The sequence below is a fragment of the Podarcis bocagei genome (assembly GCF_964188305.1).
Source record: "Podarcis bocagei genome assembly, chromosome: 3".
NCBI classification, from domain to species: domain Eukaryota; kingdom Metazoa; phylum Chordata; class Lepidosauria; order Squamata; family Lacertidae; genus Podarcis; species Podarcis bocagei.
Window position 1 is genome coordinate 6,976,434 of NC_138127.1, and position 53,938 is coordinate 7,030,371.

General features: G+C 43.6%; 4 protein-coding genes across 5 annotated transcripts; 1 reads left to right on the forward strand and 3 right to left on the reverse strand.

Moving 5' to 3' along the window:
* Nucleotides 1–1,411: 1,411 nt before the first annotated feature.
* On the reverse strand, nucleotides 1,412–10,273 carry LOC308584441 (glutathione S-transferase-like). The gene is made up of 7 exons (XM_081189239.1): nucleotides 10,128–10,273; nucleotides 8,104–8,210; nucleotides 5,616–5,667; nucleotides 4,513–4,645; nucleotides 3,628–3,769; nucleotides 2,729–2,860; nucleotides 1,412–1,969 (listed from the first exon to the last, which is right to left on the reverse strand). The coding sequence occupies exons 2-7, from the start codon at nucleotides 8,188–8,190 to the stop codon at nucleotides 1,838–1,840; spliced, it is 678 nt and encodes a 225-aa protein (XP_081045365.1). The 5' UTR covers nucleotides 8,191–8,210; nucleotides 10,128–10,273; the 3' UTR covers nucleotides 1,412–1,837.
* A 3,017-nt stretch (nucleotides 10,274–13,290) lies between these two features.
* On the reverse strand, nucleotides 13,291–26,598 carry LOC308584444 (glutathione S-transferase-like). Its single transcript, XM_081189246.1, has 7 exons — nucleotides 26,347–26,598; nucleotides 22,756–22,862; nucleotides 22,480–22,531; nucleotides 19,479–19,611; nucleotides 18,601–18,742; nucleotides 17,538–17,669; nucleotides 13,291–13,617 (listed from the first exon to the last, which is right to left on the reverse strand). Exons 2-7 carry the CDS (start codon nucleotides 22,840–22,842, stop codon nucleotides 13,492–13,494), a joined length of 672 nt encoding a protein of 223 aa, XP_081045372.1. The 5' UTR covers nucleotides 22,843–22,862; nucleotides 26,347–26,598; the 3' UTR covers nucleotides 13,291–13,491.
* A 1,673-nt stretch (nucleotides 26,599–28,271) lies between these two features.
* On the forward strand, nucleotides 28,272–39,312 carry LOC308584445 (glutathione S-transferase-like). The gene is made up of 7 exons (XM_081189247.1): nucleotides 28,272–28,470; nucleotides 32,995–33,151; nucleotides 34,402–34,453; nucleotides 35,649–35,781; nucleotides 36,419–36,560; nucleotides 37,074–37,205; nucleotides 38,306–39,312. Exons 2-7 carry the CDS (start codon nucleotides 33,065–33,067, stop codon nucleotides 38,426–38,428), a joined length of 669 nt encoding a protein of 222 aa, XP_081045373.1. The 5' UTR covers nucleotides 28,272–28,470; nucleotides 32,995–33,064; the 3' UTR covers nucleotides 38,429–39,312.
* A 5,124-nt stretch (nucleotides 39,313–44,436) lies between these two features.
* On the reverse strand, nucleotides 44,437–52,784 carry TMEM14A (transmembrane protein 14A). Of its 2 annotated transcripts, none has more exons than XM_081187301.1 (5): nucleotides 52,619–52,784; nucleotides 49,626–49,711; nucleotides 48,304–48,405; nucleotides 46,968–47,055; nucleotides 44,437–45,224 (listed from the first exon to the last, which is right to left on the reverse strand). In XM_081187301.1, exons 2-5 carry the CDS (start codon nucleotides 49,699–49,701, stop codon nucleotides 45,185–45,187), a joined length of 306 nt encoding a protein of 101 aa, XP_081043427.1. In that variant the 5' UTR covers nucleotides 49,702–49,711; nucleotides 52,619–52,784; the 3' UTR covers nucleotides 44,437–45,184. The 2 variants fall into 2 exon arrangements, with proteins under 2 accessions (XP_081043427.1, XP_081043426.1); XM_081187300.1 differs by lacking the exon at nucleotides 52,619–52,784 and adding an exon at nucleotides 51,911–52,132.
* Nucleotides 52,785–53,938: the final 1,154 nt, after the last annotated feature.

Sequence of the window (53,938 nt, forward strand, 5' to 3'; positions counted from 1 at the left end):
CTCCCCGATCGGCAAACAATCAGTGGCTTTGTTTCAACACCCACTTCCCTCTTTCAAAAAAATTAAAAAAAAAAAGCTTGATCTGCTTTTTGCCCCTGGGCAATTCGGCTCCAGGGACCACACATTCGCTCCATAAGACACACAGACATTTCCCCTTACTTTTTAGGAAGAAAAAAGTGCGTCTTATGGAGCGAAAAATCCGGTACATCTCACATAATATGAGAAGCTTGGAAAGAAAATGGGAGCCTGAGTCAAATGCCAATTACCCTAAGGAATTAGCAGTAAGGGAAAGAGTTGTCTGCAATGTTCAGCAGCCATCAAGAGAGCTTCAACTAATGGAAGTTTCAGGTTGGTCAAAGTCCAACTTAAAGCAATCAGAACCCAATATGAACTGAGATCTCAATCAGAGTATATCTGTATGCAGGGCTCCCCACCCCCCAGCCAGAACTCAGGTCCAGCACCTCTCAGGTGGGCACCATTGCCATTACAAAAGAACAAGGGAGGTGTTCGTGGTGAGCTCTGGCTCCTCTTTTTCTAGAAAAATAGCACTGGCGGTACTTGTTGATGTAATGGGAGGATTGGGCTGATCTTAGTTTGATAGGATGAATCATGAAAAGTTGCGGTTAAAACTTTGGAACTAAAACATAGGCTGTCATTTATTTACACTTATTAGGATATTATACTTTGAAATGTGTGTGAGAGTGAGAGTAGGTGTAATTATTTGCCACTTACAGTTACTATGATTCAATAATGAAACTACAAGTGATAAATTTTATGTGTACTCAAACTTGATACGTACACTAAACCCAATTATTTCAGGCATGCACCTTTGGAAAGGGAGGTCAACATTCGAGCTCCATTGCAGGTCTATAATCGTAGGTAGGTTACCTGTTTGTGTCTAAATTTAATTCACAAAAGGCTTATCCATGAATGTGGGCCTCCTATGTGATTTAGACTTTTTGCAATAGAAATCCAGAGACAATGGTGTTTTAGATATGCAAAGAATAAAAGTGCCATACTAGAGCTTTGCTTATGCTTCAGTAAGCATACTGAGTGGCCCACCACATCCATATAATTGGGGGCTGAAGATGCAAGTATAGTTCTTGGCTGAATTAATGGTACAACAGTGAAGTGCTCCAGAACTTCTCAACCTATAAAACAACCAAGTCCAGGTTTGGGAGAAGTGCCTGTTGCCATGCAATGCTGTGTGCCCCAACACCAAAGCGCGCGCGCGCGCGCACACACACACACACACACACACACATACACACAGGGATATTTTAAACCTTGGGGAGCTTCTGTTTTATATCAGGAATAGTCCCCAAAAACTGAGAAGAACATTCCTTGAGGATAACATGGTGGACTGGTAAACAATTGATTTGGCATGAAAAACAACAACACCCTATTTGCATTAGTTGTATAGATAGATAGATATTGTGTTTTAATATTGTATATTGTACAGGTTGTATATTCTTTTATCTTTTTCCGGTGATTGATATGACCTTGATGGTTGAAGCAACAGCAACAAACAATAAAGAGAAACAGAGTTCTTATTGCCTGCATCATGTGTGCTTAAGTGAGGATAGTGTTTGCAAAAAATTATTTGAGTTGTTATTGCAGAAACTCCTGTTATAAAGGAATCAAAGGGCTTTACTGAGGTTGTGCTCCAAGTAAATGAACAACATGAAATGAGACAATTCCCATTAAACTATTATTTCATCTGTCAACAGTGAAGGACTCTTTTATAACTCTGGACAGCTTGCTGAGGCGAAACAGTGTTGTCCCATTTCAGTTTTAGCGCTTTGCCTGTGGCTACAATAGTGCATCAACTATGATGCTAGTCGTCAATTAAGTGGAAAACTTCTGTTGCCTTTTTAATACCCTTTTCATCTATTGGTGGTTTTCTTGGGCTACCGGGCTGCAGAAATTCCTTGACTGTAGGTATGTTGCTTATTCTCTCTTTAAAAGCCTAAGAGAGAGAGAGAGCAAAATATTTTAGAAGAGAAAAGGAGAAATGGTGGCATTCCCAAATAATCATTTGTCATCTACGGTTACAACAGTTTCATGGTCAATAATGAAACTACAAGCGAGAAAGTTCATATCTACTGAAAACCCAATTATGTCCCTTTGAAAAGGGAGGTCAACATTTGAGCTCTATTGCAGGCTTATAATCGTATGTGGGTTAACCTGTATGTGTCTACATTTAATTCACAAATGGCTTGTAGAAACCCAATGATCAGAGTGAATGGGAGCTGCATTGCACAATATCTGGAGGATTTCACATTCTTGATCGGGCAGCTAATGAGAACTTGCAAGAGCCAGGGAACCTGTTCACTGCCTATCTTTTCACTTTTATAATAAGTTGTGAAATGGTGTTAAAAGGTAAAGGTAAAGGTACCCCTGCCCGTATGGGCCAGTCGTATCCGACTCTAGGGTTGTGAACCCATCTCACTTAAGAGGCCGGGGGCCAGCGCTGTCCGGAGACACTTCCGGGTCACTTGGCCAGCTTGACAAGCTGCATCTGGCGAGCCAACGCAGCACAAGGAAACGCCGTTTACCTTCCCGCTAGTAAGCGGTCCCTATTTATCTACGTGCACCCGGGGGTGCTTTCGAACTGCTAGGTTGGCAGGCGCTGGGACTGAGCAACGGGATCTCACCCTGCCGTGGGGATTCAAACCACCGACCTGACGATCGGCAAGTCCTGACGATCCACCCGCGTCCTACTTACCTTTAAAAGAGGGAATTTGGCGAGAATATCAGCCTTCAGCTCTTCCACTGTTAAAATGGCTTCAAGCAGTTGAATATCTGCTCTGCTGAGCTGATTTCCAACAAGAAAATTTTGCCCATGATCTTTGAAGACCTACAGAGCATGAAATAAGGTAAAAAGAAAAAAGAAAAGGTAAAGGACCCCTGGATGGTTAGGTCCAGTCAAAGGCAACTATGGGTTGTGGCACTCATCTTGCTTTCTGGCCGAGGGAGCTGGCGTTTCTCCACAGATAGCTTTCTGGGTTATGTGGCAGCATGAAATATATTGAGAGCACTTTAGGTAAATACACAAAAATACGCAAAAAGAAGAATGTGAATTCCAAAGACTTTTGAATTATCTAACACCCAGATAATATTGCATCATGAGATGAAGAGGATTTGTATAAGTTCTGATGTATGAGTTCCAACAAACCACTGCCTAACAAAGAGAAGATGGAGCATGACCTTCCTTCTCCCCAAATCACTGCTTATCTTGTTTCCATGGGGTGGTGCAGATGCTGAGATAAGAAGTTCATGTCATAAATGAATACCGTGTGTGATTCCTGGTCTTCTCTCACACAGCTTTTTAAAACTAAAGAGTTGCTAATAGAAGTTTGGAAATGCAAGGAATAAGGAAATGGTAGCTCAGTCAGTAAGAACGTGAGGCTCCTAATCTCAGGGCCATGGGTTCGAATCCTATGTTGGGGAAAGAGTCCTGCTTTGCAGGGGTTGCAGTAGATGTCCCTTGTGGTCCCTTCCAACCCTACAATTCTATGCTTCTATGTTTTTATGTTGGACCAAGCAGTCCTATCAACATTACAGTTGAGCCTAGGTGACTTCTCTTAAAAGGGTTGTAAGTTTCATTCTTTCTTTGCCTCGTACCTTTTCGAAGACTGGGAAGTATCTGGTGGTGGCTTTTTCAATAATGTCTGCAAATGCCTTCTCCCTCTTGTCAGCTGGTTTGAAAGGAAGCATTGTTATTGATTTATTCATATCCATAGTAGCTTCACAGTACGTATCAATCCTGAAGGAAAAAGAATGCTGCCATCACTCGGTAGCAGGTGAATTGCTCTGTTAAGTTGGAAATGTGTTGGTTATAATAAAACTCATTTGTCAATAGTAGAAAGGTGTTTCCTCACCTCAGTTCTTCAGATAATTACAAGAAAAACAACAACAGTAGCAGTAGCAGTAATGATAATGATAATGTAAAACAAACAGAGCCAAAAACCTGTCAGGGAGGGGAGGGGCATGGGATATTTTAGTAGCATCACAGACACAAAATGTGTGATATCCCAGCAGATAAACAGGTGCAATTATCTGGTATGTTGGAGAAAGGGCATTTTTCCTTGGAAAGAGCCTCTCTCTGTGTTTTAATACATGTGCTTCTTGGCATACTTTGATCTTCAACGGCTACACTTTTTTCTAAGGAAGCGCCATATGTCAAAACTCAAATTTATACATCTGCAAAAGAAAAATACAACGTCCTCCACTGATCCAGGCTATTGGGATTACATGAAAGAGTATGAACTTTGGAGAAACCACACTGATTTCAAAGGAACCAGTCCACATGAACTTTGCTGGGACTGAGAGGTCGAATTAGCTTATGCCGGTTCCTCTGGAACCTTTCTTGCTCAATCTGACAGTAGAGATGAAACGTACTGACTCATAAGTCATCAGTAGATCATATGACAGAGCACAGATTTCCTCTTATATACAGCAAACCAAAACGTGCATTTATGAACCAAACTTAAAGGAATGTTACAGTACCATACTCTCTGCTTCATGTCCTTCCCGTAGAGATTATGTTTGGTTGCAATGTAGTTGAGAATAGCTCGGGTCTGCACCATCTTCATCCCATCCATTTCCACCATGGGCACTTGCTGAAAGAGCAGGTCTCCACCTTGTGAAAGGAAAATTAAAAATCAGTCCATCCTCCCAGGTAATTACTATGGAAAGTAAATTTTCAGGAGCATCTCCCAAGCCATGCTTTGATTTTGAGCCTTTACTTTTACATTGTGCCTTTGCGATAATCATGTTTGCCTCTGCTTTCCCCTCAAAACCTTTTTGCAGAACATGTGTTAAATCTGTACAGCAAGCACACAGTGGAAACTAGTTTTGTATGTTATTTAAGCTACTTCTGTTCTCTAGCTAAAAAAACCCAAGCAAACCATTCTTCAGTATGCAGAGTTGAGTGGTAAAATAACCAGATGACAACATTGTATATAAAAGTAATATAACCAGATCACAATAGTGTATTCACACATATTTTTGCCTTAAAGTGTGCACACATAACTGAGTGTGCACACATAACTGAGACTGTACAATGCAGAACTGGAGAAACAAGTATATTTAGAAAACACCTGCTACTAAGGCTGAGATCCTATACACCCTTCCCTGGAAGATAGTCCCACTGAACTCAGTGTTGTCCGCATGTGAGTAGGCACACGTAAAATTGCACAGTGACTTTTCTGAGTCGGCTATCTGTTCTTCATATTGTACAGAGAATCTACCCTGCTCTATTAACTTCAATGGGAGGTTTGCCATAAACGTGGGCAGGAGGAGGGTAGGGCTTCACTGCAATCCTGAGGTTTGTGTGCTTATAATTGTAAATGTCTTGAGAGGTGAATAAAAAGAAATAATTCCCATTTCTATGGGTTGTATCTTATAAAGTCGTTCTTAGAACAGACCTACTGAAATCAACAGACTTGCATTAGTCATGTGTATTGATTTCAGGAGTTCTGTTGTGATCTGAGTAGGGATAGGAAAATACCCAGTCCACAACTGGGTTATAACATATAAAACACACACACACACACACACACACACACACACACACACACACACACACACCATTCAGATGACATACTTACCCTGCCGTAACTTTTCTAGATCTTCTTTCACCTCAATAAGTTGTTCTTCAAACTAGAAAATAAAAGAAGCAAAATATTTCAGGGGCATCATGAAGAAGAAGAAGAGTTTGGATTTGATATCCCGCCTTTCACTCCCTTTAAGGAGTCTCAAAGCGGCTAACAATCTCCTTTCCCTTCCTCCCCCACAACAAACACTCTGTGAGGTGAGTGGGGCTGAGAGACTTCAAAGAAGTGTGACTGGCCCAAGGTCACCCAGCAGCTGCATGTGGAGGAGCGGAGACTCGAACCCGGTTCCCCAGATTACAAGACTACCGCTCTTAACCACTACACCAAACTGGCTCTAATTTCAGGCTCTAAACTACTTCCAAACCACTGAAGGAAATTCGATGAAAACCTTTTAAGTATTCTCCCCTTTCACAGTCAACTTTTTGGGAACAAAAAGCAGTTGCCTCGGTGTGAAAGTTGGGCCAGCTTTTTCCCCTCTGTCTGGGACAAAACAGCAAATGTTTCCCATGCAGAAATCAAGGTAGATACTAGTACTACAGGCTGGTCACATTACCTTAGCACATGAAGCATAAAAAATTCTACAATCATCTCTCCCCCTCCTTAGCAGTAAAAGTACAATAATAATGAATGGAAACAACACAACAATCTGCCACCCCTTCCAGCATAGCTACAATCAACTGCCTGAGGCAGGTGCTTCCCCCTGGCAAATGGTAGGGCCGGACCCAAAATTAGAAACTGCCAGAAATGGATTCTTAGTCTACATGCACACACACACCAACATTCTTCCGATGAAAATAGGGACATCCCATTCTATAATGATGTTGGGATTTTTGACTACGTGTTATTCTGTTCAGCTTCACACAGCGTCAATTAAGAATTGGCAGACAGCCAAGGATGACTGAGCAGAAAGGAGTAATTCTGCCTGGAGATATGGAAGCCTGGGAACAGCTTTACCATTGGTTGAAGTCTCACACAGGCATAATGATTTATGAACTACTGATTGGAATGTGTTGTTTGGTCAGTGTGGTGTTCTGAGAGTCGTTTGGAGTTAGTTAAGATCCATTTTTGTTCTTGTATATAATAACTTGTAGTAAGGTAAATGTAAAGGGACCCCTGACCATTAGGACCAGTCGTGGCTGACTCTGGGGTTGCAGTGCTCATCTCGCTTTATTGGCCGAGGGAGCTGGCGTACAGCTTCCAGGTCATGTGGCCAGCATGACTAAGCCACCTCTGGCAAACCAGAGCAGCACACAGAAATGCTGTTTACCTTCCCACTGGAGCGGTACCTATTTATCTACTTGTACTTTGATGTGCTTTTGAACTGCTAGGTTGGCAGGAGCTGGGGCCGAGCAACGGGAGCTCACTCTGTTGCAGGGATTCGAACTACCGACCTTCTGATCGGCAAGTCCTAGGCTCTGTGGTTTAACCCACAGCGCCACCCGCGTCCCCAGTAATTTGTAGGTAAAGGTAAAGGTACCCCTGCCCGTACGGGCCAGTCGTGTCCGACTCTAGGGTTGCACGCTCATCTCGCTCAAGAGGCCGGGAGCCAGCGCTGTCCAGAGACACTTCCGGCTCACGTGGCCAGCGTGACTAAGCGGCATCTGGCGAGCCAGCACCAGTGCCACACACGGAAACACCGTTTACCTTCCCGCTATAAAGCGGTACCTATTTATCTACTTGCACTAAGGGGTGCTTTCGAACTGCTAGGTGGGCAGGAGCTGGGACTGAACGACGGGAGCTCACCCCGCCACGGGGATTCGAACCGCCGACCTTGCGATCAGCAAGTCCTAGGCACTGAGGTTTTACCCACAGCGCCACCCGCGTCCCATAGTAATTTGTAGAGTCTGCTGTAAATAATAAACACATCAAAGTAACCAAGTTACTATTAGCAGCATTTGTTCCTGCTTCGTCCATCCTGCCTGCAGCTGATTGCTTTCTGGAACTCTGCATATACTCTGCTAATGTCTGGCTAAGGTCCTGCAACAGGTCAAAGTCGCAAAACACCAATAAATGATAATTTTATTGTTTATACCACGTCTTACTGGGTTGCCACAGCCACTCTGGGTGGCTTCCAACACATATAAAAACATAAGAAAATATTAAATATTTTTTTAAAAACTTCCTCATTCAGGATTGCCTTCAGACAGTTTGGGAGTCAAGTAACTCCATATCCTCCAACATTTCTCTGATGAAAATAGGGACGTCCTAAGAAAAAGCGGCACTTTCTGGGATCAAATCAGAAACCGGGATGGCTTCTCTAAATCAGGGACCTCCCTGGAAAACAGGGACACTTGGAGATTCTGTACACACCATACATTTAGAGCACTTGGAAAGCACATGACTTCCCACAAGGAATCCTGGGAGCTGCAGTTTACCCCAATTCTTGTTACATAACAATGCTGAACAAACAACAGTTCCCTTGATTCTTTTTTGGGGGTGGGTGAAAGGTGCTTTCTCAGAGAAATTCTGAAGACAAACAAACCTCGACTCCTGCTGCAGCCAACAGCCACCTTATGGTTTCCATTCGGCCTCTTCCATTGAAGTAGTAAAGCTTAGGTTTCCCAGCCATGTTCCTAAGTGTTTGCTTTCCTGTTATGATGAAAGACAGAGAGAGAGATTGAGAGGTCATGTTTGATAGGAAAACCACTGCAGAGCAGGACAACTGTTCAAAATGGTGCTCTGGTGATTGCTTGCAGCAAGAAAGGATTTCATACTAAAGCCTTCTGCTTTTTTTAAAAAAAACAACAACTCAATTTCATAATCACGAAGCGCAAGCAGATGTAGCATAGTATTGCACAGATAAAATAGGAAACAAGAATTAAACCCGTCCTCCCAAACATCCATGACTATTTAACCTCCATTAGATGGCCATTGTCTTTGCTCCTAGAGAAACAAAATGGCAAGTCCCCCCTGTACTCGCACCATTGCCATGGCCATCAACTGCCTTGCATCTCCTTTCCCCCTTTAAAAAAAAAAAAAGTGCACTAAACATGGTGAGAAGTGAAGAAAAGAGAGAAAAAGAGAAAGAGAAACAGCACCCATGTAGAAGGGAAAGTAAAGGGGGGAGGGGAAGAAAACCCAAAACAGTATACTTTACAAATTTGTTGTTGTACTTCACCAGATCCTAACCTATTACAGTATTTGAAAGAATGGATTCCAAATATTGTTGAATTTGTCCATGGGAAGTCTGCGTTCATATGCAAGTTGTTCATATGTTGAAGTTTGTATGTCTTCAATCCAATCGTAGAAGGGAGCCACGTTTTTATTTTCCCAATTCATCAGTATCTGTCCTTTTGCCATGGTAAGGGCACAGAGAGTCATCTCATATTGTCACAAAATGTGCTGGGTATATAATTCAAGAGGATATTTTGCTCTGTAAATGTAAAGTTGTTCCGTACAGTTCTGTTGATAGTTTCAGTTACCTTCTGCCAAAAATATTTCAATATAGGACAATGAAAAAAATACGTTTTAGAGAAGCATTATTCCTCTTGCATCTCCAACAGTTAGATACCTTAGATAGCCCCTTTTTAAAAAAACATAATGGGGTCCAGTATATTCTAAATATTATTTTTTGTTGTATGAGCCTCAATTTAAGGTCCAGACACACCCTTGTTATAGCACTTTAAAACGTTCACCACTGTGTGGTCAAAATTGAGACTTCCAATTCTTTATTCCATTCCTCCCTCAATACCTGTATATCAAATTGGTTTGCTAGTAACAAAGATTTATTTATGTTGATGGATGGCTTTTTTTTTTTTTGCATAAGAATTAATCAGCTGCTTCAATATCTCTGGGGTCTCTGAGGCTGTAAAAGCTGCTGGTCCGTAGATGGTGATTAGCAGGTGTTTTGTCTGGAGATATTGCCAGTGAGCCTTTGTAGGTAATCTGTATTTGTCTCTTAAAATAGAATATGTATAAAATTCATCCTCTTCATTTATCAGCTGGTCTAACATTAATATACCCAAATTCATCCACCTCTCCCATATGACCATTTCTTTTTTCTAGTTAATTCTTTCCTGATTTTTAAAGACGGGTTTTTGTTGTGGGAGAAAAGGTCAAAATTATATTTTTTTTGACATGTGGTACCATATTATTTGAAATGATGTTATTGTTTCGATAGCATCTTTAGTATTAATGTATTTAGATCCAAGTGCCACCCAGCTTTCTAAAGGTGCTACATAGGAATATTCCAAAGTCCAGTCTCCTGTGCCTACCCAAAACTCCTTTTTCCTCTGAAGTGCAATCAAGTCTATCTTCCTATTTAATTTTTAGAACTCTGTCTGCTGTCCAGCTCCTGCCTTTAGTCTGTCCAAAAGGAAAGGCTTCTGTTCTGAGGATTGCAGTGCCCCTCACCCCTGCAAACCTTTAGTACTCTGCTGGTAAGAAGAAGAAAACCTTTGGGCAGAGGTGAGGTCTTTGGAAATTGTCCCTGCACTACTCCTCTGTCCAGGGTGCTGCTCTTGAGCTATAATTCTCCAAAGGAATTGTCTCCCTTAGAATACTAACCTGCTGGAAGTCCTGCTGGACATGTGAAAGTTCTTCTCAAGCACAGTGAGGCCTGAATTTGTGTGGCTCAAGGTTATAAAAGCTCAGAAGCTCCACCTTCTGAGACAAGAAAACAGCCTATCTGTATCTCCCTAGTTTAAATAGAAATAAACACTTGCTTTGCCTTTCGTAACAGTTTTCACCTACAATCAGTCAGTTAATTAAAATGGGAGTAGTTTTCTCATGCTTGTAGTATATAATATGATGCAACTCAGTTTTGGGCAAATGTATGCAGGTGCACTGAAGACAAACATTTGTGCTCTTGGTATATTCAGCCCAAATCCTTCTATCATTGAGCATGAGGTCACTGCAGCTGCTAGCTAGAAAATACAGGGAAAGGTCAAGTGGACAGGACTTCCCTGCTGATGACAGACCCTCCAAGTGTCCCTGTTTTCCAGGGACAGTCCCAGATTTATTTTGGCTGGGGCAACCCAGTCAGGTGGGTGGAATGTAAATAAATTGTTGTTGTTGTTGAATAGAACTTCCCTATTTTCATCTGAGAAATATTGGAGGATATGTGATCAGTCTGGAGGCCTGTGTCAGCTGCTTTTCTGAAGAGTAGATGAGGAAAAAAGGCAAGACCAGCTCCAGGTTAAGACGATTTGGGGCCAGTGTGCTCTTTGCTTGGCCCCTTTGACAAAGGGCTGAGACCTGTGGGTATAGGGCAGTATATAAATTTGAATAATAATAATAATAATAATACAGTGGTACCTCTGGATACGAACGGGATCTGTTTCGGATCCCCGTTTGCATCCTGAAACGAATGCAACCCGCGTCTGCGCAGGTCGTGATTCGCCGATTCCACGCATGCGCGTGACGTCATTTTGACCATATGCGCATGCGCGAGCAGTGGAACCCAGAAGTAACACATTCCATTACTTCCAGTTCGCCACGAAGCGCAACCTGAAAGCGCTCAACCTGAAGCATATTTAACCCGAGGTATGACAATAATAATAATAATAATAATAATAATAATAATAATAATAATAGCTCAGTTACAGAGCATCTGCATGTTGGGATATGAGTACTCGCCAGCCGCGTGATAGCAGCACATTGTTTACATCATGTGATGTTTCTGATTTTACTGAGCGTGAGACAGGATGTCCTATGCTGTTCTCAGGGTTGTGTTCTCAGTGTAACTTGAGACCTTCCTGTTGTTGCTGCAAAGGAGGAAGGAGTGAGTTGTACGGAGGCTGCTGAGAGAGCAGACATGTTTGGACTAGCTCCATGTATAGTCTGTGAATAAAGCAGAGTGCTAGGCAACTTTCAGACTGTTTCTTTCTTCTGCTGAGATGCAAGGGGAAAGTGAGTGTGCATCTCTCAAGAGGGAGGTGTCGCTTATCACCGGTCTCCCTGGACTGAGCGAAGACCAGCCGGGGCAGACCACCAGAGAGAGGCCTCAGAGCCTGGGAAGAGGAGTCAGCCTTTCCCGAGGGGGGCGCTCGCCAACAATACATGGATACTTGGATACAGAAGTTCCCATCTTCCATCCTCAGCATCTCCTGGGCATTGAGAGACAACGACCTGGAGGAGGGGCTTTTGGGGAAGATTAAATTGGCAGCTAGACAAAGTCATCCAATGTTTACTCAGAGGACTGGGCTGAGGAAATAACAAGGGGATCCCTGGCTAGGAATCAGCTGTGGACCCTGCTATGGAGTTGGGGCCCTGCCAGCTTCCTGATGTAGGATTCCTGGTCCTCGCATGCAACAGCCCCTAATCTCTTGCTTTCATTGCTGCAAAAGCGGCTTAGATCACAAACTGTAACAGCTCAAAATAAGGCCAGTGCTGAGTTACAGCCTTTTCACATTCCTGAAGCGTAGCTATGCTACTCTGTTACACAGAACAGCACAAAAGACGCTTGTGGAAAGTTTTGAAAATACCAAATATATGTATCCACACAGAGAAACAAATCCATCTGTGCTACAGTCACACGGACACTGGGGAAAAAACCTCTAGTCAATTAGTCCTCAATGCACAAGACACTTTTTGTACTATTATTTACCTTATCTGCAAAATTCTGTAAGATTAGCCCATCTCAAATGGATTATTTTCTGCTCACACAATCTGACTCCCCATGCATGCAAAGCAACACACAGCATCTGTGGGCTATGATACCGTTATAGAGCTTGTTCGGGAATATTAGAATTTAATAAACAGTAGTAATTAGGTAATATTGGGGATAGGAAGGGAAAATATAATCTGCAGAAATTGTGACAGACAAAGAAGCACAACAGCTGCACTGGCTTCTGGCTCCTTTCTAGACACAATTCAAAATGCTGGTTACGACCTTGATGTGCTAAACGGCTCATGACTAGGTCACTAGAAGGAGCATCTGAGCCTGTTTAAGGGCCCTGCTTGGGTCACACTAAAGGCCTTTCTAGCCCAGCATCCTGTCTCAGTGGCCAACCAAGGGCCAATGGGAAACCTGAAAGCAGGGCATGGAGACAACTGCCATCTCCCCACACTGGAGAGACAACTGGCTGGGCCAAAAGAAAGGGCTTTCTGAGTGGCTGCATCCAAATTCTGGAATACATGAGGTTCCTTTCACATTCTCCCTTGCCGCTTTCCATTGGTTGCTGAACACGTTCCTGTTCTCGCCCACTTCTACTGTGCTGGAAAAATGAAGTTTTCTATGGTGAACCCTGTTTAGAGTCCTATTTTAATAGGTTGATGTTGTTCTTATGGCTGTTGGAATACAGTGGTACCTTGGGTTAAGTACTTAATTCGTTCCGGAGGTCCGTACTTAACCTGAAACTGTTCTTAACCTGAAGCACCACTTTAGCTAATGGGGCCTCCCGCTGCTGCTGCGCCATCTGAGCAAAATTTCTGTTCTCATCCTGAAGCAAAGTTCTTAACCTGAAGCAAAATTTCTGAGTTAGCGGAGTCTGTAACCTGAAGCTTATGTAACCTGAAGCGTATGTAACCCGAGGTACCACTGTATATAGTTGTTTTATTGTGGATGTCAAGGTTTGTTTGTTTTTTTAAAAAAATACTATTGTGAGCCATTCTGAGTAAAAGGAATGCATTAGATGGGACGCTATAAATATTTGCACGAATAAATAAATAAATAAATAAATAAATAAATAAGTAGCTGTGTTGTTTTGCAGTACAAAAGAAAACACACTCTTGTTGAATATTTTAATGCAGGCACTTTACATACTTTAAATCAATTTACCCCCATGCACAGAAACATCTGCTCAACATTCCGTATTGTCACTTTTTGCTTTTTCATGAGAGGTAACAATCATTTCTTTTACAGACCCACTGGCTTTCAGCAGTCATAGTGACTCTAGCAAGTAGCCTTAAAAATCTGATGCAATGCTTCTTATTCACTCGCGAAAACTTCACGCACAGTTGCGACATATGCATCGTCAGGGGGCGGTTTCCTTTGGCTTCCAGGCTGCAGGAATTTCTTTATAGCGGGAAGATTGCTTACCCTTGCTTTGAAAGCCTAGAGCAAAAGATGAACAAATAAAACAAAGAAGTCCTTCCCCCCCCAAGCAACAGAATAGCTTCTTGAGTATGGAGCAACATCCTTTTAAAAGGATTTTTGAAAATACAACCTGAAGATCTGTTTAGAAAGGAATTGTGTCAATATAAAGCAACCATCAGAAAGAGAGACTTGCCCTGCATATAAAAAAGCTAATTTGCGTGGACAGGCGGAGTCCCCAGATCCCGCACAGTCCCCCCGTCATGTGGAATAACGACTCAAGACAACGTTCTATGGGATTAAATTGGCCACAACTTTATTAAATTTCAAATGTGGGTAGACCTTGGCTCAGGCATTGGGCGTTCTCCCTCCCCAGTTCCCAGACGGGGACCTAGGGAGCATCAGGGTTATCCAGTGTGTGTGGGGGGGGGATGGGCCGGCTCTGGAGAACATATGTTCAAGCAGAGATGGCCGCCCTCGTAACGCCGCCGCCGCAGGAGAGAGCAATGACGACCTTTCGGTGTACGGCCAAAGCCTCCCTTCAGAAAACCCCTTTAACGGGGAACCCTGGTATCGCCGCCGCAAGAGGAAGATGGACAAAAGGATTCCGCCAAGTGAGGATTCCTAGGTAAGATCCTCCCTCTATTGTGTGGGCAGGTAATCCCTCCCCTACCTGGCCTGGTCTCCTTGGCAACGCTTCCCCCAGGTGGGATTGGACAACTGACTGAGGTAGGCGGAGACCTCCAGGTATCCCACCTGAGGGAAGGCAAAGCCAAGCCTATGCTGTTGGGGCCGCTCCAGATCTAGGGGCTGCACGCGTCCACGCAAAGGCCGCCCCCCGTTTTAAGCGGGGAGCGGTCAATCCACAAGGTCTGGTTGCTGCTCCCCGCTGAATAGATCCCACTCTTTGGTACCAACATCTAAATCTGCCAAAAAGGTCCACTTCTTTGATATGGAAACCAGATGCTGCAATCAGTTGCATAAGTGGAAGCCTCTGGGCACATTGCTGGAGCTATGTGGGAACTTCCCTAGGGTGTATCTTCCTGAGTACATGTTCCTGCTGCCACCTGCCCCCCCCCGAAAAACTTCACTTCTTCCCATTTGTCCTAAGGATAGTGTAGAAATTTGCATTTTAAGGATAAATAGCATAATTCATGTTCCACGAAACAAGAAACTGTCCTTCAGCATTTGCACTTCTTTGCATTTTGCTTTGCGCTTCTCCAAATGAACTTTTCCCCTCCACAAAAATGAAATTTTTAGAGAAAAGTGCACAAAAATCGCATATACTGTAAGTGATGATGAGTTCCCCAAATGATTTCTATTAGGGGAAATCACTTGCAAAGGTGGGGGTATTAGGCTGCTACACTGGATACAATAATCTCCATGTTAAGAAATATGCGCACTAAAAAAACCTGGTGAAAAAAACCTGGAAAGGTAGCAAACTCCACTTGAGATTGGAAAACTGAGAAACAGAGACAACTTGAATCTAACAGATTCATCTATCCCTACTCCAGTCTTGATTCACAGCACTAATGAAGATAATCTGGTTCAATTCATGTACAAACCAGCGCGAAACCCTTTCAGGCAGAAGGTCTGAAGTAATCCAAATGACTCCGTACACTTGGATTCAGAACAGACAGCAGCTTGCCGGCCTCGTGAGTTCTGAACCAGAAACACACCCTCTCACCCAGCTGCCTTCTTGATCTCGGACGCTACCAACCTGGTGTTCTCTGCTGCCTTGCCAGCTGGCATCGATCCTTTAACCATGACCTCTTTCAACCCCTGCTGCCCCTTTGCCAGTACTTGTAAACAAGTAAATGGGATCCTCATAACAGAGGGTCCTGGTTGCTTTCGGGACCCAAGAGCTCACCTGACAGGGTTAAAATGGAGGGGGGGAGGAGCAGGAAGTCCTGGCCATTCCCCTGGGATCATGCCAGGCTGTTTTAGCCAATAGCCAGTAGGTGTTGTGATCCCAGGGGCTTTAAAAGCAGCAGTGTGATGCAAGTGGGGCACTTGCATTTGCACAGCTGAACACCCGCCCACCCTCCCTAGTTTAGGTAGAGTCGCTTGGCCTTTCTTTGTTTTGGGTCACCTGTTTTGGAACAGGGGCTGGGTAGGAATTTTTTCCATTTGGCAGATTGGCTTTTAGCCATTTGGTTTTCGCCTACCCCTTAGCAAATCGTCACAACTTGTAAGGTGGTGGTTAGGCATTGGCTCAGTTGGATTGTGGGGAGGGGAGGTGCGGCCATCACCTGCCCCTCCAGGAACTGGGTATTCCGTTAAAGGAATCTGGGGGTCCTGGATCTAGTCTGAAGTCTGCTTGAGGGGCTAGGGCCATGCCAGGACCACAGGAACCCAGGGGTGAGCTTTGGTTGGTCCTCATCGACCTTGCTCCCTCATTTGGTTTACCCCATTGGACGATCACCCTGAGAGGTGGAGTCAGTTATCACAATGCCTAAGCCAATACCACTCACGTGATTGTATTTCAATAAAGTTGTGGCCAAAATTTGCCCAAAAAACTTAAACTAATATAAGTGTCTGTGTGTATTTATTTGGGGGGTGGGTCTTGGGGCCTCGAGACGCAAACATAATAGTACAAGATGGGGATTGTGCCCAGGGAAGCAGCTCTGTGGAGTGTGGCTTTGGGGGAGGCAGGGGGACTGTGGCCCGGGGTGCACATGTTTGAGGGGGCACAACCAGGCACCCTCAAGACAGGCACAGAGCCCTAGCAGATGAGGCATGGCAGTGGGTGGGTTGGTTCAGAGGGCAGGTGGATGGAAGCAGCAAGCAAAGAGCCTGTTGGAGGTGGGCTCCGTTCATCCTCCTTGCAGGCTCTGTGCAAACACACACACCCCAGCACGTGCCCCCACACCAGCTGCCCAGTCCACTGGGGGGGGGATAATACTTGCCCCGCCTCAGGTGCCAGCAACCCACGCTACACCACTGGCACTTAGGCCCTGCCAGTCTGCCAAGAACAGTGTCAGAGAGCCACTGCGTCAAGGTAGCAGCAGGACTTGAGAAGTGTGGGGAGCGAAGGTGGGCACAGTGGTCCGGTTTCTCCCTTGGCTCGCTTCATCACATCAACACCACTGAGTTGACAGCTTTGAGGGTTGTTGTTGTTGTTTTAACAATCAAGCACTGTAAAAATCAGTGAATCATGGTCACAGCACATTGCCTAAAGATTGCGGGGGTGAGGAAGAGGAGCAAAGAGAGGTCACTGTACCCTGCCCAGAGTCCTTCATCCAACATGCTGAGAGGGAGCAGGGAAGGAGCAGGAAGGGCCATAAATCCATGGTACAACCTCTGCTTTGTGTGCAGAAGGTTCCAGGTTCAATCCCCAAGTGGGGCTCAGAGGTTCGCCTGTCTGAAATTATGGAGAATTGGCCAGTTGGCGTAGACAAAGCAGAGTTGGATGGACTGACAGTCTAGAAGGCAGCTTCCTGGAATCAGTTGCCCAGATAGCGAATCATTATAGTAATGACCCTTGTGTAAGGGTCAAGCTTTTGGTAAAGGCTGTTCTCCAACTGGAGCGCTCGCAGGCCAGCGCTGCAGTTGGAAAACAGCCTTTACCAAAGGTGCCATGGGCTTTGAAGACACTCAAACTCAGGATGCAAGAGAGAAATGTGCTAAGAGGAAAGCACACTTGGCAAATCCACACCATGATCAACTCCCACCCAGAAACCAATGTCCCCATTGTGGAAGGATGTGTGGATCCAGAATTGGCCTCCACAGTCACTTACGGACTCATTGTTAAAACTGTGTTTATGGAAGACAATCTTACTCGGCTACGAGTGATCGCCAAAGAGAGAAAGAAGAAAGAAAGAAGGGTCAAGTTTAGCCTTAGTTGAATTCTACACACGTCAACCCAGAGGTCAGAACCGACGCATTCTGAGACATGACAAGGGCAGAATTATGCGCAACGCACTCGACCAACCATTTACCTGCAGCTGAGGGAAGGGTGCAAGAACATCAGCTTTTAGCTCCTCTACCATTAAGATTGCTTCAAGCAGCTGTACGTCTGCCCAGCTGAGGCGATTGCCAACGAGAAACTCTTGTCCAGGCTGTTTCAGGGCCTAGAAAACAAAAATAAAGAGTGTACTTTTACTGTAATTTTTCTGGGGAATTTTGGGATAGTGTGGCTGACTTCTATTCAAACATCATATGTGCTACGCAGATCTTGATAGCTCCCTCCCCACCCCTCTCCCTTACAGGCATATTTGGACCAGGCGAGACAGGCTCAAATAAGAGATAATGCAGGTGAAACACTCCCCCCTGCTGTGAGGGAATCATCAGAATTTGCAGGGTAGAAGATTCTAGCTACCCATCCTCATTTTCGGCTCCCCCCCCCAAAAAAAACCCCAGTCACTCAGCACACCATGCTTTGCCCCTTCTCGGTGTTTCAAGGTGTTTTGTTTTGTTTTTTTAAAAAACTGCCTTAGTGCCCCCCCCCCACCTAAAGAGCTTTCGTTTTTGCGAAAACCTCAGGGGTTCCCCAAAGCAGGCTGATACCTCCCTCATATGTCTGCGTGGTGCCATTTTGGGTGCATAAAAACCAGCACTCAAAGAATTGAGATCACTATTAGTTTACAGAGAGACTTACTAGACAGAAGTGATGCCTGGTGGAACGGCCATCACTTGGCAGCCAAGGCTGAGAAGACCTGCCTGCTGGACTTGAATGCCTGGAGGGAGAAATCTAGCCCTCTCCCTGCAATCTATATTCCCAGCTATGCAAATCTTTATCAAGTGATGAAGTTGAAAACAAAAAAGGGACAACCCTAGGCATCGATTTAGTCCAACCATTGATTTGGTAACATAAAGTTGGACAAGGCACTGCAAATAAACTCTTGAAGACCCGGAAGGAGAGGGTAAGGACTGGTTCCCTGCCAGTTGGGAATTGTTGTCCAAAAGATCTAGAAGGCACAGGCTGGTCCTGGGTAATGTGTCACTCAGCTTTGGGTTCCCCATCCCTGATGTAGCTACGAATGGGAATCATTGTTGTCATACCTTTTCGTAGACTGGGAAGTACCTGGTAGTGGCCTTCTCAAGAACAGAAGCAAGCTGCTTCTCCTTTTGCTCAGGTGGAGAGAAAGAATACACCAGAATCATGCCCATCAGGTCCATGGTTCCTTCCACATACATGTCAATGCTGTGAGGACAAGGCAGGCATGGGTAAGGAAAATTAATCTGCTAGATTGAACTTCTTGGGAAAATAGGAACATAAAAGTGGGAGGTTGGTCTAGCTTATGTGGTCTGTTGACCTATCCTCATGCATTATTTCAATGCTTAGCGGTTATCTGAACCCCCTTAGAGAGAAAGAACTGGAAGTTTCTAAGTGGAATTAGCTGAACCTAGGAGCTATTTCAAGGAAGCCGCAGAAACAGCTGCCTAGGGAGCTGCTACTGGCTAGTGGAAAGGCTGTCTGCTTCCCTAGATATGTAAATAATGCCATTATTTACATAAGCCTCCAGGGTTCCCTCTCCATCATCCTGAAAGAAGCTGAACCTCTAAATATTGCTCCTTGACACTCTAAAGTGAGAGCACATAACAGTAGGATGTTAGGGTAAAAGCCAAGGTTAGTCATACATAGAAGAACAAGGAGACCATTGAAATCAGTGGCCTTTTGCTCATGGATTTCAGTGGGTCTATTCTGAGTGTGATCAACACTGGACATCACCCATAAAATGTAACACACCGGATGAACACACATATGGGTTGGGTGTTAGAACAAGAAGCCAAAATCTTCCAGAATATCTTTTCCTCTCACAGCTTTTTTCCTCTTTCCAAGGCAATGCAAATTTGTGAGCACGTGCAAATACTGTTAACGCCACTGGAGTCTTTTAATGCAGCTATCTAGTACAGTATGGTGAACCATGATACAGTACTGTGCTCTTTCTTTCAGGTTCTTCCCATGGAGGTTATATTTCCCCGCGATGTAGTTGAGGATGGCCTTGGTCTGGACCAGCTTCAGTCCATCCATCTCGACCAGAGGGACTTGATCAAACAGCAAGTATCCATCTTTAGGAAAGCAAAGGAAAAAAGCAAAAGCAAAGTCATCCATCTTTCCAAAACAGTTATTCTGTGAGATTAAGGAAATGTGGCAAGATTCCTCCACAGTGAAACACTTTCAAAGCTAGCGTGTGGCCTCCCTTTCTGCCAGAAGGCAAACAGCCAAGAGAAATTTCAATCTACAGTACTATCATTTAGTAACGTATCTCATGCCTGGAATGTGTGTGCAACCTTCCAAATAGACTGGAGGCTCTTCCGGTGTCAGAGAAGAAAAGCTGACTTCTCCCTGCTATTGTGACTAATGAGTCCAACATTCGACTCACTGAATGAGCTCTCCTACCTTTCCCAGATACCACCTGTGTGAGTGTCTAACGCAAGATTGCATCAAGCTCACAACCTGAGATAGAAAAAACAACCAATACTTTACACAGTTTGCAGAGTTGGGGGAAATCAGCTCAGCATAGCAAGAAGTGCTTCGCTAGGGCTCCTATGTTAGTTCTGCAGAGAGACCAGCCCCTTTTGGCTTTTTAGAAGAAACTAGTGGGTTAAACCACAGAACCTAGGGCTTGCTCATCAGAAGGTCAGCGGTTCGAATCCCTGCGATGGAGTGAGCTCCTGTTGCTCCCCGGTCCCTGCTCCTGCCAACCTAGCAGTTCCAAAGCACGTCAAAGTGCAAGTAGATAAATAGGTACTGCTCCAGCAAGGTAAACAGAGTTTCCATGTGCTGCTCTGGTTTGCCAGAAGCGGCTTAGTCATGCCGGCCACATGACCCGGAAGCTGTACGCTGGCTCCCTCGGCCAATAAAGCGAGATGAGCGCCGCAACTCCAGAGTCAGTCACGACTGGACCTAATGGTCAGGAGACCCTAGTAGCACTAAGAACTAGTATCAGCTTTTTGCTTATTTTCTTCTCTGCCCAACACCTTTTTCCTTTTGTGTCACATCTTTTAGACTGTTAGCCTGAGAGCAGGAATTGTCTTGTTTATTTTCAAGATCTGTAAGCCACTCTGGGAACCTTTTTGGCTAAACAATGCTTAAAATAATTGAAAGGATTCGAAAACATTGCTAAGCAGTAAATTTTCTAACCCAGGCCCTGTTTTGCATATGATTCAAACCTCCAGCTTCCTATGGGTTCTGCAGCATTCCAAGAATCAACCACACCTTTAAATCTGGACAGATTTCTACATGCTCAGGCCATTTGAATGTCAGATCCTGGGGCCATTTTATAATCTACCACCCCCAAAGAATACACCAAGCAAAATAAAGCTAATTGTTCCAAGGAGGCATGTTACAATATTCTATCCCACAGCCCAGGTACTCAAGCCCATTTAAAACTGCCTTAAAGGAAGAGCTTGTGGATTGCAGCCTGGATTATGTAACATGCAATCAAATTTGAAAGATCTTTTGCACCAAGGAATATTACACATTTTGGGGAGAATATTAATTATGTTTCCCCCGTCCAGATCTCCAACATTTTTTTTTTTCATTTTCTGTTGCATGAGATTTTTCAATTGTTCTTATACGTTCTTTCAATGCTGATAATCTGAAATCGATTTTCGTGTACATGCTATTATCCTTCAGTTTCCGACTTTTGCCGAATTGTCATATTTACACTGGGGATAAGTGGACACTGACACGTTGATCTACCCTAGCCACATGGTAATTATTGTTTTGCAAGCTTAATTTAAAAAAAAAAATAGTTTTGTAACCTAAATATTTGTATTTTTCAGATCGGACCATGGCTTCTTCAAGTAGACAAAAATGTGTAAACAAGCCTGATGCCTACTAATATATTCCTACCAATATAGATTTTACATTTTATATTTTATATGTGGGACATTCAGGAGCAGAAGAGGCAACAGCATGACTTGTGCTGGACAAAAGAAAGATTCTGCTTCTTTTGCTGCTTCTTGCATGTGGGCATTCCACTTTTGCCTTTGGTAAACATTTTGTGGTTTCAGAAAAACATGCAAAACCTGTTTGACCAGGGGTAACAATAGTGGGACAAAAGAAGTGTGTGTGTGCAGACCCATGGATGCTGAGGTCTCCCTCAAACTACCTTCAGTTCTCAAAAAAACTCAACAACTGTCTAGCTAGCCCAAGAGTTCAGCCACATACCTACTTCTAGCTGAAATAAAAATAGTGACATAAGAGTCAAACAGTTGTGAGAAACAGCAGCAATCTCTGTGCATGTTATCTATAGATGAATGTTCTCATGAAACATTGTCTGCACCTACAGCACCAACATTCAATATAAAAACTCAGATGCATGCATGAGTTGCCCACAGTAAGGAAAATAAGCAATGCAAGGTGCCAGGAAATAACCATCCATGGTAGCTTTTGCTGCTCATGTACCCTTTGTCAGTATGTCATCTGGAAAGTCAGTTGAACTCCACTAACCTCTCCAAGGACAATCTTGTAGTTTGGCCATCTAGCTAAATCTGAGCAAACAATCCACTTAAGAACCTAGATTTAAGCCATTTATAACCTGGAAGATTTAAGCCTATTCTTAGTGGTTTAACTGATCATAGCTGCACCATATATGCTGATAAAGACTTAGCATTTATAGTGCAGTTACAATCAATTTAACCCCCTTGTCAACAGCCTTAAATCCAGGTTATAAGTAAAGCTTCAGGCATTTGCTCAGATTTAGTTGGATGTGCAAGCCACCTGCAAGGTTATCCTTAAACAAATGAATGGAGTTTGACTGTCGTTTCAGATGACATATTTGTTAAACATGTCAAATGGTATTTTCAGATTTTGGAGAAAAAGATACATGGGTAGCAAAAAGCTGTTCACTTATCTGGGCATAAGCCCCACTGAATTTAGTGGGGTTCCCCTCTGAATAGGCATATATAGGTTTGCACCGTGAGTTTTACCTTTGATTAACTTCAGATACTGTTCTCTTGTTTTCAAAAACGTTTCTTCAAACTGGAAAAAGACAGGAAAACAGATCAAGTTATTTTCATTCCTATGTCATGCCAGTTCTTTTCATTGCATAAAGGTACTGCATTGGCTCTTCTGTAGATACAGAAATAGCTAAGAGAGTGAGCTGTGAATTGTGAAATCTCCTGTTCAAAGCTCCAAGCACACAATAGTGCAAATTTCACAAGCAATCTGGTGTCAGGGGAGTTTTCCAAACATAAGCAACCAACCTCCACTCCAGCTGCTGCTAAGAGCCATCTGATGGACTCCATTCTTCCTCTGCCTTCAAAATATGTCAGTTTTGGTTTCCCGGACATATTTCCAAGCTGCTGGTTTCCTGATGAGTACCATTTGATGGGGAGAAGAAAAAGGTTAATTAAATAAATTGTGTACACAACCATGCAGGTACGATTTTGCTGAAAAGTTTGATTAGGTGGAGCAAAATGAAGAGAATATGTATTATGCACAGATGGAAAGGCTGAGTATTCTTGTGGTTACAACAGGAAAAGGACATGGAAGGATTGTCTGATTTCCAAAGACTATAGTCCAAAGGACATTTAAGGGGAGAACACTGTAAACAATGTTTTTACAATCAAATGGTGTATACAAGAACAAGAGCAGTGCACAGAAATGCCGTTTACCTTCCTGCTGGGGTGGTACCTATTTATCTACTTGCACTTTGACGTGCTTTTGAACTGCTAGGTTGGCATGAGCAGGGACCGAGCAACGGGAGCTCACCCTGTTGAGGGGATTTGAACCGCCGACCTTCTGATCGGCAAGCCCTAGGCTCTGTGGTTTAACCCACAGCGCCACCTGCATCCAACACAATAGGTAATGCAGTATAAATGGAACCTTAGAATTTGGGAGAGCAGTGCTAGCCTTATAATCAGGAAAACAAATGCAGCATTCCCCACATCTGACTGCACCCTCCGTTGAGTCCCCATCCCCCTAAACCAAGTTCAAATGACAAAGAAACAATTCAATTCAAAATCTTTTATTAGGCATAGCGCACCTCACATTAACAAGCAAACATCATATACAGACTATAAAATACGGGCTCAGCGAACACAATTTATCCCAGTCCTATTCTTAACACCAAGAAATAACTTGATGTACATAAATAATATAATACAACACAGCAACATCACCTACCATTAAAAACCACTATGTCTCTTTATCATGGCCCATTCTTTCTTCATGGACAGCACTTAAAAATTCAGCCGCTATTAAAGTAATTTGATCATCGCTGTCCGCCAGCAGGTCCTGAACAGTTGGTTGTGTAAAAATCTGTCTATTAAATTTTAGGGCCTCAAATAATTGTCTTCTGGCATAGCTGCCAAAATCACAGGAAAATAATATATGCTCTAGAGTATCGGGTTCCTGTTTTCTGCATTTGCAGAGATGCTCTGATTCTGGGATAGCTAAGTATCTTCCTCTCACTACTGCCGAGGGAAACATGTTAAATCTGGCCAACATAAACAGCTTACACGATTCATGTTTCTTCAGATTATGACAAAGAAACAACAAACCATTGTTTACTGGCTCGAGAATGAGCAGTGTGCATGTGCAATGTGTATTTCCTCCTCCCTTCCTCTCTTCACATGTTTGCCTTCAGTGCTTATATATTGACACGTTAAACAACGTTCCCATGGTGTCTGAGCTGGGAAACTCTGCTTTAAACACTGCTTACAAACACAATATGACTAGGGTGGTTTCTCAGCTCGATATCATTATGTCTGAGCCACATCATCTTGCTTTTTATACCTGACACAAAGGAGAACACTGGAGGGAGAAAAGAACAGCGGCTTGGGAGTTACTATGAAGCAAGTCAACCGAGGCTGAGTCACAGGTATTAATGCTCAAAGGCTGATGAAAACTTAATCTAAAGCAAACACCAAGATTTCCATTGCCCTCAAAAATGAATGAACGAGATCACTGTTCTGCAAACATGTCATAGCTCAAAAGCTCTTTACCAGCTCTACATGCCCAGGCAGCGCATCGTTTAATACTGGAATGAAATCCACAGCACAACAGAAAGGTTAAATGTAATTGTAAGTGAAAAGGCAATGCAAACAGTCCCCCTGCAGGCAGTTTAGGACTTGTTAAGGTCCAAATCCAGTACGGCAGCTGCAAAATTGTGAGCCTTGTCATTCTTTTAACATGTAAAGTTGGTTTCATTGAGATCATCTAGTTATTTCACCTTAAAGAAATACTCCCTCGCCTTTAGCTGTTTTCACATGCTGATGCTTTCTTGGCAGATCACGAGATTCAGAGGTTTGCAGCTGGACCCAGATGGGTGGTTGGGTGGACAATGAAAATTTGCAGCTGGGGCCAACTGAAAGGAGCAAATGGTACTGCCTTGAGGGGCGACCCAAGTTGTTCTCGGGGGGTCATGAGCTGTTTTGGCTTGCATTAAAAATTCAAAAACTGCACATATTCCATTCTTGTATTATCTGCATTTACCAGTATGCAGAAAATCAACATATTCTTTCTTATTTATTGATTGCAAGCTGTACAGACATCAAATCAACAGGTGTTGTTGTATGCATAAAGCAATCCTAAATTTAAGGACATTTTGCAATAGATTTAAAATAATGGTGCATAATAATATTAAAATGGTGACATGGAAACTCAACTCCCCCCCCCCCTTTACAACACAATCCTATGCATGTTTCCCTGGAAGCAAGTCCCATGAAACTCAGTGTCACTCACTTCCAGGAAAGTGTGCTTAGGGATTCCTGTCTTATGCAGCCAAGTCCTATACAGAAACAAGGGCCACAGAATTCAATGGTGCTTATTCCCAGAAAAGTATGTTGTGGGATTTTTACAGCCTTTATTTCGCCCCATAAAATGATGGTAAAGGTAAAGGGACCCCTGACCATTACGTCCAGTCATGACCGACTCTGGGGTTGCAACGCTAATCTCGTTTTACTGGCCAAGGGAGCCGGTGTACAGCTTCTGGGTCATGTGGCCAGCATGACTAAGCCGCTTCTGGCGAACCAGAGCAGCGCATGGAAACGCCGTTTACCTTCCTACTGGAGCGGTACCTATGTATCTACTTGCACTTTGACGTGCTTTCAAACTGCTAGGCTGGCAGGTGCAGGGACCGAGCAACGGGAGCTCACCCTGTCGCGGGGATTCGAACTGCCGACCTTCTGATCGGCAAGTCCTAGGCTCTGTGGTTTAACCCACACTGCCACCCACGTCCCTAAAATGATGGTAGTCTGTTCCAAATTGGCTTTTTTCAGCAATGCCTTTCTTCTACAAGAACTCCAACAATGTTTCCGCTCCCTCCAGCAACAGAAAACCATATGAAATCCCCCTTCTCACACCACGAGGGAACATTCCTCTCTGACCTGTGGTTTTGCTTCAGAGCAAAACATGCCATTCTGAACCACATTTCATGCCCAAGCCCCTTCTCTTTGCTGAATTTCAGCCGCTCTTTATCTTCCCTTCCTCTCCCTCATCCTGTGCTTTCACTCTTTGCCCTGGCTAATCCGCCCCATGCTTTATTTTCACTTGTCCTGTTTTCATAGATTAAAATGCAATTAATTCTCCCCTCTTTCCTTGTGTCAAAGTTCTGCAAACGTACTGTAAAGTCAGCAAACTGCAAAAAAGTATTGCATTGCTCCGGTAGCTTTTTGAAGTTAATATTTAACTCATAACCCACACAGCAGATAATTTAAAGTATCTTAAACTGCAATCCTATATCCACACTGGGTTCCACTGGCTGCAATGGAGCTTACTTTGTGGTAGACCTGTATAGAATTGCACATGCTAAGGCTGAAAAAAGTCACTTACTTCAAACATCCAGTACTAACCTTTTGCAAAGACTTGCTTTATCCGATCTCTTTCTCCACACAGAAAGAAACTGTGCCTTAAAATGTCCTACAGCCCAGGAAATTCCAGCTACTCTGGTGAAGTCTCTTTCCACTGTCTTACCATTCAGTTTTAAAATGTCAAAGCTACACCTTCTATACTATTATCAGACTAAAAGGACCTGTGGCTTCCTGCCAGGTGTATATATGGTGCCAGACGCTTCCTGCTGCGTCATACGTGAAACACCCTTCATGTTCTCTTCACCCAAATCCCTGATGACAGGCATGGGTTGTTGTTTTTTTAAAAAATAATGCTCAGATCATTTATTTTCACATGAAAGGCACATGATTTGTTCCGTTGCTGCACTGACCGCAACATTTTATCACAGGATTACGCCCTGTTACTATTTTCATATGAGGTAGAAAACTACACCAATGAAATTACGGGAAAAGTGCTTACATTGACATCTGAAAGTACTCTCTTAGGAATGGCAAAAAGAGGTAGGCCTAGGAACAGCTGTTGTTCAGTGGTGGTAGTGCATTATCTGGTCCACATGCAATTGCTTATTTAATCCCCAGGCAAATGGAAAGTCAGATCCCACCATCCAAAAGCAATCCCCTTCAAGCTAGCAATTCCCTCGCTTTAACCTGGCCCAGAAAGTCTGTCATCAGGCCAGCTGCTGCAAATCGGCAGTGTCTGGTGTTATGTACTGAAGTTCTCACCCTGAGCCAGCGGGGGGATACTGTAGATAGCTTTCACTCAGGTCCACATATGCAAATAAGGAATTGAAAGTGACGTTCAGTGATTGGATAGTTACAGAAAGTTGTTACTGTTGCCTTGTAGTTGAGCTCTATATAAGCTGGTTGGCTGAACCCTTCAGTTCAGTTCTGTTGTGGCCTGTGAATAAACAAGAGCTGTCTGAAGAATCGCTGTGTCCTCTGATATGTTCACCCACAACTTAACATCTGGGTCCAGGGTCCTTCATGGATGCTCCAACATCTCCCCTCTCCCTTCAGAAGGGAGCAAAGCAGAGAAATGGCAGCAAAATATTTATCGGCTTTACAGTTGTCCCGGCTTCTGCTCCTTTCTTCCTGCTGGTGGGATCAATACTGTCTGTTTCAAGTGAGGAATGAAAGGAGTCTTTTTAAAAAAATCAAGATTGATTTACTGGATTCAGCGGGGCTATACGTAGTAGGATCGTAGTATCATAACCTTTTGGTTGAAAAAGAAAGAAAGAGAGGTGCCAGTACTCATATATTGACAAAATTGCACAAAATGGCTGCCATGGGCAGCAAAAGATGGCCACTACTCCATACCAGTAAGCACCTTCAACACAAGAAAAGCCTTGTTTATAAGTATAAGGCCTTTCTTCTCCCCTTCCCTTCTTCTCTGAGCAATATTTTTATTTTCCAATCCAATCAAATGACTACCTTGCAAAACAAGTCTTGTCAGTCAGGTTTTCTCACCCACATAACTGTTTATTACAAATTCAATAGTAATAGGGTAATGGGTGCTGGAAGAGGGAAGCGGTGAGGCATTTTACAATTTATCAGCATATGAGCAGGGCTTTTTTCCCCAGCCAGAACTTGCTAGAACTCAGTTCCAGCATCTCTCAGGTGGGTGCCAACCTCCTTCTAAGAGAACATGGGGGGGGGGAGTTTATGGTGAGCTTTGGCACCTGTTTTTCTACAAAAATAGCACTGTGTATGAGCATTTCAATTTTTATCTTTTTTACACACACACACACGGATAACATAGAATGTGTCTGATGAAGTGAACTCTGTCCACAATAAACTAGTATCCAGAATATTCTCTGTCGAGAGCGGAGCCACGCCTCAGGAATTTTATAGGACTACTGTACAGCTGAGTCCTGACGCTGCAGAGATTTCCTCCTCCCCGTCTGCAAGGGTGGGCGAGAGAGACTCAAGTGTCAGAAAGTTGTGGGCAACTCAGGCAAAGCTGATTGGATCTGTGCAGCAGGCGTTGTGCTTTTGTCACAGGATAACCCCCCCCCCCCCGTGCAAATCTTCAGAGAAGGTGGAACAAAAACCAAAACCAAACCAAACCAAAGCCTTTTGAAGCTCAGTTTCTTTGCCTAGACCCTGGAAGGGGATTCAGGTTTGGAGGTTAGTACTGGAAAATGTGAAGTGCTTTGCTTTCTGCACTCAGCTATGTGGGAAGTAATTTAAACCAGGGAGAAGTGCAGCAAAGGTGACAGATTTGCATTTTTTAAAAAATCCACTTTAGCAGACATTAGCTGCAGTAGAGATGGGCAAAGGAGAACAAGGGCTTTTTTTCTCTCGAAAGCAGGACGGTGGGATTTTAAAGCGTGGAGGGAAAGAAAAGGAAAGCAGAATGCAGAAACTACAGTACAGTGGGTGGAAGGGAAGTTAAAACAAGAAGCTTGGAAGTAACTGTTCAGGATCAGACGCTACTTTCCTGCCATATAAATGAGGGCTGGAAGGGAGGGGAAATGGGGCGAGGAGTTCAGCTGTTTAAAATAAACTTGACATCTGCCAAATTTTGCATGTTGCTAGCTTGCTGTGCTGGGGAAGAGGAAAGGGGAAGGGGAAAGAGGGATTTTAGAGAGTCGAGAAGTAGAATCTAAAAAGGTGAAGGCAAATGTTAGCAAGAATTAAATCTAGCTGGGTTAGCAAATTGGATAGGCAGCTTTGATAGGGAATATATCGTGGCTGGGAAATAACTGCAAACTTAGATGTTGGATCACCGGAGTTTCTTTTCCTGAGCTGTGAAGGGTGTTGGGAGGGACAGAGAGGGGAAAAAGAGGAACGGGGAAGAAGCTGGATAAAGCAAACAAGCTCCACTATTCTGGGGTTTTGTGGTATGTTGCAGGGAAGAAAGTGAGGCGGGCTTCGCAGAGAATTAATTGGAACAATTTACCAACTGCTACAAGAATAAGCTGACAATAGTAATATGCCAAGAGAGAGGGGAAGCGGTTAGGGATGACTTTTCCTGGAAGCTTTTGGGGAAGTGTCAGGTGACTGCTAGGAGGAGGAGGAGGGGAAACTTTCCTTCCATGACCTTTAAGGAAACCAATTGTTTCAGAAGTTCTAGTTGCTGTTTAAAATTTTAATTTCTTCTCAAATTAGGAAGCACGCAGTTTCCAATTCACACATACATATTACCAAATGGATAGTTCTGTCCAAGATATAAATCTGTGGGGGAAGAATGTGTTCCCTCCCTTTATGTTTTATTTTTTAAAATCCTCTCGTACAAAAACCTTTCAGTGTGGTGTAGCATTTGAAGTGTTGGACTAGGACCTGGGAGACAAGAGACCCCTCCAGACTGCTGGTGGTTTTTTGTGGCTGCATTCTGCAGCATGTTCTGACACAATAATAGTGCATTCGTGTTGGGTTTATACAGCCTGAGTTTGTTGTGCAGGGTTTCCCCAGTGCTACCACATTATTGCTGTCCAGAGGGGCTATAGGCACCACAAAAGTGGGGCAACCGCCCCCCACTGGCTAGCTGTAATAATCTGAGGTGTCTAGACCACTTCCAACAAGAATGGCAAGTGCTCTTTTGAACCCAAAGCAGAAAACACGATCAAGAAGCTCTGTGAATGTTTGAGGAATATTGTGTTGAAGAAAAATAAGAGGGTGAAGGTATATAAAATGCAATAAAAAAATTAGAAAATGTGTAATTAAAAAATTGAATAACGGATGATTGTTAGAGAGGCTGAAGGAAGTCCAAAAGAGAAAATATGTGATAAATTTAGATTGGATATTATAAATGTATGTTGGAAAATTAATAAAAAATATTTATTTAAAAGGGGAAAAAAACACGAAGGACCAAACACATTGAACACACTCAGACAGCAGGTTGCAGGGAAACGAAAGGGAAATGTATCAAGACAGTATTCTGCATATTCACATTGCAACCCATGCAGTATATATGCACATCTGATATGAGTCAGAGAAGTCAGGTTACAGAACCCAGCTGATTTCGTAAGTGGACACCTCCTTGTTACATAAGTTGGCTCAAACATTTCTAAATGGATTACAAGCCCTGCTGCACAGCAAACTGCAAGAACAACCAAATGCTGAAACTGTAGTGAACCGGGAGGGGTTCAAGATTGAATGAAAGCTGAATGAACAGGCATGCTATATCAAATGACAAGCCCTAGCTTATAGGGCCTTGGGCACATTTTGCTCCATCTTCCATGTGGCAGCCCTTCAGGTATTTGAAGGGCTCTCAGTCTTCTCTTTTCTAGGCTAAACATACCTAGCTCTCTCAACTGTTCCTCATAAGCAGGCATAGGCAAACTTGGCCCTCCAGATGTTTTGGGACTACAACGCCCATCATCCCCGACCACTGGTCCTGTTAGCTAGGGATGATGGGAGTTGTAGTCCCAAAACATCTGGAGGGCTGAGTTTGCCTGTGCCTGCTCATAAGGCTTCCTTTCTAGATCCTGTATCAACTTGTCCACCCTCCTCTGCACACGTTTCAGCTTGTCAATAACCTTCTTAAACTGTGGTGTCCATAACTGGATACAGTACTCCAGGATACAAGGCAGAGGAGAGTAGTACTATTATAGGACATAACGTGACCATTAAAGGCACAGCTACAGGAGCAAATGGAGGTGTATAAAATTATGATAGACATATATAAAATTATGCATGGTGTAGAGAAAGTGGATAGAGGAGTCTCTCTCTCTCTCTCTCTCTCTCTCTCTCTCTCTCTCTCTCTCTCTCACACACACACACACACACACACACACACACACACACTCTCTCTCATAATGCTGGAACTTGAGGACATTCGATGAAGCTGAAGACTGGGAGAGTTCCAGGCCAGGTCTCCCAGCTGGAAAGGGTCCATAATTAGGCCACAAAGCAGTCCAGGTACTGGACACCCAGCTAGTAATTCAGGCAAGGTCAAGGTCAAGAGACAGTCCAAGGTCAGGTGACACAGAGGCAATAGTTCAGGCAATGTAATAAGCAAAGGTGAGCTCAAGAGGAAGTCCACAGTCTGATCACACAGAGGTAATTCTACCTCCACTGTCATAGGCGGCCTGTTTCTGAATACCAGTTACTGGAAACAATACGAGGGGAGAGTACTTTTTCCCCCAGGTTCTGCTTGCAAGCTTCTCATAGACATCTGGCTAGGCACCGTAGAACAAGATGCTGGCCATTGGCCTGATCCAGCAGAACTCTTTTTGTGTTCAGTTCAAAAGTTGGCCGCTCTGGTTGCAACAGCTATTACTATCAAATGGTTCAGGGTACATAAACCCGTACTTAAGGTAAATGGTTAACTTAATTGCAAGGTCATGCTGCAGCATACTAAAATCCAGATTGTATTTAACAGATCATCATCACCATTATTATTTCTTTATTGCATTTATTTACCGCCCTATACCTGGAGGTCTCGGGGCAGTTCATCATCAACTGCAAGCCTCTGAGATCAATTCTGGCCCTCCTCATAGCCAATCCAAAGCTGGAAGAAGAACAGAGAGGGAGCAGCTACAAGAACTTGGGTTGGTGGCATAGTTCACTCTGTGTATCTGACCTGAGAGAAAGATCCAAAAACAACAAAGAAACTGCAGAGAAGCAGAGAGGGTCTGGGATAGCTCAGTGGGTAGAGCATGAGGCTCTAAATCTCAGGGTTGTGGGTTCGAGACTCATGTTGGGCAAAAGATTCCTGCATTTTAGGGGGCTGGACTAGATGATCCTAGTGGTACCTTCCAATTCTAAGATTCTATGATTCTATGTGTGCTTGTTCAACAGCTCAGTTTTAAGCTGCTCAGACCTGCTTAGTCATACATCCCCATTCTATTTCCAAGGCCTGAAAGGTAGTTAACTGTATGCTTTGTGCCTTTAACAACTGTGTGAGAGGTGGAAATTCGACAGATAAAACTGTCGCCCAGCACAAAGTCAGAGCAGTCTGCCTGCTGAATGATGGGAGACGGAGTTTAAGTGCATGATCATTAAAAGCTGAGCTTAACAATGAGGAGCATGCCTTACCCTTGATGCAATCACACTGAGGCTCTGAGTTTAGGAAAGACAGGTTTATTAAAGGAAATACCGTATTTTTTGCTCTATAAGACTCACTTTTTCCCTCCTAAAAAGTAAGGGGAAATGTGTGTGCGTCTTATGGAGCGAATGCAGGCTGCGCAGCTATACCAGAAGCCAGAACAGCAAGAGGGATCGCTGCTTTCGCTGCGCAGCGACCCCTCTTGCTGTTCTGGCTTCTGGGATTCAGAATATTTTTTTTCTTGTTTTCCTCCTCCCAAAACTAGGTGCGTCTTGTGGTCTGGTGCATCTTATAGAGCGAAAAATACAGTACATGCTTGATAGAAAAGATCCTAGTTCTAGCTAACTAAAGTGGAGGGAGAAAAAGAGCGCCATGCCTGCTCTTTGTTCTCAGCAAGAGAAACATAACAATGTCTCTTCTCTCAAGATAAGAGTGGGAGCCGTAGGAAATGAGGTCAGCTAGAGTGAGTGCATCAGTCTAGCACCTTAGGAAAGGTCAGCACATATTAAAGGAAGGACAATCTAGGAAGCCATGAGGTTTCCTCTCTATCTTCTTTCTCTCGTGCAGACCCACCAGCCTCCAATACAAGTGGAGTTGTATCCCAACACTTCCAATGTTCTGTCTGTTTAATCCCCAGTTTTCTGTATCTTCCATTTTAGGACAGTCCATAACATTGTTCTACTGCGAAACTCAGTTGTGCAGTACTTGACAAAGTAGAAGGCTGAAACGATGGCTGGGAAACCCAAGTTGCACTATGTTCGAGGGAGAGGGAAGATGGAATCTATACGCTGGCTCCTTGCAGCAGCTGGAGTGGAGGTTTGTGTGACCATAAAAGCGGGGAGGCAACGCTGGATGAATGAACTAGCAATAGTTAAGATGAATGGCCTCTTTTGCACACACAGCTGAATATATGTGCAGTATGTTGTGCTATCAACACAATTATCTCTGTATGTTTGTGTGTGTCTGTATACACAAACACATACACTTCTACTGCAACTCAGGAGAATGTTTTAAGCATCTTATGAAGTGGACTGTAGTCCATGAAAAATTATGCGATACTAAAATTATTATTATTATTAGTTGTTGTTTATATGCCGATCATCTGACTGGGTTGCCCCAGCCACTCTAGGCAGCTTTAAGATGCCACAAGACCCTGATGTTAATCTAGGGTTGCCATATCTTGAAGAGCAAAAAGGAGGATAGCCCGAGCCACTGCCAGTCTGAGCTGGGGCTGCCGCCACACCCATGCGCCTCTTAGTCCTCAGTTCAGGCTGGCAGCAGCATGTCGGCCCTCCAAAAGATGACATGTCCAGCTTTCCCCAAACGTATGGCAACCCTAGCTGCATGGAAAATCTCTGTCCCAAGTAATAAAACTATTTGGCTGCCAATTCAAGGGACAGTTGTTTGTTTTCAATCATACAGCACAATCCTATACATGTTGACTTAAATGGTAATCCCAATGAGTTTGGTGGGCTGTACTCCCAGGCAAGTGAATATAGGTCATCTAATCAGCCATATAGTACAGAGAAATGCATGCAAACCTGTGGGTGTATTTTAGAATATATATAAAAATATTTTTGGCATAATAGAAAATGCTATATATAAGAGAGGGGGATCACATTCCCCAGCTACAGAGGGAAGGCCGAGACAAATGTGTCTCTGGGAATGCTTCAGAATATTCAACATGATCTCATTTCAGTGGGTTGGGCGGTTTGTCTTTTGAAGTCATTTCAAGCAATAGAATCGTATGAAGGGTGTGGCACGCTGAAAATAAACATAGGAAAGAAACTCTGCCTTGTATACTGACCAAGCGCATGATTTCTGCCAAGACAAAGGGGCTCTTTTCATCCCAACCATCCTTTTTGTAATATGAATCAATACGAGGGTACAGCAGTGAGGCAGGGAAAAAGGAATTTAATGGCTGTACTGCATTTTGCAGGTTTTCAAAACAGTCCCCCAAACTCCAGGTGCTTTTAAAGTCAAGGAAAATGACAAGCATCTATTTCTGTCAAGATAATTAGGACATGAAAAACAAACATGATTCTGTTTGTTCTATTCTGTTTCAGTTTGAAGAACAATTCATTGAAACAAATGAAGACTTGGAAAAATTACGGAAAAGTAAGTCTATGGGTGAAGGTATTCTCTACATGGGACTAATATATTTAAAGAATTAAGGGGGAGCCCCCATTGATTCTTTAAATGAAAACCTCAGAGACCACTTAGTGTTGGGATCCACATCAGAGTCTACAAATACTGTTATTTTCATGGGTTAAAAAAAAAATTGGTTTGGTTTTCGCTTGCACAGGAAAAACACAAAGGAATTTGGATTTGGGGATGTCATAGAATTTCAGCAGAAATGGAAGTGGGAGCAGAAATTGCCAGCTTGGTGTATTTACCCATGTCCAGAATGGAAATCAATCCGCTTAATATGACTGGGATTCACTGTTGTTTCTTTCTGTCCGCAAATGACACATAATTGATATTTATTTATTTCCCGCCCATTCTTCACCCTATGGCCCCAAAGAGGGGGTTGCAATATTAAAACACAACATTGAAAACAGTTTGAAAGTACTTACAAACACCCCATTTGTGTTGAGTTTACGTCGCACCAAAATGAATGGGATGACGTAACGTAACACCAATGTAAGCTATGTAACTAATTCTGTAAGTTACATAATTTTATCACAGTGGGAAAGTAATGGATTGCTGATGAATGATCCTGTGTGAGAGGCAGGGAAAGGAGGGTCCCCAGGTGAGAGATGGGATGGTCCATCCACTTTTGTGTGAGATAAAGGTTAAGATCCACCTAAAGAGGGCTTTGTATTCTTTCTTTCTCTTTCTTTCTTTCTTTCTTTCTTTCTTTCTTTCTTTCTTTCTTTCTTTCTTTCTCTTTCTTTCTTTCTTTCTTTCTTTCTTTCTTTCTTTTTCTTTCTTTGTCTTTGTCATTTTGTTTTCCTTTTGCTTCCTCTTTTTTATTACTTTGTCTTTTGTTGTATTGTATCTCGAAAATTTTCAATAAAAAATCTTTTTAAAACCCATTACAGTGGAGAGAGAAATGAATGATGAATAGGAACAGTGTATGGAATGAATACAGGCTGGAATGGAAAATGATGTATTTTTGCATCTCTATTTGAATCATACAAACCAATGGGGAGCCACATTTTCCTAAAGAAATCTGCTCTACCGAGATGTGATCCTTATTAGAGACTGCAATACTTCAGTTTTAACTTTCAAAGAAGGCAGGCTGAATCAATCTGAAATACTAAGTTTGTGAGAACTGAATCATTCACCCCCATCTTTTTCTCCTTTAAAGGTGGACAGCTCCTGTTTCAGCAAGTGCCCATGGTGGAAATAGATGGGATGAAGATGGTGCAGACGCGAGCTATTCTCAGCTACATTGCAGCAAAGCACAACCTCTACGGAAAGGACCTGAAGGAGAGAGCACTGTACTTATGAACATGTAGAATTCACTCTAGGTTTATTTTTGAATAGAAAGCCAGCTCTTGACAGAAGCTGAAAACACAGAATGTCTGCCCTGAACTGCAAACATTCAATCATCTTTCTGTTTATGCATCTCTATATTCCCAGAGCTATATGTCACAATGTGATTCTTAGAAGAACATTTAGACTAAAGCTCCTTGGGGAGGGAAACTGCCTAATAACATGATGATGCCAAACACATCATGCATCATGCCTGCTAACCTTCCATATGCTAACCTTCCATACATGTGTGGAAGATCCCATCATTCATGCTGGGTTGTAACTGACTGGTTGCACAAATATATGTCCTTCCACAGGGCTGCTGAAATGTATTAGAGCTGGTCATGATTTTTCACTTGCATATACTTTTAGGAATGGTGAAAGTCACATAAGTAATTATATATATATTTCTGTTTGGATAAACAGCATCATTGAATCTGTTTCTATTTTTTATTTACTGTATACGTTATATTGTTAATGTATTTCTAATTTTGGGGCGTATAATATGCTGTAATTATATTTTGATTTTCTTGTATTTTGATTGGCAGCAACAACAACAAGAAGAACAAAAAAGAAAGTAACTGTTCTAATGGCTTCTTTCAGGATTGACATGTACGTGGAAGGAACAACTGATCTGATGGGGATGATAATGTCGCTCCCTTTCCAGCCCCCTGAGAACAAAGAAAAGCAGACCAGCCTAATTTTTGAGAGGTCCACAACCAGATACTTCCCAGTTTATGAAAAGGTAAGGGATTGTCAGGTAGCAACGTAGAATATGCAGTTAGATCTTAACTGCTGAAGGTGTATGGGGGGAACCATCTATAGCAGTAGCAAAATTCTGCAGCAGCACTTAAATGTGGAATAATAAACCTACAAGTCTACCAACATTTCTTTGTGGACTACAACTCTCCTAATTCCTGACCATTGGCCATGCTGGCTTGGGCTGATGGGAGCTGGAGTCCAGCAAATATGTGGTTTCCCACCCCAGATGTCAAGTTCCAATGCTACTGAGCAGAGGATCACAGCAACGAGGGCCTTTCGGTGTTATTCAATGGGATACATGCAGGTGTGTAAAATGTATATTTGAATGAAAAAGCCAAGTGGCTGCTCTCATGGGACAGTCCCTGCCTGCCTCTCAGCCTTACATGTCTGAAACACAAAAGAAGCAGAAATAACCCACAACGAGCCTCTGTTGCCCAGTATGAGCCAGGGGTCTACAAACCCTCAACACTGACTTCTATTTCTTTGTATGCCACAGGTTTTAAAAGATCATGGACAAGATTTCCTTGTTGGTGGGAAGTTCAGCTGGGCAGATGTCCATCTGCTTGAAGCTATTCTGATGGTTGAAGAGATGAAGCCTGATGTTCTTTCTGCCTTTCCTCTGCTGCAAGTGAGTGAACTAGGACATGTTCTGAGAAATGAGATGGAGCGGAAACTGTAAGGCTGTGTGTATTCACAGAGTGCAAATACAGCAACTGGATAAACTTCAGTCATAGGAGTGTGCTGCACTTAGCATGTCATCATCTCGATGTTGGTGATTATGGTGGTGTATGAGAGCAAGTCCAAGTGGCCATTTGGGGGATATGTCTTATGTCCTTATGTCAGGCATCTAGACTTCGGCATCTACTTTGCTTGGTGATAAAAGTGCTTCACCTCCTGGCTAGAATTGCCTTAGTTTGATGCATTACAAGACAACCTGACCAAAAAAAGGCTCACCGGATTATAAAGTTGGAAGGGGCCTTGTAGAAAGACTATAGAGAAAGTTCAGATTTCACATGTGGATTCTACACCATGGGATCACAGATCTTTTTCCATAGATGCATTCTTCCACTGATTTAGACTCATGTTTATAATTATCTCTGAATACTTTTACAATGCTTGTAAAAATATGCCCCTGCTTATTATTAAGCAGATTGGCTGCTTTTCAAAACTCCCATGTCATAATAGTGCTTAAAACTTTATTTCAACCACTCAGAATTTGACAATCAAAGAATTCCATTTTCAGTACAGTCATACCTCGGGATAAATACGCTTCAGGATAAGTATTTTCAGGTTGCGCTCCACAGCGACCCGGAATGAACGGAGCGTGTTACTTCCGGGTTTTGCAGCTCGCACATGCTCAGACAGTCAAAATGCTGTCATGCGCATGCGCGGAAGCAGCGAAACGCGACACGCACATGCGCAGACATGCTGTTGCATCTTACTTTCTGTTCAGGATGCGAACAGGGCTCTGGAACAGATCCCGTTCGCATCCTGAGGTACCACTGTACATGTCTAGAAACAACAACAATAATAATGCATGTGAAAACATATAACATTTTCAAAACCCCTGCCCAAAGTTCACAATGATTCAAAAGGAAAATGGAATGGGGAGGGAAGAGGAAAGCAAACATTTGAAGCTGATGGATGGGGTCTTTTTCTTAAATGTAAGCCCATCTATCTTGGGAAGTTTTTCTTATTCTTAGAGGAGATTCTTGTTTTTTCATCTAGGCCTTCAAGACAAGAGTAAGCAACATCCCTACAATTAAGAAATTCTTGCAGCCTGGCAGCCAGAGGAAGCCCCCATTTGATGAAAAGTATATTGTACAGATCAGGAAGATTTTCAACTTCTGAGCACTTCAGCTACGACAATCACTGCAAACAGTGGCCTTATTTTTCTTGATTTATACTGCTTCTCCACATACACCTTCGCTATTTTTTTGTCAGCCACCTTGATATTTTATTACAAATTCTGTGAAAAGTTATTCCCACATCTAACTCAACTTTTAAATCCATTCTGGTAAGGGGGCATGCTTTCAGAAACCTGGCATAATCATGGGTAATAATAATGTACAAACCAGTTTGGGATAAGAAAATGATGGGGTTATATAGACCCTTCATGCTGCTCAATCCAGACTAAAAGTACGTTCTTTCAGTATTAGCTCAGAAATAGAACTTGCTGGTGGCAAAAGTAGTTCAATTACATTAATCGGGATTTATGCTAAACATGTGGGGAGTCTATGATTTTGATGCTTGAGAACCCAGGTAGATCCAAACAAGGCCTTAAAATTGAATTACAACATTTTGCATGAATTTCAGGGCTATGTACTAATTTTTAGAAATCTGGTGTACTATAATATCAACCCCAACATCCAGTTAGATTTATGCAGATTACTCAGAGGCCTTTCGATTTTTATGCATTCATATACCAAAAAAATTGAATAAAATGTTTAAATTAAATTTTTGTCCATCGTTGGAAAACATTGCCAGGGTCAACAAACAATTGGTTATGTGCCACTTAGAATGTCTTCAGATGAGCAGCAGCAGGAGAAATGTAGGAATCATGTCAAAGGCAGTCATATGTACTGTTAGTGATTATTACTATGTTACTAAATTATCCTTTGTCTTCCTTGACCTACGACACAAATCTATTCAGGCACTGAATTTGTTACTATGTAGTAGCTCAATCATTACCAAGGATAACTGCCTTAACAATTAAAATGCACTTCTTTCTTTTCTGTTGAGCTGTATTTATTACTACTGTTTGCTAGCATGCATCTCTCTGTGAAACATGGATTTTAGGAGGAAATCCTACTCACTTCACGTAAGCATGCTTAGATCTCAACCCAGATGGTTTTCCTCCCTACTTTTCATGATCTTACACGCTTCAGTATGTGCTGATCACAGATTTTGGTCCCGACTCCAATTTGGCATTTTAGAAAATGGCCTATCTCAAGTGCAAAGTGCTTTGGAAGCTGCCCAATTCAGCTGGGGAGTCAAAGTCCACACTGGAATAGAGAAGCTGTGTTCATCTCCCTTCCACCCACAGTTCAAAGGAAACCTGCAAGTCACAGCCAGAGTCAATTTGTCCAGCTTTCCCCAGACGTATGGCAACCCTAGCTGCATGGAAAATCTCTGTCCCAAGTAATAAAACTATTTGGCTGCCAATTCAAGGGACAGTTGTTTGTTTTCAATCATACAGCACAATCCTATACATGTTGACTTAAATGGGAATCCCAATGAGTTTGGTGGGCTGTACTCCCAGGCAAGTGAATATAGGTCATCTAATCAGCCATATAGTACAGAGAAATGCATGCAAACCTGTTATGTACTGAGTTGAATAGGATCCAAAATGCAGCAGTCTGATTGGTCCTAGAACAATAGGATTCAGAATGCAGCAGTCTGATTGGTCCTAGAACAATAGGATCCAAAATGCAGCAGTCTGATTGGTCCTAGAACAATAGGATCCAAAATGCAGCAGTCTGATTGGTCCTAGAACAATAGGATCCAAAATGCAGCAGTCTGACTGGTCCACAGGAGCAACCCAATCCAGCTCCAGGTGGAAGTGAATCTGCAACCTGACTGGCCTACAGCAGAATCCCGGAATTAGCCAATCAATCTGGCCACATGACCCAGAAGCTGTACGCTGGCTCCCTCGGCCAAAAAAGCGAGATGAATGCCGCAACCCTAGAGTCGGTCACGACTGGACCTAATGGTCAGGGGTCCCTTTACCTTTACCTATCTCCTTATGGGAGAAAGCCCCCTATTTCTTCTCTTGGCCTCGAGCCAAGGGTGGATATTAGTAGTGCTGTTGTTAAGATGGCATCGATAAAGACAAGAGAGACAAGATGGTCGCCAGCCTGTGGTTCTGGTTCTTTCTACTTCAGGAGAGGCCATGCCCATCTCAAGTTGCACATAGGAAGTTTCGTCTCAGTCCTGGAAAGCAGGAAGTTCTGGCTGGAGGACTGAGGGAACCTTCATGTCTACTCTACCCAGGCTGTGTTTGACTGCACCTCATTCTTACATCCCACAGCCCCATCAATGAGTGCTGCCAAATGAGAAACATTGCCCATGTGCCAGCTTCTGATGGACACCTCCAAGATCCCTGCTCTCCTTTCTTAGGGTTTTTTATATCTGAAGGGCTTGAACTGGTCAGTCCCTTGAATAGAACGGGGAAGCCTAGCCCATGTGGCTGATGGTCAGAGATGTTGAGAGCTGATGTACAGAGAGCCACAGGTTCCCCAGCCCCCCAAAACAGAGGACTATTCTCAGCAATGGGTACATGACCACCACTCACCTCTCTGCAAAAAGGGCCTGAGGACGAGTGTTACACTTGTGATGCAAAACTTTCACGTCTCCCATGCCTTTAAAAGTTTTAATCGGTAGATTTGCCTTAGAAGTAGAACATTGTAAAGAAAAGTGCTTTCTTTTTCTCCCACATTTATTTGTTTTCCAAAGTTGCCATGGGCACTTAAAAAGGAACTAATCTGTTTAAAACAACAGTATTATACCAGGGTAAGCAGTCACTGAGCCACTCTTTGGGGTTTGTTTTTCACCCTCCAGCCAAATAGATGATACAGTATGAGAACTGGAATATTCACAAAGCAAATGAATAATGCTCTGATCATTTCAGAGAAGTACTATATTAATCCCTGTAATGGAATATACTTGCTTTAGACTACTAAACTAGAGAATCCCACTTCTCAGCCTTGTTAATTTGTCAGCCTTGTGTCATCAAACAAGACCGGGCTTGCATTTAACCTGTGTTTATCCTTTCCCCCACTTACCCAGAGCATTAGGAGGTTCCAATTTATGCTGCTTCTTTATCTTGGTAGCTCCCCAGGGTTTACTGTTTAAAGGGGTGAAAGAATTCTGTGAATTCTAACCAGCATTTAGAAGGATGCCGAAATTCAATCTCAGTTTGTAAACTCTATCCTGCAATTACCTCAGCCAGAGTTGGCAACCTTACACATGACCTACAATAATACTGTCGGCTTGGAATGTCTGAGTAGTTTGCACACTTTATAAATACAAGAAATAAAAGTATTGATGTGTGATTTCTGTGCCTATGGCCCTCCAGAAGTTGTCAGACTCCAACGCCCCTCATCTCTGTTCATTGGCCATTCTGGATGGGGGTTGACAGTATTTGGAGTCTGACAACATGTGGAAGGCCACAGGCTTCCCACCCCGATTTAGAGCCATAAATCTTCCTATTGGGAGTTTGGAACATGGCTTAATAGGACCACATGAGCTAACTCCACCTGCAGCACGGACATGTTCCGTGGACACGCTCCCCGCCTTGTGTGCATTCAGTATAATGCATGGAATACGCCAGCTTACATTATTAAATATGTGGCCTTCAACAGCTGCAAAATTCGCTATGAAGTAATGGAAAACTGTAGCTGCTGAAGTTCTGTCTGTTATGCAAAGTGGGAAAATGACTGGGTGCTCTGCCAGACTTTAGTGGCTGACCCTATCTATAGTTCTAGTTACAGGTAGGTAGCCGTGTTGGTCTGCCGTAGTCAAAACAAAATTAAAAAATTCCTTCCAGTAGCACCTTCAAGACCAACTAAGTTTGTTATTGGTATGAGTATTTGTGTGCATGCACACTGTGTATCTGAAGAAGTGTGCATGCACACAAAAGCTCATACCAATAACAAACTTAGTTGGTCTCTAAGGTGCTACTGGAAGGATTTTTTAAATTTTGTTTTGACCCTATCCGGTTAGTTCGTTGTCTTTTTCAAAAAAATGTTGCAAAACTCACTGCATGAATTAATTATCAACTTTTCTGGCCTTGGAGATGCAATGAGTACAACTCAGCAGTTTAATAGCTGGTTTAAAATTAAGCTGTTGAACAAATGCAGAAAGGACTGTCTTACTGCTGTTTATCAATTCTGGAGATAAATCTGAGAGCACTTACACACACATGAGAGAGAGAGAGAGAGAGAGAGAGAGAGAGAGAGAGAAACAGGCAAAGCTTATGTCTGGTGACCACTATATATAGCTCTGTGTGTCATTGTGCCACTGTAAATTGTCACGCTGACATAGTGAACATGGGGGGTGAATAGCATTTCCATGACTGAGCCTCCTCAGGCAGCCTTCCTATACTTATCAGGAGCAAGTCCCATTGAGCCCAATGGGCTTCTGACCGAGCAGAGTGAATAAATGTTCCGCCATTTTGTGTTTGGATGCTACAAAACGGTTGCATTTGGTTTCAGAGGCCTGCTCTGCACAGTCTGGGCAAAGGTTCACGGAATGTTAAAGGGACACAGGGGGACATTTTGCAGTGGGGCACCAAATGATCAGCCTAGCAACCTGGCACTTATGTAACCAAGTGTCTGACTGGGTGAAAGGTTGGGATGGGGGGGGGGAGAGAGAATGAAAATAGTGTGTCTAAGTCAAGCAAGAAAACAGGGTGGTTAATTCAAGTTAAAGAAACACAAGAGGGAAAGGAATTGTACAATTCCTTTCAGATCATAATCTGAGTGCAGTGGTACCTCGGGTTAAGTACTTAATTCGTTCCAGAGGTCCGTTCGTAACCTGAAACTGTTCTTAACCTGAAGCACCACTTTAGCTAATGGGGCCTCCTGCTGCCACCGCGCCGCCGGAGCACGATTTCTGTTCTCATCCTGAAGCAAAGTTCTTAACCCGAGGTACTATGCCTCTATAAGGCTTTTGGCTGAGCATAAGTTCATCTTTAGGGAGTCCGCTGGGGAAATTCCGAAGCTCAGAAGTTTGGCATGGATTTTTCCTACCCACGGATTGACAAAGTCGTCTCGCCAGAGGCACTGAAAAAGGTAATGGTCGGGAAGCCTATGCCAGCTGGACAGCCAGTAGCCGAAGACTCGCTTCCAGATGACGGTCTCCAATGATGCAATCCTTAACTCCAGACGTATGGCTGCGTTGCTCACACACATGGGGAGTTTCAGGAGGCGACGGAGGAACTGATTCTGCAACGTCTCAAGCGATATTAAATTGGACCCTGGGGCCCAGAGTGCCCCCCATATGCCGTTCATGCAGGAAGCATCTTTTGGCAGGTGGCAGTGGGTTTCCATCAAGACTCAGCAGAGAAAATTCTCTTCCAGTGTGCCATGGACCTGATCCCTCCACATGGTATTATTTTTTTAAAAAAATAAACAAAATATGTGAAAAGCATACATGGTACTTAGGGCAAACTCTATGCCAGACTTGGGAATCGCAAGTGACTAGAGTGCTTGTGTTCAGTTCCTGTTTTGGGGGTTCGAATAGGCATCTGGCTGATTACTGTGACAACGGGATGATGACCTGGTGAGGACTATGGCCTGATTCTGAACTCTTCCAAAGTTCACCTGAAAACTCCCGAGTGGTGACAATACAACATTTGAAGGACACAGAACATAAGTCACACCAAGTAGTAACGTGGGTGGCGCTGTGCTCTAAACCACTGAGCCTCTTGGGCTTGCCGATTGGAAGGTCAGTGGTTCGAATCCACACGACGGGGTGAGCTGTTGCTCTGTCCCAGCTCCTGCCAACCTAGCAGTTCGAAAGCACACCAGTGCAAGTAGATAAATAGGTACTGCTGTGGCACGAAGTTAAACTGTTTTTCTGTGCGCTCTGGTTTCCGCCAGTGCCCCATTGCACCAGAAGTGGTTTAGTCATGCTGGTCACATGACCCAGAAAGCTGTCTGTGGACAAATGTCGGCTTCCTCGTCCTGAAAGTGAGATGAGCGTCGCAACCCCATCATTGCCTTTGACTGGACTTAACCTTTTTACCTTTACCTAGTAGTAAAATCACAAAAGCTCTCTTCTGGTTACTTATACTTCATCATCCTAAGAATTCAAGAAGTTTTTCAATGTCAGCAATTAAGACAAGGGAACGTGCCTTCAATATATTAAACTTCTTTATTTCAGTTTTGGCAGTTTCCATATTCTGGATTTCTGGACGGAAACAAAGCTTTCCTGGGTTTCGGCAATAAAAAATGTTTTTAGTTCTATATTCATCAGATATGTCTATTAATCAGGGAGCTTCAGTACAACATAAGACCCACATAATGAAAATTGTTATGTATGCATGTTTGCAGTGCTCTATTTCGTGTTTTGTAAATCTCCATGTCTGCAAAATTGTCATTCAGGGCTGCAGATGAATTTTAAAGCATATGCCACAGAGCAGGAGTCTGAGTTTCAATGGTCTTGTGATTCCCATTATTTCTGATGGTGTACTTCTTACTATTAAGAGTAAGGCATCACTGAAATCTCACTGCTCCACAAGAAATAAAAAAAAAACTAGGATCGTCATTAAAGGACAAGTCAATCACTTGTCTAAACAAGAACATAGATGTCAACAAAAATTATGAACAATCGTATACATTTCTAATCAGAAATAAATGCCATTGAGGTCAATTGCTCCCAGGGGTATAGGACCACAGCCCAAGAAAATGCTACTTAGAGAAAACACTAACGCAACTTAAAGAATGTAGCCCCAAATCCACAAAAAAGTAACACTGCCTTTTGTGCAGTAGTCATTAACCCCAAAAGTGCTTGATCTTCCTACATATACATTGAAAAATACAAAGGAATTGTTGCTTGTTCATGTAAAATTATACAAATGCTGTTTCCTGCTGCTTTGGTCTCTCATACCAGGTGAAGAACAAGCTTCAAGATCATCAGAAGGCTATGTTTAAAAGAGAGAGAGAGAGAGAGAGAGAGAGTGAAATTAGCAAGCATGCTGCCAGTTGAGACGTGAAAGATACATTTCCATATCTAGGACTATGTATACTCTAATCTTTTTTAAAAAAACAAAACCCTACACCAAGGTAACCCAAAGTCCCTGCTCAGAAAAGCTGAATTCTGTGAACTGCACAAAGTATGCAAATGTTATTCATTTGCTTATTTAGTTAGTGCATTTAGTTATTCTTCAAATCATAGAGATAAGCAAAAAAAAAAGGGTGGTGGTGGCCAATACTGCCCCCTACCCCTCTCCCCAGTTTTACAAGGCACTGATGATGTTCTGTCTCTTTCTCTCTTTCTCTTAAATTTTCTGTTTTACAATTTAGAATGCTCATTTAAACAACCTTAAAATATCAAAGACTTCCGTTCTTCTCTTTCCATGGTTCATCTTGCCTATCATAAATCCCTGCATATTTTACATAAACTAAACCATTCAGTATTCCATTAAAGTATTACATCCTTCAAAACTTATTTACACTGTTGAATTTATCTTAATGCTGCCCACGTTTTCGAGCGCACACAATTTCCCCCAAATATTCAATAAACATTTCCCAATCTTCTTGAAACGTTTGTTCTTCTTGTTCTCTTATTCTATATGTTAGGTCCGCAAGCTGCGCACATTCCACCAGTTTAAGTTGCCATTCCTCTTTATTTGGGAACTCACTCGTTTTCCATTTTGGGGCTAACAAACCACGGGCAGCAGCCGTGGCATACATAAATAACCTTTTTTGACACCTGGGAATTTCTGTCTGGATTATCCCCAACAAAAAGGATTCTGGTGTGGGTTTTTTTGGGAAAGTACTTTTAACCTCCCCCCCCCCCCCCAATTCATTATGAATTATTTCCCAATACCAGTGGCGTAGCGTGGGGGGTGCAGGGGGGGCCGGCCACACCGGGCGCAACATCGGGGGGGGGGGCGTGCTCGCACTCGCAGCTCTCTGCCCCTGCTGAAATCCACGGGTTAGGGGGCGCAAATTACTTGCCTTGCCCCGGGTGCTGACAACCCACGCTACGCCACTGCCCAATACTCTTTGACCACATATGAAATAACATTCTCTCAACCTACTGATGATGTACTCTCAATCCTAGCTTCCTACTCTTAAAAAACAAGAAACTTGCTTGTTTGTTTTAAGGTCAGGAAACTATATCTCCAATCTATACTGGAAACGATATCTCCAATATAAGATCATGTACCTCAGTGTAGCTGCAAAATCACAGAACACACAGAATTTGGTCTCAGAAAACTATGAAATGCTGTGGTTTGCAACCAGCAACAGGCAAACTTTCCCCAATATCCTGCTGCTCCCTGAAGCCAGCTCCGAAGGGAACAGTGTGGAAGGAAAAGTGCTTGCGGAGGAAAAGTTGGGATCAACCCAAATCACCTCCTGTTCTTCTGGCAAGAGTTTCTGCCATGACCTCACAGATGGACCCTTTCTGCTTGTGTAAGGGACAGTCTGGATGCAACCGCCACAACTTTTGTCACCTAAAAACTAGTTCTATAATCAAGAGACAGATTTGCAACCAGCAGCTCTCTGACCGTGGTTTAAAGTTGTGTGCAATACAATCCTATGCTTACTTACTCTGGAGTAAGTCCCCCAGTGTTCAGGGATGCTTGCTCTCTCAGATATGTGCTGACTGGACTGCAGCTGAGTAAAAAAGGGGACTCTCTCTCCCTTTATTTACCTACCTGAGGCCTGCTATGATTCCAGCTGGCATTAGCTTCTTGGTCCTCTTAAACCTCACTCCCATTACAACTGTCAGGAGGAAAGCTGTGACTGCAAATATACATACAAGCATTAGTTTATTATTAATTCTATGGGTTTTTAAATGCTGCCTTTCAACCATGTTTCCAGGGTAGTTCACAACAACAAAACGTAACAACAACAGAGCGTGCTCAGTGGCCAAGGATGATGGGAGTTGTGGTCCCAAAGATCTTGAGGGTACCAGACTGCTCTATCCTCATGATGCACAGCTCTGCAAGGCTCAGGTGCGTGCTATGCAGGGTGGATAAAAATCAATTTTTTTCTTAATTAAAAAAATCAGATTTTTAAATTTAAATTGGATTTTTAAAAATTTTAATTGGAAATTTAAAATTTAAATTGGATTTTTAAAATAAAACGCTTTCAGAAAAAATCTTTCTAAAGATAGTTTTCTATTTAAGTTACATTATAGTCCAAAGGCTATCCATCAGGAAATAAGGATTTGTTTTAAGTTTTTCATGTGTGTGCTAAAACTCAGTCTGAGGTTTGTTTGTTTTTTCAAAAAATGTTTAACCACATCAGTTAACAAACATGGATAAATATGCTATAATATGAGTGTTTTAGTTAAATAAATTGTTTAAATTGTTATTAAGGAAATGATTGTTTTTCTCCTTCCAATAAAGTACAGCAGAAAAGTTGTCCAAATACAAACAGTTAACTTATCAAACCTCACAATAACTTCATAATTATCTGTCTATGTATAACCAAATCAGTAATTTTTGATATAACTGTAAAAACTACTCTGAAAATTAATTATTCAAAAAATGAAACCTTCATCTGGTTGTAAATATTAAGATTATACCGGCAAGAATGAGCCTTCTGTAAAAAAATAAAATGATTTAAATCTTACTGACTAGTGATTTAAATCGTGATTTAAACTGATTTGATTTAAATCAAATCCACCCTGGTCCTATGTAAATAGATTATAGCTCTGCACATGGAAGAGCTGCGCCATCGATTAGTGTGCCAAATGTGAAACATTTCCTAACATTAAAGAGAACAGGGGAGCTGCTTTCACCTCAGCCTGTTGCATTCCTCACTGGAAGTCCAAATGCCCCCTGGAGCCAAATGAAGCAGTTAAAACTGGATGTGACTGCTTATTTTGAGTCAATACCTGCAGCTGTTACAAAGGTACTTCCCATTTTACGGCTATCTGTTTTCAGTTTATGATCATTTGTTTTAGGATGATTACATTCAAAGCAAGATTTCAATTTCCTGTTAAACTTGCCGTGCAATGCCTTTTCCAGAAAGCAGGATACTTACACAACGATATCTTTATATCTCTGGGGTCGTGAGTTACCCAATATGCTCCATAAGCAGCCATCAAGCCGAAGAACAGGCCAGCCACCAAAGAGATTTTGCTGCCTGTCACAATGATATCACAATAGATCAAGCTTAGAGGGGAAAAAGGAAATATGCAGAAAACTGAAAAAGAAACGGAAATGCTTCTACAATGCCTTTTTGAAATATGACGGTCACTTTTTGGTAAACTTAAAATACATTTACAGTTGTACCTCTGGATACGAACAGGATCCGTTCTGGAGCCCCGTTTGCATCCTGAAGTGAATGCAACCCGCGTCTGCGCGGATCACGATTCGCCGCTTCCGCGCATGTGCGTGATGTCATTTTGAGCGTCTGCGCATGTGTGAGCGGCGAAACCTGGAAGTAACAGGTTTCGTTACTTCTGGGTCGCCGCAGAGCGCAACCCGAAAACGTTCAACACGAAGCTATTTCAACCCAAGGTATGACTGTATTTAAAATGTATATTGCATGCTAAGATTTCCCTCCACTCCTTTCTACAACTGTTCCAAGATTTAAGATCAACCAATCAATCAAATAATCTGACCAGACCAGATTTAAGATTTTATTCTGATCTGGTTGAAATCTGAAAGGCTTTATGGATTTCAGTCTTGAAACCAGTTTTGTGCAAAAGTGCTATGTATGTATGTGTGAGAGAAAATAAATATACAAGATAAATTCAAAGACATCTTTTTAAAAAAATACTTTAAAAGAAGGAGCACTTTTGGTAGGAGAGAACGCTCAAGTATTAATTTAGTTTCTTTTTATAGTGAAGTGAAAAGCAAGCTGTCTGGCTGAGGTTCAGCAGAACCTCAAAATCTGGTGGGGTGTCCACCAAGTTGGATTCCATAAGTATCTTAACTAACTAGATTTTTGGCCTTACCTGAAGACTAAATCAGAATTATTAAATGACTAGGCTCGTCTCACATCAAACACTCTGGTAAAGTATAGACAGAAAATGAGCTTTTGTATCATGATGGCACTGAGGGGAGTAACCCCCTCTCCTCCAGCCCTACATATTTATTTATTTAGTCATTTAATAAATAACAACAACAACAATTTATTATTTATACCCTGCCCATCTGGCTGGGTTTCTCCAGCCACTCTGGGCAGCTCCCAACAGAATATTAAAAAGATGATAAAACATCAAACATTAAAACCTTCCCTAAATGGGAAACTGAAGTGTTTCACATGATTCTTTCTACACCACTGGAATGTGATCCAAGGAGAAGTGGGAAAGAAGACTCCATTTTTGTGTGTGTGTATTCTACAATTCCAGTGCTTACCTTTGCGAATATATCCTGCAGCACCTCCGAGAGCCACAACCGCAGCATAACCAAAGCCAATCCAGTCCACACTCATGATGAAAAATCTATAGGGCAGAAAACCAAGTTACCAGTGAGAATATAGAAAAACTCAGGGAAAGAGGGGGAAAGAGAGTTATGATCCAATGTTCTTGTGAACACCCAACAATTAAAGGAAAACACATTCCTGGACATGGCGGTCAGCTCTGTCCACCCAGCAAACCAATATGCACCCATGGTCAGGTCTGCAAACTGGAGGATTAGAAGAAATCCTGTCTTGCATTCAAGCTGTCTTAAGAAACCAGTCTCCATATTACAAATACCAGAGACAAAGTGAGTTTTCGAGCTCTACAGCTAGACTGGTTGACTGGGAGTGGCCGAGACCATATAACACTGGTCCTGAAAGACCTACATTGGCTCCCAATACATTTCTGAGCACAATTCAAAGTGTTGGTGCTGACCTTTAAAGCCCTAAATGGCCTCGGCCCAGTATACCTGAAGGAGCGTCTTCACCCCCATCGTTCAGCTGAGGTCCAGCTCCGAGGACCTTCTGGTGGTTCCCTCCCTGTGAGAAATGAGGTTACAGGCAACCAGGCAGAGGGCCTTCTCGGTAGTGGCGCCTGCCCTGTAGAACGTCCTCCCATCAGATGTCAATAAAATAAACAATTATCTGAGTTTTAGAAGACATCTGAAGGCAGCCTCCGCGTGGCAGGTGTTAAGGGGCAAACTAGCTCTTAGTGGAGAGCGATGGGGGGGGCAGGACTGGTTTGCCAGCACTGGGGGGTGCTGAGCTGTGAGGGTGCCACTGGGGACACTGCAACAATGGCAAGCAACGGAAGGTGAGGGCCAGGAGAGGGCAACAAATTTTGGCATCGCACAGTACGCTGCTGAAATATGAAAGCCCAAATTCCACCACTGCTCTTAGCTAATTCTAAAGCACCTTGGCCCTTTATCCCAAACTGCTCTCCAAAGCATAATAAACCTAAACCACTTGCCCCACAAATCATGGAGAATTTGCAGTTTTTCCAGGCTGCGCACTGGCCACCCAACATTCTTCAAAAGTCTAACCTGGAGGTCAACCTCCTACCTAGCAATTTAACTGCTGAAACTTTCTTACTCTGCTTCCCAGGGCCAAATTGTTTTTGTTATTTACTTTTTCAGTTTGCCCTTGGATGCAAGCTTCCCTCCCAAACTGACCAGAACAGGGAGCCCTGTTGCAGAATCCGATTGTAAGACTACAGTTTCCATCAGCCCTAGAGCTAGCGGGACCAGTGGCCAGGGACCATGAGAATTATAGTCATAGAATAATGGAATTGTAGGGCTGGAAGGGACCCGAGAGTCATTTGATCCTAGCCTCTGCAGTGAAGGAACCTCAACTGTTGTGTACTGAGTTGAATAGGATCCAAAATGCAGCAGTCTGATTGGTCCTAGAACAATAGGATCCAGAATGCAGCAGTCTGATTGGTCCGCAGGAGCCACCCAATCCAACTCTGGGTGGAAGTGAATCCGCAACCTGATTGGCCTACAGAAGAATCCCAGAATTAGCCAATCAGGTGGGGCCCATTGTGTAAAAAATGTATATAAAGCAGACATTTCGGGGGGAACTTCCGAGCTGAGCTGAATAAAGAGCATGAAATCCACACTCGGCTCCAAGTATATTTCATCAACTAAAGCATCCATGACTGATGGCCATCCAGTATGGGCGTAGCCAGGATCTATCAGGTTGGGATGTGTGTGGCAGAACCGAGCTATCTGCGATGCGATTTGTCAGTTAGTTAATATAGTCAGTTAGTTAATATAGTCAGTTAGTTAATAGGGATGCAGGTGGTGCTGTGGGTTAAACCACAGAGCCTAGGGTTTGCTGGTCAGAAGGTTGGTGGTTCGAATCCCCGTGATGGGGTAAGCTCCTGTTGCTCGGTCCCTACTCCTGCCCACCTAGCAGTTTGAAAGCACATCAAAGTGCAAGTAGATAAATAGGTACCGCTCCAGCAGGAAGGTAAACGGCGTTTCCATGTGCTGCTCTGGTTCACCAGAAGCGGCTTAGTCATGCTAACCACATGACCCGGAAGCTGTATGCCGGCTCCCTCAGCCAATAAAGCGAGATGAGCGCCACAACCCCAGAGTCGGCCACAACTGGACCTAATGGTCAGGGACCCCTTTACCTTTACTAATATTTTTTATTTATTTAGGGGGCGGAGCAGCTTCCCTCCCCCCCCCCCATGCCGTCCAACCTCTGCTCAAAAACCTCCTCTGGATGGAAAACCCACCACGTTTCGAGGGAGCCTGTTCCATCTGCGGACCCAAGGCTGAGAAAGGCTGCTCTGGACTCAGGATGGCTTTGCGCAGCAGCAGCAGCAGGAAGATAACCCGCACATGTGACACCTCTTGCAAAACGCGACCTCCGCCGATCTTCTGAGCGCGTGCAAAAGTTTCAGTTTGGAAAACACAGGCAGCGCGCCTGCCATGTTTGACCACCAGCTCCAGAGGCGTTATCTGTGCACGCCGGGTCTCTCTCTCCCCCAACCCCCCAGCCCAGGTTTTCACCCCCAAATCCTGCAAGTTTCCCTTTGCCCTTTCCGCATATCCCCGGTGGCGGGGGCGAGGCATCTCCCTTTTGCGCTGCAAGAGTGACACCCGGAGCAGCAACAGGGAGGCACCCGAGGAGCCCTCGCCGGAACAGGAGGAAGTGACGGCTCTGCAAGGCCCTCGGCCTTGGCCGGGCTTGTCAATCGCGGCCCGGCGGGCTGCCATAGGCCAGGCGAGGCTATTGTACCGGAGAAGGGGAAGGAGGGAGCTCCAGCCCGGGCTGGCGCGCTCTGCTGTCAGTCCGGTGCACGGTGCGGGGCATACAAAGGCGGCTGCTGCTGCTGCTGCTGCCGCCACCTGGCCCTCTCTCTCCCAGGCCCCCATCTCCCTGGGGGGCGCATAGCAAGCCTCTGCCCCGCGCGGCCTCCTTTCTCCCGCTGCCCACCTACCTGGCTTCGCAGTGCGGGCAGCGCCTCCCTCGCCTTCGGGATCCGCCTCCGTCTCCATCCGCATCTTTGCGCTCTCTTGCGCGCCTCCTACTGGCGCAGAGTGCGAGGGAGGCTTCGTGGGTGGGTGCGCCTTCGCGGGCCTCTTTGCAAGGCAGCGACGGCCCTCGGAGGGGCGGGTTTGCGATGGGGTGTGGGGTAGGGTGGGCGTAATTCCGAGACCTTTCCTAGTATTGTACGTGCTCTTTATTTTCTTGCCCGGGTTTTTTGCTCCTTTGACCGAGGCCGGAGCGTTTCAAGACGAGGCAACAGTGCCACCGCGTGGGTGAAAGTAGAAAGCGAAAGTGCCAAGTCTAAAAGGAGGTGGTTCTAAAGAAATCAGTGTAAATGGGAGTCACAGGTTGAGATCTGGTGAGACTCTTAATGCATATCCTCCAACATTTCTCCGATGAAAATAGTGACGTCTTAAGGAAAAGTGGAGGGGCGCGGGTGGCGCTGTGGGTTAAACCACAGAGCCTAGGACTTGCCAATCAAAAGGTTGGCGGTTCGAATCCCCACGACGGGGTGAGCTCCCGTTGCTCAGTCCCTGCTCCTGCCCACCTAGCAGTTCGAAAGCATGTCAAAGTGCAAGTAGATAAATAGGTACCACTCTGGCGGGAAGGTAAACGGCGTTTCAGTGCGCTGCTCTGGTTCGCCAGAAGCGGCTTAGTCATCCTGGCCACATGACCGGAAGCTGTATGCCGGCTCCCACGGCCAATAAAGCGAGATGAGCGCCACAACCCCAGAGTCAGCCACAACTGGACCTAATGGCCAGGCATCCCTTTACCTTTACCTAAGGAAAAGTGGGATATTCTGGGTTCAAATCAGAAATTGGGGAGGCTTCTGTAAATCTGGGACGGTCCCTGCAAAATAGGGGCAAATACCGCCTGTGCCTTGCTGAACAAGTTCAGTACAGTGGTACCTCAGGTTACAGATGCTTCAGGTTACAGACTCTGCTAACCCAGAAATAGTACCTCGGGTTAAGAACTCGGCTTCAGGATGAGAACAGAAATCATGCCGTGGCGGCGCAGCGGCAGCAGGAGGACCCATTAGCTAAAGTGGTGCTTCAGGTTAAAAACAGTTTCAGGTTAAGAATAGACCTCCGGAACGAATTAAGTTCTTAACCCGAAGTACCACTGTATATCAATCCCACGGCACGTCTCCATATCTGGTCAGTGGTGAGAAGGACTGTTGCCAAGCCTAGGCTAAGCCAGTGTGGTATAATGGTTAGAGTGCTGGGGTAGGACCTGGAAGACTAGGGTTCAAATCCCCACTCGGCCACGA

Coding starts and splice junctions, on each gene's coding strand:
- LOC308584441 (XM_081189239.1), bottom strand. CDS start 8,190: ATGGCTGGGAAACCTAAGCTTTACTACTTCAATGGAAGAGGCCGAATG. Junction 4,646..5,615: donor TCTAGAAAAGTTACGGCAGG/GTAAGTATGTCA, acceptor TCCTTTCACAAG/GTGGAGACCTGCTCTTTCAG. Junction 2,861..3,627: donor ACTTCCCAGTCTTCGAAAAG/GTACGAGGCAAA, acceptor CATGCTCTGTAG/GTCTTCAAAGATCATGGGCA.
- LOC308584444 (XM_081189246.1), bottom strand. CDS start 22,842: ATGTCCGGGAAACCAAAACTGACATATTTTGAAGGCAGAGGAAGAATG. Junction 19,612..22,479: donor GTATCTGAAGTTAATCAAAG/GTAAAACTCACG, acceptor GCTTTCCTAAAG/ATGGATACTTGCTGTTTGAT. Junction 13,618..17,537: donor CACCCTTCCCTCAGCTGCAG/GTAAATGGTTGG, acceptor CTTTTGCTCTAG/GCTTTCAAAGCAAGGGTAAG.
- LOC308584445 (XM_081189247.1), top strand. CDS start 33,065: ATGGCTGGGAAACCCAAGTTGCACTATGTTCGAGGGAGAGGGAAGATG. Junction 36,561..37,073: donor ACTTCCCAGTTTATGAAAAG/GTAAGGGATTGT, acceptor TGTATGCCACAG/GTTTTAAAAGATCATGGACA. Junction 37,206..38,305: donor CTGCCTTTCCTCTGCTGCAA/GTGAGTGAACTA, acceptor TTTTTCATCTAG/GCCTTCAAGACAAGAGTAAG.
- TMEM14A (XM_081187301.1), bottom strand. CDS start 49,701: ATGAGTGTGGACTGGATTGGCTTTGGTTATGCTGCGGTTGTGGCTCTC. Junction 48,406..49,625: donor TGCAGGATATATTCGCAAAG/GTAAGCACTGGA, acceptor TCATTGTGACAG/GCAGCAAAATCTCTTTGGTG. Junction 45,225..46,967: donor GGAATCATAGCAGGCCTCAG/GTAGGTAAATAA, acceptor TTTTAAACATAG/CCTTCTGATGATCTTGAAGC.